This window comes from Apium graveolens, chromosome 6 (assembly GCF_009905375.1).
Source record: "Apium graveolens cultivar Ventura chromosome 6, ASM990537v1, whole genome shotgun sequence".
Classification (NCBI taxonomy): domain Eukaryota; kingdom Viridiplantae; phylum Streptophyta; class Magnoliopsida; order Apiales; family Apiaceae; genus Apium; species Apium graveolens.
In genome coordinates, this window is record NC_133652.1 from 131,721,717 (window position 1) to 131,793,805 (window position 72,089).

The following is a 72,089-nucleotide window of genomic DNA, read 5'->3' on the forward strand; positions in this document are numbered from 1 at the left end:
GTTATATTTATGTGTGGGCTATCGTATGGGTAGTCGATAGGCTTTTGACGCGCAGTTCGTCGAGTGATTATCGTTTAGACGATTAAAGTTCTATATTTTAATTATAGATGCGGATCTCTCAAGTCGATCAGGACCAGATGGAATGGGTAAAGAGTAGAGTTGAATAGTATGGAATCTTGGGTTGCAGCACTGCATGAGCAGCAGACCAAATGATTTGTTGAATAAAGACGGTGATGTTTTGAGGCAGAATGTCAGAATAGATGCGTCTTTGCGAGTGTGACTAACTGCTAAAACCCAAAGGCAAGTACATTAACCTCACTTATCATTCAAGTGACGTTTATTTCGATTCATATTATGCAAGTACCCCTGACTTCACTTATCGTTCAAGTGATGTTTATTTCGAATCATTTTATGCAAGTATTTCTATCATCACTTATTGTTCAAGTGATATTTATTTTGAAGCTTATTATGCAAGTATTGATTTCCCTCTTCAGTTCAAGATAGATAAATGTTTTACATATCGCTGAATTCAATGATTCTGTTTATGCAAGTATTCTTCTGATATTCTATGATCAGGATAGCTAAGTGATTTTACTTATCCAATTATCGGATTTATAAATGTTTTGGATTTTGAGAAAAGTGATTTGGTTGCGAATATTCCTACCCAAGAATTGGGGGAAATAAAATTATTTCGGGTGTCGAATATTATGACCCCTTTTTCAATAAAATGTTTTGAGATTTGATGGTTACTGGTAGCGTAAGAGGCCGAGGCACCGGTCCAGCGTGAGCTATTATACAGAAGTGCAATACGGAAGTGTAATATCTTACAAGGCTTGTTATGCCTTTTCTGGCGCCCTATAGGTACCGTATGGCTGCGGGATACGGGTAGTACCTATATTTACGGTATGGCTGCGGGATACCGGTGTTGTTTCGTGACTGATCATCAGGAACAGCATAGTGCATAATTGGTTCCAATCTAAATAGATATCTAAAATTCTTTATTGTTTTGATAATCATAGCATAAATGATTTATCAACTGATTCTGTTTTGGATTAAAAGTACTAATTTCGTCTTGGATTAAAAGTGAATTGTGGCTTTGATTCAGTTTCTGATTTTGCTGATACTTACGTTGTTGTTAAATATCAAAGGTGGTATTAGTATAGATGATTGATGTTGACTTCAATATGGGTGTTGTGAGCATCAAAGTTCGTATTGATATCTAATTTGATATGACAGCAAAATAAGTATTAATTTCAAGAGTTCAGTTTGAGTAAAGTTTATGATTCATTCCATGATCATTGTTTCATGTTATTGTGGTTTACGATATTTCCGTAAACACTATTTTACGAGTTTTATTCTCGTCAAGATTCAAAGTATTGCTGAAGCCTTTCGCTTGAAAATATCAAAAAGAGTTTATAATTCAGCAATTATGATTTTAAATGTTCTGCTCTAATGCAGATGTCGGTTTTATATCAAAAGACCCTATATATGCTATAATGATCTTGCTGAGCATTTCTTCCGCTCATACTTGCTTGTTTTTAAATTTAACCTCCAGTGAGGATTAGCTTGCACTGCTTAGCTCCGTAATTCAAGGAAGCAAATAAGAAGCTATTGGAAGGTGGTTGATCCAGGGTTTGCGGGCTAGTGTAAGTTTTATTGTGTAAAGTTGTTTATATTATATTATATTATAATTGTGTATTGTATTTGGGCCTAGTACACTTCATTTCGAAGTTATACTAGTGGGTTTAGTTTTGAGTTGGAATTTATTGAAAAGAGTTTTAAAAGAAAGTGAGAAAAATTTATTTGTGGAATTTGGATATCTTGTTTCTAGAACTGTAACCTTAAAAGATCTTGGATTAGTTTGGGGTCATAAATGTTAAATATCTTCCACTGGCATTTATTTATTTGATTTAACATGTTATTTTGGATTGAGGTTTCATCGTGACGACCAAATCCCCTGACCCCGGATTTGGGGGCGTGACAGAGATTACACAAATGTCAAATGCTACAACTGTGGTGAGAAAGGCCACATATCTCCTGATTGCAAGAAAATAAGGAGTGACAAAGGCAAGGCTCTTGTCACAAAGAAGAAAAGCTGGACAGACACTTCAGATTCTGAAAATAAGGTGAACTATGCCTTAATGGCAAATGCTGATAGCAGTTCTGATGCTGCTGAGTTAAAGGTACCTCAAACTACTTATGCCTTTCATACTGATGAAATTAATGAGTTGAGAAGATATCTTAAAACCATGTTCATTAGTTATAGAGATCAAACTTTAACATGTGAAAGATTAACTTCTGAAAATCTTTCTTATAAAAAGAGGAATGATTATTTAGAAAAAGAGTTAGTCATGTTCCATCAAACTCAGAAAGATAGAGATGATGCCTTTTATGTTAGGGATGAAGTGTTAAAAATGAATGAATCTCTAAAACCTGAGTTAGAAAAGGAAAGAGAGATTATCCGGACTTGGACTAACTCTGGAAAAGCAACTCAGGATATTCTTAGTAGTGGAAACTGGAAAGAGGGCTTAGGTTATGGAGATGATAAGAATGATAAATGAACTGTAGAGATTGAGCCTATAGTTGTTAAACAAAAGCCAAAGGTAAATCCTGTTAAGTTTGTAGCTGTAAAGTCTGATATTGATAAATCAGAAGTTAAAGAGAAATTAACTTCTGACAAACCAAAACAGGGTAAGCCAACTGAAGTAAACATAGGCGTAATGACAAAGAAGCAGCTTAAGCATAAGCTGAAAGATGTTAAGAATGTAAACAAGGTAAAGCCACCTAGGAAAAATAGGAATGGAAAGGAAGGTGTGAATAAAAGTAACAATTATAAGCCTGTTCCTAATGCTCCTAGAAAAACATGTTATAACTGTGGAAATTCTAACCATATGGCTTCTTTCTGCAGGAAAAATAAGACAATAAACTCCTTACCTTCAAAGTCAGGAGTTAAGAGTCAGTTTGTTAGATATAGGCCACAAAATCCTTGTTTTCATTATGGTAGTTTATGGCATTCCATTTATACTTGTAAGGAATATCATAGTTTGTACTATGATTATTATCAAATAAAACCTTCTTTAAAGAAAGTTAGCATTATTCCTTCTAGTGTAAGTTCTGATGCAAAGTCTGATACTGTAAATGCTGATAAGAAAACTGTTAACATAAATTCTAATGCTAAATCCGCTGCACATGTTAACAAACTTAATAAGGCCAAAGGATCCAAGCAAGTCTGGGTCCTTAAAACTAATCATTAGTGATCTTTGTGATTGCAGGGCAACAGGAAAAACATCCTAGTCCTGGACAGTGGATGTTCAGGACATATGACTGGAAATAAAGCCCTGCTATCAGACTTTGTGGAGAAAGCTGGCCCAGGAGTTTCTTATGAAGATGGCAACATGAGAAAAACTTTGGGATATGGAAATATTAATCTGGGGAATGTCATCATTGAAAAAGTAGCTCTGGTCTCAGGACTTAAACACAATCTGCTCAGTGTTAGTAAAATCTGTGACAGAGGTTATCATGTGGATTTCTTTGAAGAACACTGTGAAGTTGTAAGCAAATCTACAGGAAAAGTTATTCTGAAAGGATACAGGCATGGTAACATTTATGAAGCCAAGCTTTCAACAAGTACTGATGGTTCTGCAATCTGTCTGTTAAGTAGAGCATCAATTGAAGAATGCTGGAATTGGCACAAGAAACTCTCTCATTTAAATTTCAACAATATAAATGAACTAGTCAAGAAAGATCTTGTGAGAGGTTTGCCAAAATCAGTATTTGCTCCTGATGACCTTTGTGATTCCTGTCAAAAGGCAAAATAAAGAAAATTTTCATTCAAGAGCAAGACTGAATCTTCAATTCTTGAGCCTTATCACCTACTACATGTTGATTTATTTGGACCAGTGAATGTCATGTCTATTGCAAAGAAGAAATATGCTATGATCATAGTGGATGAGTTCACCAAATACACATGGGTGTATTTCTTGCACACAAAAAGTGAAACTGCATCTATTTTGATTGATCATGTCAAGCAACTGGATAAATTGGTCAAAGATTCTGTGAAGATCATAAGAAGTGATAACATCACTGAATTCAAGAATTTGATCATGGAAGAGTTCTGCAAAGATCATAGAATCAAGCAGGAATTTTGTGCTCCTGGAACTCCACAGCAAAATGGAGTTGTTGAAAGAAAGAATAAAACTCTTATTGAAGCTGCACGAACTATGCTTGATGAAGTAAAGTTGCCAACGTACTTTTGGGCTGAAGCTGTGCAGACTGCTTGTTTTACTCAAAATACAACACTCATTAACAAGCATGGAAAAACACCATTTAAGATGGTGAAGAAAAAGAAGCCAAATCTGAAGTATTTTCATGTATTTGGATGCAAGTGTTTTGTTCTTAAGACTCATCCTGAACAGCTATCCAAATTTGATCTAAAAGCTGATGAAGGAATTTTTGTTGGATATCCACTTACCACAAAAGCCTTCAGAGTCTACAATTTAAGAACAAAGGGTTGTCATGGAATATATCAATGTCTCTTTTGATGATAAGAAGATTACAGGACTTGAAGATTTCAATGATCATGATCAGCTGAGATTTGGGAATGAAGTTTTAAATTCTGATACTGTAAATTCTGACAGTCTAAATCCTGATACTGCAAACTCTGTGGATTAAACTTTGATGTTATTGAAACTGTGGTGACTACACCAAAGGAAGATTCACCTGTGCAGGGGGAGCATATTGAAGATACAACCACATCTCAAGAAGCATCAGAAAATACAACAACCTCTTCAAGTTCTGATTCATCAAGTTTTGATGGGCCAAGTTCTGATAATTTTGGAAACTCAAGTGCTGATAATTCTGGAAACTTAAATTCTGAAGGATCCAGCTCAGAGAGCATAATTTCAGGGGGGAGCATCAGAAAATGTTGATGAAGACAACATGGATCATGGGGGAGCATCCAGTTCTAGAGAAAATCTTCCATCTGCAAGGAAGTGGACCAAATCACATACACCTGACTTAATAATTGGAGATCCTTAAGCAGGTGTCAGAACTAGAACTGCAACATCAAATAAATGTCTTTATCAGTCTTTTCTATCTCAGACTGAACCAAAGAAAGTGGAAGAAGCTCTTCAAGATGCTGATTGAGTGCAAGCAATGCAGGAAGAGTTAAATGAATTTTAAAGAAATAAAGTTTGGACCCTAGTGCCAAGACCAAAGAACAGATCTGTTGTTGGTAGAAAGTGGGTGTTTAGAAACAAAACTGATAGTGATGGCATAATTACAAGGAATAACGCAAGGCTGGTTGCAAAAGGATATTCTCAACAGGAGGGAATTGATTATGATGAAATATTTGCACCAGTTGCTAGATTGGAAGCCATAAGGATATTTTTCGCTTATGCTGTTCACAAAAAGTTTACAGTCTTTCAAATGGATGTGAAAAGTCCTTTTCTCAATGGAGAACTGGAAGAGGAAGTATATGTTGAACAACCTCCAGGTCATGTCTACAGACTTGACAAAACACTTTATGGCCTTAAGCAAGCTCCAAGAGCATGGTATGAGACACTAGCTCAGTTTCTTTTGGAAAGTGGATTTAACAGAGGGACTATTGACAAGACATTGTTTTATCTCAACCATGGAAAGGACTTACTTTTGGTGCAGATATATGTTGATGATATCATTTTTGGTTCTACAAATGACAGACTTTGTAAAAAGTTTGCCAAGTTGATGCAGTCAAGATATCAAATGAGTATGATGGGAGAACTTAGCTACTTTTTGGGCCTTCAAGTCAGGCAGAATGAAGAAGGAACTTTTATTTGTCAATCTAAGTACACCAGAAATTCGTTGAAGAAATTTGGAATGCAAGATTGTTCAAGTGCATCCACTCCTATGGCCACTGCAATAAAATTAGATCAGGATACTGGTACATCAGTAGATATTACTGATTACAGAGGTATGATTGGCTCATTACTCTATCTAACTACAAGTAGACCTGAAATCATGTATGTTACCTGTCTTTGTGCAAGATTTCAAGCAGATCCAAGAGAACCTCACTTAACAGCTGTGAAAAGAATTTTCAAGTACCTTAAGGGTACAGCTGACCTGGGATTGTGGTATCCTAGAGAATCAGACTTTAAGCTAATAGGTTACTCATATGCAGATTTTGCAGGATGCAAAATTGACAGGAAAAGCACAAGTGGAAGCTGCCAATTTCTTGGAGGCAGATTAGTTTCTTGGTTTAGCAAGAAACAGAAGTCAATTTCCACATCAACTGCAGAAGTGGAATACATTGCTGCAGGAAGCTGTTGTGCACAGATTCTTTGGATGAAGAATCAGTTTCTGGATTATGGGTTAGAATTTTCTAAAATTCCTATTTACTGTGATAATCAAAGTGCTATTGCTATGACAGAAAATCCAGTTCAACACTCAATGACAAAACACATCAGCATTAGGTACCACTTTATATGGGAACATGTGGATGAAGGTACAGTGGAATTGCATTTTGTTCCAACAGATCAACAACTAGCAGATATCTTCATAAAACCACTGTGTGAATCTACTTTTACAAGATTGGTAAATGAACTTTGAATGGTTTCAGGTTCTTTCTCTAAATCTGCTTAGTTTATGTTCTGATACATCATACTTTATGATCAATATTTACAGATATTACTATCTTTGTGTATTCTGTGCTTAAATTGAAATTTGCTAAAGTGCTGATTGTTGTCTGATGTGAATTTCTAAACTCTGATAGTGATATAAATGTTTTTGTGACTATTCAATCCAATGAGGATCATTGTGCTAGATGCTGACCTAGTAGTCTTTAATATACTAAAGATCTCATGTTTGAAGTAATTGTTTATGTGGAAATCTCTTAACACAAGCAAATTGTGATATTGAGCTTAGTTGAAGTTTACTTCGTGTATCTTATTACTAAGTCAAAAACTAGAATAATGCTTCTTATCTGTTAAGTTCTGATGTTAGTAAATTTGATGGATGTACAAAGTGCTGATAAACCTCACTTATCAAAAGAAAAAGAAAATAAAAATCAGGTACTCCTTTGAGATCTAGAGTAAAAATATGGTAGGGAAGACCCAAGTGCATTGCTGGTATTACGTTATATACATTTGAAAAGAAAAATATTTTTTTCTTGATGACTTTTCACATTCTCTGATTACCGGAGAAATACTCTGATAATAGCATAAATTCTGATAAGCAGTCGTGACTCACTTACACTGAGAAGCCACTGTAAAATGGAATTTCAAAAGATGCATAAAATGAGCATAAAATAGTTGAGGTGGACTCATGCATGAACTCATTCTATAGTAGACTTCAGAATAATGACAAATTTTGAGCAAAGTTCTTAGTTATGCCTTATTTCTAAGATGTACTGAAGTGAATCAGACTTTAATCTTTATTTGATATTTAGCTTACTGCACACACATACACTCCATATGAATGATGACAATTACTGTGGTGATAAATGTTATTTTAGATGAACAGTTTAAGTGTCAGTTGCATAAATTCTGAGGACAAGTTCTGATGGAAGTTCTGATGAAACCATATCAGTACTTGTGTGAAAAATTATAGGAATAAAACATTCACTTTTTGAGTTGAGCCATGTTCTGATGACTGTTAAGTTCTGATATAAGTCTAAGTTCTGATATTAAATCCTGATTCTTTACTTGACTTATTTGTGGTTAAATCTGAAACAGTCATATTTAAAATCAGAATATGTTTGGGTGAGATATAAACAGTCAAAATTATTTGGGTTAGTGGTACTCGTATATGCACAGTAATTTTTACTTGTTTCGTGTGCTCATTAACTCCTGTTTTAAGCTTCTAATGGCTGTCATAATTACTCATCGGTCTAGGGAGACGAGGCTTTACTTCTTTTTGTTTTACATTCCCTGCATCCCTTGTCTTCCCTTGTCTATATAAAAACCCGATAATCCTCAGTAAAAACCAATTTTTTCTTCTCTCAAACAATGACTCAGTTTGGTTGGTTTTACTGCTATGGCTCAGACAAGGTGAGTATTTGGAACAATGGAGTTCCAACTCGTTATCCTATCAACAACATTCCTTCTAATCTCTGGATTTAATTTCCAGAAATCATTAAAAATGATTTATTGACTGTTCAAAGAGATCTTCATCTCCGTACTCTTCGTCAGCAGGAGAGAATCATTCATCTTGCTATTCTTTTTATTGAAGATAGGAAGAAGAATTAATTGATATCCTCCTGTTTCTCTTCACTGTCAGCTTTGTCAGTCTTTTAGACTAGGACTAAGGCTGTTGATTTTAGGGATTCTAGACTAGGGCAATCTTGTAATTTTCTGCATGTAATTTAAATTTCATGAAATGTATTCGTTTGATATATTAATAAAATTTTAATTTATTGCAAGATTTTGTCTCTGAGTCATTTCTATTCTGATGACCCTTTACATTCTGATGATAATCAAGTTGTGTTGCTCACGTGGTAGTGTTTATTTGCTTGGTTTATTTTTGGTTATTCTTAAATGGGATTATTTTATCAGAATAATTATTTAAATGGGATTACTTGATTAATGGGATTACTTGGTTAGTGGGACGGTTTTTCTCCTTGAAAAACTGCATGTGATAAGTAATGATTACTGAATACTCGTGCCCATTAATTATTTTTTAATGCTGCATGCCTGACAGGTGTCCAAAGACCTTTCATATTCGTCTCAACGGTTATCTTTTACCATGTATAAGTAAAAGAGAGAAAAGATTGTAAAATCTTTTATTCACTTTTATACTCTATCTCTCTCTTTTTACACTTATACTCTCACTATTTTCTGACGGTTTATCACACAGGCATTTTCTCGAACACCTTTCAGACACTCAAATTTTTCACTGATTTCTCAATGGCACCTAAAGATATTATCTTCAATGGAGCAAAGTTTGTTCCTAATAACTATGCTACCATTCTTTCCATGCAAGAAGCTCCGTCTGAACTTCACTTTGTTCAGGACCTCTTAGCTAATAGTGAAATCGGATACGCTTTGACTCAACCATCAAGTTTTTCTGGATCACAAGTGCTGACATTCTGGAGAACAGGGGTTTATGATGATGGTGGTAAGCGTGGATCTCCTAGTATTATCTTTACAGCAAATGAGGAGGATTATGTTGTTACTCCGACAGTGGTTTGCAGGGCTCTACATTTACCAGAAAATGTTCAATTTAGTGCTGCTGTTGAGGAACCACTGCTTCAGCAAATGATGGCTGATTTGGGCTATGAAGAAAGTTTAGCAAAAATGGGTCAACTCAAACGTGCACACATGCGCCGAGAATGGAGCTTTTTTTTACTGCATCACAAAGGCATTTGGTAACAAATGTACAAATTTTGATGCCATTCCAATCTTGTCTCAACAAATTGGGTATGCTCTTCTCCATCAGTCTCATTTTGATTTTGCTAGAACTGTGCTATGCTTTATTGGTGACAGAATGAAAGAGGATAGGAATATTGTCTATTTTGCTAGATTCTGTCAATTAATTTATAGTCACTGTACAGAAGATGAACCTATCTTAGCCAGTGACCTGTTAGAATCCTTTAAGCTAGCCAAAAGGGCTTTTACTGATTTACTAAATGCTGATAACAAAAAGGCAATTTTGAGACCTCTTAGAATTCCCTTAGTTGTCAAACAAGCCCTGGTAAATACTGATGTTGCCAAATATTCTATAATTTATCCTGATGTACCACAACCACAACATCAACCACAACCTCAACCACAACCATCGGAACCTCTTCATATCCCTCCTCAAACACAAACATCAGAATATGCTCATTATCCATCAGCACATACTACAGTGCAGCCTTCTTCTGCTAGAGCAACAACATCAAGATCTAAGAAAGTTTCATAGCAGAAAAGAAGGAGGATCATCTTGAGAGATGAATCAGATGATGAGGCACATGTTCAACCTATAGAACCTATTGTTCCTGCAGCTGAGAAAGTCTCTTCTCAACAAGATACAGAGACTGGAAGTTCTAGGTCCCTGAAAAGGCCTAGAACAATTAATTCTGATGATGCAGCTCCTACAATCTCGTCAAAAGCAAAAAGATTTAAAACATTAGCAAAAAGGCCTGCAGATTCTGGTAAAGGAATGGAAGCAGCAGCTAAGGAAGGGGGTCAGGAATCTCTGATCTCACAAGATCCTGTTGAAGCTCACAATTCTCCAAGTGTTGATCCAGACCTTCATGCAACTCATCACTCTCCACTTCATGAGCCAGAAACAACTCATATTCCCACACTTCCAGTATCTCCAGTACATGCTGATAACCAGGGGCCAAGTGATGAAATTGACATCCCTAACTTGGAAGTGCCTCAGGTTTTGTATCTGGAAGCTCCACCAACCACACAACTTTCTCAGCACACTCCTCCAGTCACTCCAGTACTATATTCTGATGATCATGGAGATGGATCTCCAATTTCTTCTCATACAGTCATTTTATCAGAAGACGATGATAGTGAAGATTTTGCCACTTCTGTTGCACTGCCTGCTGCAAACTCTGATGAAGCTGATGTTAATGTAGATGCTGATGCAGCTGGTCCTTCTGGACATGCTCCTCTACCACCAGCTTCTAAGGTTGCTTTTATCGAGAAGTTTATAGAAAGGGCTCCTCCAGTTCCTTGGAGTGAGACTCAAAGAGGGCAAGAGTGGATCAAAGACTGGAATAATGTTGAATTTGTCCCTAATGCAGCTGTTCTTTCTGAACATCTGACAAAGGTTGGTGAGATGTTTGCCAATGATGATTTCAAGACATATCTTAGAGTTACAACACTGAGTATAAGGCACCTTCAAGGTCAACACTCAGCAGCTCACGACCAGCTGGACAAAATTCGAAATAAATTGCAAGAGGAAGCGGAGAAGATCAAAGTAGAGAAGCAGAGGTTTTTCAAGCCTAACTTTAACCATTTAGCAAATATTGAAAAGTCTCAAGACAAGCAGCAAGCTCAAATTTCTGATCTTTTACATAATCAAGCTGCTCAACAAGTTCAGCTTAATGAACTTCAAAATTCTGTGGAATTGCTTGTCTCCCTGTTTCTTCCTGATGATGCCAAAAAGGGGGAGAAAGTAATTAAGTCCAAATGTAAGTCTACTAAATCATAGAAAGAAAAAGATGATGAAAATGAAGATCAGGGAAATTCTGAAACGGGTGGAGGTCAAAGAAAAAGCAAAGGCTCTTCATTACAGAAAGACAGAACTACAAGTCAAAGGCTAAGTTCTGATGCTGGCAAGAAATCAAGCTCAGGTAAACAAGTTCTAGTCAATCCTGAAGATCTTGATGAAGAGATCTCAAAAAAGCTGTTTCTTAAAGAAAATCCAGGGGTGGATCTTGAAATGCTGGAAGAAGAAGAAGCTAGACTGAAAGCCGCAATTGATAAGTCATAATCTAAGTCTAAAGCTTCTGCAACAGCAAAGAAACCAACACAGGCTAAAGGTATTGTGATTAAAGAAAGAACAAGTGCTGAGGCATCTAAAACCAAAACACAAATGGAGTATGATCCAAAATTTAAGGGCAAAGGTAAAGTTGATGAACCTGTAAGGGTTTACATGCCAACTATGGATGAACAAATAGATGCTGATGAAGATACTGATATGATTTTGAAGAACAAGAAAGATTCTCAAACAACCTCTGACAGAGCTTAAGTTGTTCAAAGTCAGGAGTTAGTAAATTCAGATACTACAAGGAAGCAAGCAACCTCTGATATAGCTCAAGTTAGCTTGACATCAGGAGATAAGGGAATAACCTCTGCCATTGCTCATGTTAAACCTTCAACTACTCTACCAGGATTCACTCAAGCTAAATAATCTGCTCAAACTCTGAAGAGTACATCAAGAGGTTTTCAGAGTAGATTGCTTCTAGGAAAGGAGGCAAGAGATAAAACTGGTTTGGGAAATGCTGATGAAAGAAGAGTAAGCAACACAACTCTAGATCATACATCTCTGTCTGAACCAGGAATAGGCACAACTCCTGAAAGATTGGATCAATTGGAGTCTGTACAGATGGTTTACCACTCTGCACTGAAAGAACAGGTTATGTTATATTTCATGACAGATGGGAGGGTATTCCAGATTAGGCAGGATGCTATTAACTTGAAGTATTATGAAGAATTGGAACATGTGCTATATTTGCTTCAAGTAAAGAACAAGTCTACAAATGATGCTGCTAAATTCTTAAGGTCTAATATTGAGAGACAGAAGAAACTTTACAGGATAAAGTCTGACAGCTCATACTATCCTAAGTACAAAGCTCATGATGGAAAAATTGTCGAAATGAAGCCTAACACTGCAAAGATTATTACTACCTTTCTGGGTTTTAGGGATGTTGAATTCAACATAGAATCAGACAAAGCCTATTATATCAGACTTAATGAGGATATAAGAAAGGCAAAGATCAATGATCTCAGAGCTGCTATCTTTCAAATAAGTGAAGAAACAGCTGAGCTAAAAGAAGCCAAAAGGAGGATGTTGAATGAACTTGCATATGCTGAGAGATGTCTTTTGAAGAATTATCTCAGGACAACTACTGATGTTAAAGAGATCACATAATGAAGCCAAGTCAGGAACTGCAACTACTAAATTCTGAAGAACATACAGGCTAAAGCTGATATCAGACTTTAAGGATGGTAAAAGCTACAAGTACTGTAAGTTGTAGTTTCTTAGTCAAATTCTCATGTGCCTTTGAACTTAATGTTTTTGACATCATAAAATATATATTGAACTTGTATATTATGCTAATTTACAAGTTGAGGGAGATTGTTAGATATATTTGAGATGTCATGTCTAATGTGTTTCATGTTTAGTTTTCAGATCTTAACAAACAGGAAATATCAGTACTTACTGAAATCAGCACTTACTGGAAGTCAGAACTTAAGGATATCAGTACTTAAATTATCAGGAGATAATTATCAGAAGATGGATATCAGAACTTAAGTGCGGGAGGACGAACAGTTAAGGAAAGACTGATTGAAAGGAAAGAAGATCAAGACTAAATAAAGAAGAGATATGCATGGAGAAGATTTCTATGGAAGATAGAAGACTTGGAATAGAAGATATCTAATTGATATATTTTAGGATACAGAATCATATTCAATATCAATTAGAGATTATCTTGTAACTGTGTAGTATATAAACACAGACATAGGGTTTACACTAGATGTGTTATCATAATCGAAGTTATTATTTATTATAACCCTAGCAGCTCTCGTGATAATTTGTTTATCACTGAGAGAGGACAGTTCCATATTGTAACAGAGTTTATTGTATTGAATAAAATATGTTTTATGTTACTTGTGTTCTTATATTCGATTTGATTGTGATAAACATTGTAATCAACCCCCTTCTACAGTGTGTGTGACCTAACAGATTAATGTAGATGCCATTACCAGTCTGTTTAATTTGCAACCCCAAGAAATAGCTCATCTCTCCAATCATACTCATTTGATATCTTGATTGCTTCAACTTTGAGAACATATCACACAGTTTTTGATTAGTTGATCCAAAAATGATATCATCCATATAAATTTGAACTAAAAGCAAATCTTTACCTTGATTCAGATAAAATAAAGTTGTATCTATTATACCTCTTTTGAATCCACTTTCAAGTAGAAACTGAGCAAGGGTCTCATACCATGCTCTAGGTGTTTGCTTTAGTCCGTAGAGTGCTTTGTCAAGTCTATAAACATGGTCAGGATGTCTAGGATCCACAAAACCTGGTGGTTGTTCAACATAGAATTCTTCTTCAAGTTCTCATGAGAAATGCACTCTTGACATCCATCTGAAAGACTTTGAATTTCTTGTGTGCAACATATGCCAAGAAAATTCTGATTGCTTCCATCCTAGCAATAGGAGCAAATGTTTTATCGTAGTCAATGCTTTCCTGTTGAGAATATCATTTAGCCACTAACCTCGCCTTGTTTATGATAATGATTTCATCAGAATCAGTTTCATTTTTTTAAGACCCACTTTATGCCTACAATTGACCTGTTTTTAGGTCTAGGCACCAACTTCCATACTTCATTTCTTTCAAACTCATTTAACTCTTCTTGCATAGCTATGACCCAGTCTGCATCCTTAAGTGCATCTTCTACTTTCTTTGGCTCTTCTTTTGAAAGTAGATTGTGATATAGACATTCATTTTAAGTTGCACTTCTTGTCTTTACACCTTCATCAGGATTTCCAATAATCAGACCAGGAGTGTGATCTTTGGTACATTTTCTGGCATGAGGAAATGTCCTTCTTGAGCTAGATGCTCCCCCTGAATCATGTGCCTCATCAAATGCATTTGAGGCTCCCCCCGAATCAGTGTTGTTATCTCCTGATGAAGTATTAGGACTTGACTCATGCTCACCTGATATTGAATCAGCATTAGATTCTGACTAACCAGATTGAGAAGAACCTTGAGTTGATTTTTCAGTGTTAGTACTGTCAGTTGAACCTTGTTGTTGCTCCCCCTCAACATGTGCAAGTTCATTAGTAAATTGATCATCTTCAGGATCTGAAGGGGTATCATGATTTAGATCATCAGTTGGTGATGATTTATTAGAGTCTGATGCAGATTCCAATATTGCATTTTCATTTGGAAAGATCAAACTTTCATGAGAGTTTTCTTCAAAACCAGGAATCTTTTTATCATCAAAAGACACATTGATAGAGACAACCAAATTATTTGTCCTCAGGTTGAAAACTTTGTATGCTCTTGACGGTGAATAACCAACAAAGATTCATTCATCAACTTTTGATTCAAATTTTCCTAGCTGATCAGTGTGAGTTCTCAGAACAAAGCACTTACATCCAAATATATGGAGATGTTTCAGACTTGGCTTCTTTTCTTTCAGCATCTGATAAGGAGTAACACCATGTCTATTTATCAGGGTGATATTTTGAGTGTAATAGGCTGTGTTTACTGCTTCAGCCCAGAAGTAAGTGGGTACTTTAGCTTCTTCTAGCAGAGTTCTGCCAGCTTCAATCAAGGTTCTGTTCTTCCTCTCAACAACACCATTTTGTTGAGGTGTACCAGGAGCTGAGAATTGTTGTTGTATGCCTTTGTACTTGCAGACTTCCTCCATCTTTCAGTTCTTGAACTCAGTGCCATTATCACTTCTCAGTATTTTCACTTTGAAATTTGTTCCATTTTCAATTTGCTTTACATGATCCAGAAGAATTTCTGGAGTTTCATCCTTCCCGTGTAGAAAATAAACCCAGGCATATCTAGTGAAATCATCAACAATTACAAGTGTTTACCTTTTCTTGTTGATAAACATTATGTTCACTGGTCCAAAGAGATCCAAGTATAACATATGATATGGTTCAGTGATGGAGAATTCTGTTTTGCTTTTGAAGGATACTCTTCTTTGTTTGGACTTTTGGCAAGCATCACAAAGACCATCAGATGAGTATAGCATGTTTGGTAATCCTCTTACTAGCTCTTTCTTGGCAAGTTCATTGATAGAATTGAAGTCGAGATGTGAGAGCTTCTTGTTCCAATTCCAACTTTAATCTACTGATACCTTAGAGATAAGGTGAGTAGCTTCCTTCTCAAGACTTTCATGCAGCCTTGCTTCATATATGTTACCATGTATGTATCCTTTTAAGGCAATTTTCTTTATCTCGATGTGAACAACTTCACAGTGAGAATCATAGAACACCACATGATAACCTTTGTTAGTGATCTGACTGATGCTCAGTAGGTTGTGTTTCAGTCCTTCCACCAAAGCCATATTCTCTATTACAACCTTTCAAATTATCAAGTTGCCATATCCCAGAGTGTGTCATATGTTTCCATCCCCATAAGATACATCTGGGCCAACCTTCCTCTCAAATTCTGACAACATGGTTTTATTTCCAGTCATATATCCTGAACATCCACTGTCTAAGACAAGAATGTTTTTCCTGTTACCCTGCAATCAGAAAGATGATTAATTAGAAGGATTTTGAAGTACCCACACTTGTTGGGCCCTTGTTTTGAACAACTTAAGTTTCTGTGACTCAGAATCATTTCTGAAAGTTTTTCTTTAACAGAATTTATCTTATCAGAAGTAGATTTAGTAGAACTGGAAGTATTAAACACATAAGCAGTTTTATTGAATTTCGGCAATGGTTCATAGAAATTGTGATACAACTTATGATAAGGACTACAAGTGTAAATTGAATGAAATTGCTACAACAATGCAAACAAGGATTTTGTGGTTTGTAAGAGACTAATCTACCCCTAACTTCAGACTCAGGAATAGTAATTTTCTTTTTCTTACTCCTCCTGCAATCAATAGCAAGATGATTAGTATTACCACAGTTAAAAGAAGTTTTTCTAGGAGCATTAGGAACAACCTTATAGTTAGAGTCTTTAGAAATACCTTGTTACCATTCATGTTTCTTTTTGGATTTTTTTTCTGAGGTTTATCAGTAACTTCAGATAGTTTCTTTTTCAATTGTCCTTTAAACAAAAGTCCTATATTCTTTTCTTTCTTAACAGTCTTAACGGTTTCCTTGTTTTCCTCTCCTTGAGTTTTAACATTTACTTTCTTTTCCTGATATGTAGAGGTTGAACCCTTCTCAAAAGTAGATTTGGGTTCATTAGCTTCTGAGGAAATAAACTTAACAGGAGTCTTAAGGGTAATTTCATTTTCAGTGTCAACATCTTTAATTCCATCTTTATAGCCAAGACATTCTTTCCAGTTTTTCTTAGAGATCATCTCATGAACCTTTTTTCCTGAATTAGTCCAGGCTTTAAGGGGTTTTCTCTCATTTTCTAAATCCTTTTCCAACATATGGTATCTAGCCTCAAGTATCTTTACTGTATATTTAGCTTTTTCACACTCTTTTTGAAATTCAATCTGATTTGTTAAGTCAGACTCTAACTGATCATTCCTAGATTTTAAGATCTCAATTTCAGTTAACAGTCTATTATTCTCTAGAGTCTTATTCTTAAAATTTCCATGCAGAGACTTAGGAATAGATTTCAATTCAGATATATCCTCAGTATCGAAAGAAAATAAGGATGTTGATACCTTGGAATCAGGAGAAGCAGGATTATCAAAACTTGCCATCAATGCATAGTTTGTTCCTTCTTTTTCAGAGTCAGTAGAATCCATCCAATCCTTGCTTGATGTGATCAAGGCTTTGTTCTTCCCTTTGTCATTCATTGCCTTTCTGCATTCAGTAGCAAAGTGACCACGTTCATCACGGTTGTAGCACTTGATCTTTGACCTTTCAACCTTTCCAGCTTTCAAATCCTTTCCTTCTCTTCTTCCAGAGGACTTCCTTTCTCCTCCAGTAAACTTATTCCTAAAGTTTCTATTCTTCTGAGACTTCCTGAATTGCCTCCTTTTGAAACCCTTAACCATCACAGCAGTCATCAGCATGACATCAGAATCTGTCATGTTCTCATCAGTTTCAGAATCAGTGTCATAATTAGGATTTGATGATGAGTCATCAGTATCTGATTCTGGAAGATAGTTCTTTTTCCTTGTAGCTTCAACTGTCTTATCTTTTGAAGCTTTAGCATTCACTTTTAAGGCAGCTGATTTTGCCTTGTTGCTTTTCCCCTATTTCCTTTGCTGAACCTCCAAGTCATGAGTCTTCAGCATGCTATAGATTTCATTCAGAGTGACTTTTTTCAAAATCATACTGGTGTCGTATGATTGAGGTCTGTGTCTCCCATTCCTCATTCAAATCTCTCAGAAACTTGGTGTTTGAATCTTCAAGATCGTACACCTTTTCCACCAAAGATAGGTCGTTGAGCAAAGTGAGAAACCTTTCATAGATGTCTGTAAGACTTTCATCAGTCTTTGCCTCGAAATGTTCATATTCTTGAACTAAAATAGCCCTTCTATTTTTCTTGATGGCTGTGGTTCCTTGGCATTGAGTCTCAAGAGCATCCCAGATCTCTTTGGCAGTCTTATATGCTATAACCCTGTTTGACATCACAGAATCAAGACTGTTATGTAAAATATTTCTTACATTTGCATCCTTCAGCACAACGACTTTCTCTTTTGGTGTCCACTCACTCTTCTCCTTCAGCTGAAGATGTTCATCAACAGTAGGAGTTGCAGGTACCAATTTTGTTGGCTTGTAAGGTACATGATTAATTACGTCGAGGTAGTATGGATTTGTAGCTTCCAAGTGCATTAGCATCTTCACCTTCCATGTAGGATATTCAGCCTTTTTCAGAATGGGGATTTTGATACTTTCATACTTGTTTAGAGACATGTTTAGATCATCTTTGATAGTAAATTATCAGTCCGCTCTGATACCAATTATTGCCCAGTAATGATACAATTATTTAAGGGGGGTTGGATACAATTGTATAAATGTTTCAAAAAAGTATTAAAAATATATCAGTTCTTTATATTTATGATAAAAACTGTTACAAACTCTCTCAAGAAATACTGATGTTCTTGAGAGCTGCTAGGTCGTACAATGCTCAAGTTAATTCACTATGTGATGACCTAAACTGTGTTTATATAATACACAGCTGATGCTAATCAATCTAAGATGTGCATTATCAAAAACTAACCAAAATTGATACTGAAAGACATATGTCATAGCCTATTTGTTTATTCGAGGATTTAACTCAACTCAAATAAGAATGTAACAAGTAAATAGTGGATCTACCGTCAAAGAGATCTCGCAAAGTAACATCTGTCAAAAGATTCCAAAATAATGTTCATCTACCGACTTGAGGAATTAATTCACTGGAAGAAGTTCAAGAAATTGATCAAGCCTTAGTGATATAAATCAAGATTGTGGATTTAATCAAGTGACAGAGATCTTGTCAGGGTATCAGAGAATTACAGGGATTTAATCTGAAGAAAATCAAGTTATCAAAGTCAAGACATGAAGAAACGTCACGGAAGTTAGTCACTCATGAACCAGACAGTACATCGAGTGTCAACATTGAAGTGGTGGAATTGATTCATAATCGACAGTGATTTTCAGAAGATTTTCAGAAGAATGGTTGCTGTTGAAGAGTAGTATTAATTCTCTATTAATTAATTAAGTCATATAATTTAATTAAGAAAATAAATTAAATCTGCAAAGATTAATTTATTGATTAATTGAATTAATTAATTCTGAATTAATATTAAGAATTTTCAGAATTATAATTGAATTAAAATCAGTTTTAATTCAGCAAGACAATTATTTGAACTGGTATGACAATCAATTGTCATACCGAAAGTCATACCATTTCATTCAATAGTCTTGCCGAAAGTCATACTAGTTCATTCGATTGTCATACTGAAAGTTCTACCAGGAGGAGGATTGTCTTTCCAGTTCAGTTTGATTGTCATGCTAGTTCAGGAGATAGTCATACCAATTGTCTTCCGAGTACAAGTGATTGTCATGCCGATTGTCATGCCAGTTCATTTCAGTTCTGTTGATTAATACTTAAAGACAGAAGCAGCAGACTCTCAACAATCATCCATCAACAACTCAAGAACAGAAAAGAAAAGCAGCCGTAGAAAACATTTCATTTTCATTTGCTAAATTCAAGATCACATTTCTAGTTAGTAAAGTTAAATCCAAACAACTAGAAATCATTCTCTTGTTCTTGTGTAACTATCTAGCGGATCAAAATCCCTAGAACTTAATCTCAAATTGCGTTTAACATTTGAATCTTTTTATTGCAAAAATAGAAAAAGTTTATGTCGAATTTATTCTAGATTTGTGATAATTAATTTGAGATTAATCCCTTGTAATCGATACCGTTGTTGTAACACCTTTCAAGTTTAATAATATTCTTATTTAACTTGAATTTTGTTTCAATTTTTTATTCTGCACTAAATTCGATTATTCGGTATTGTTTGTATTCAACCCCCCCTTCTACAAACACATTGGGACCTAACATATACATATCTTTAACTAAATAGATAAAGTCCTATGACCCAGACGTAATAGATATCTATTCCTCAAACTAAGGAACAGAACAAATCTTCTTAGCTAACTGCCTCCAGATGCTGATGACATGCAAATGTTGATGATGTATCAAATCCTGACAACACATCAAATACTGATGATATCTAAACACAGTCAGATCATGAGCTTCTTCTGATAATTGAGAATCAACACGTAACAATATTGGTCCTTGATCTTGCACTCTTCAAGCTGCTTTTGTAGAATTTTCAATATAAGTGATTAGATCATTTGTTGATTGATAATCTTGAATCTTTAACTTATCTGCATTCTGTACTTGAGGTTCATATCGAGATCTCCAATTTGTTTTTATAGAGAAGTGATATCTTGATAGGTATAATGGCTTATCGAGATCTCTGAGTTCTCTATAAGTGTCTTTGACTTGTCGAGGTCTCTGAGTTCTTTATAAGTAAACTTGGGTTGTCGAGGTCTCCAAATCTCTGCATGTAGAAATGACTTGTCGATATCTATGAGATCTCTATATGTATTTTAACTTGTTGATATCTCTGAGATCTTTAATGAGAAATTGACTTGTCGATATCTCCAATATCTCTGAGTTCTCTATATGCAGAAATGACTTGTCAATATATCTGAGATCTCTATATATATTTTGACTTGTCGATATCTCCAATCTTCACATCTTCATTTGACTTGTCGATATCTCTGAGACTTCTCTATAAGCCATTTTGGACTTCTCAATAAGTTATTATAGAGTTCTTAAATGACTTCTATATATGACTTGATCAGTGACTTATAGATATCTTGATCTAGAACATTTTTCATAAAACAGATTTATTCAACTCCAAGCTTCTTCATCTTTTCTCTGAGGCATGACCTTTGTTTGATCTTCTTCCAGAGTTTATTCTTAGGCATGAGACTGTTTACAGAAAAATATTCTAGTCCAATCTTTAACCTTTTTACATACTCAAGTAATACAATACATAATACATATTTAGACTATCATATAGCTAAATCTTAGGGCTGTCAATTTGACTTAGTCTTGTTATTGTATAGGCATGTCTTGCACATCAATCTCCCCAATTTGTAAGAAGATTGCTTATCACAAATTAATACCTGATAACAAGACTAACCCCAAGCTAAAATAAAATACAAGAAAAATTGACATATTTGACAAATTTTAACATTTATACATTGATTAATTACATTAGTTTAATAGTACAAAAACTAGGTGAATTCTTCATAGCCTGGTTCTTTCCTAATGAGGTCCTTGAGATTTATAATCATATTTAGTTCTTCAATAATTTGTGTCCCTCTCAAGGCTTCTATCAGTCTGATCCAATCATCCAGTTTGTAACCATTGAGGTAATTAACTTTGAATCTTGAGTAACTGCCAATCTTTATATTTAAAAAATGTCCATCTTTTGATATTCTATTCATCCCCTTTGCCTTGAGCTCATTTGATATTTGTTCAAACATAGCTATTTCTTCTGCATACTTCCTGTCCCTTTCTTCCTTTTTAGCCTTTGCTTTTGCATTTCTTTCATCCCTTTCTCTCAGCCATGCACACATCACAACCTTCTATACCCTTGTACTTGTGTTCTTGTCCTTCATTAAGCTAATCATCCTCTTAAATTATATGGTTGAAAGTGTATCCATTAATTCCCTGCTACGTATAGTGAATGAGCCATCCTGATAATAGATTCTGACTTCTCTCAATGATATAACTCAACTGACCATTTCTTCAGATAATTGTTGAAAGTAGTCATCATTTGTGATGCATCAGTTTAAAGGTAGAAAGTCAGTCTGGTTAAAGCAATTCCAGATAATCCCCTCACCAACTTGCAGCTTATTTGGTTTTCTTCCAACAGTCTTGAAATGAGTCTTGATTGGTGGCTTAAATGAAGGTAGGTTTGAGATTTTATTTAAGGTGGTTTTGCTAGAAGTGATTGGTATTTTGAGTAAGGTGTTTGCAGTTTGTTTGTACAAAAGTTTAGGCTTAGAGGTTAAAGGTGGTTGAGTGTTTGAGCTTGCAGGCTTAAAGGTTTGAGTAGGTTAAATCTTGACTTGAAGTTTTTGAACATTTCTTTTCCTTAAATCCCCTTCTCCACCTTTTCTACTTCTTTTTCCATCATCCTTCTTGTCAGTTTTGCTCTTCTTTTTTCTCATTTGCCTTAGAGGATTGACTTGGATTTGAGCCAGAAGATTTTTGATCATCTTTCTTCTGCTCATCATCATCCAAATTATCCTTAATGTTGATTTGAGTTTTAAGCAACTTGGTTTCAGCATCTCTCTCTCCCCAATATCTTGATCATTTCCTTATTTTTAACAGTCTTGTTTTGCGTTGTCTTCAAATCTGTTTCCAGAGTCATTATCAGCTTCTTGTTTTCCATCACACATTGCTTTGGAATTTAAGAGTGTTTGCAATGGACATATGTATGCCACTCCCTTGCTTGATTGGAGATATGCTTATGGAAAATCAGCTTCTTTGGTCTTTTTCAATTCAGTAAGCAGGAGAGTGTCTTCTTGAATCACCCTGTTAACCTTGTTGATTAGGATGTCCAATTCAGATGCCCTTCTTGTTATGAGATAGTTAAAGGACATCGACATGCATCTATCCACACAAGAGTAATTTATATTGACAATAATTTTTCTCTCTTGAAACCATCCTTAGTAACCACCATGATCACCCTTATAAAATTTGATAGTCTTGTCCAAAGCTTTGTTGTAGGTGAAGAAATTATTTGATAGAGAATCCCCGAGAGCCCTTAGCAATTTATCAAATTCTTTACTTAGACTAGGTCCCTCAGCCACTTTCATTAGCCTCTCTACTCCAACATCTTTCTATTCAGTTTCCTTGGCTTTGGATTTGGCCTGTGTAATTTGAGTCTGGACAGATGATTTTAGCAACCTAATCTCTATCTCCCCCTTATTCTTGGTAGCAGGCAAGGTGAGAGGTGTAGGAAGTTCAGGCCTTACAGCTTCAGGAAGTGCAGGAAACGAAATATTTGGAGCACCCATGATAACTCCTAATGATACTGAGTTTTGCACTTGAAGATGCTTATGGGAGGGAGTCTACCAAGGTCTTGATGTCATTCCGTTAACTTTGTACCAGAGCTGTGAGCTGAGAGAATTGTGCTGTAAGAGAATTATTTGAAGCTTGCAGAGTGGAGACTCGCTGTTGAAGAGATTGAATTTGGAGAATAGTGGATGTTGACATGGGAGGTTGGGAAAGTGACAAAAACACCAAATGTAGTTTGAACAAATTCTTTGATGCCCTATATCAAAAGAGCCGAAGGTTCATACCTAACTTGATACAGTTGATCCAGTTTGACCCCGGTGTCATTGTTACTGGTGATGTAATTTTGGACAACTTCATGTAGAGCCACAAATGATTACTTTAGGTTCTTGATGCTTTGCTCCATACTAGACATATCAAACCTGGCCATTTGATCAACAAATTTCTGAAATTTATTCTTTATTTCCACCTGAGTTGGCACAAGGTCATGAGTTGGCATAAGGTCATGAGCTGGCACAACTTTACATACTCTTATTCAAATAATCACAGAGTCACTTAAGACTCTTCGCATCACATATTTTTCACATCATCAATTTGAAAACCGGAATAATTTATTTTTAAATATTCCTTTACTAATTCACATAATTTACACATAAACCACATAATAATAATAATACTTTTCTTTAATAAATAATCTATCACTAAACATCTAATATATGTAATAACTAAATAAACAATATTTGAAGCATAAATATCTAAGACAATTATCTTTATAATGTTCAGTTTTGTTGAAAAACGTATATTAAAAAATGAGAAAAATGCCCCTAAGTATATGGGTGGGCATACGTGAGTACATAGTGTATTTTTAGTGGCAGAATTGTAATTTTTTTTAAATATATTATGAAATTAGAATAATATTCCTCCTGCATTTACATTAATTTTGGAGTATAAGCTCTTAAAAGATTTCACAATAAAAAATCATAGTTTTAGAAAAATAAAATTATAAAAAGTACTTGTACAAAAAAGTAAATTAAAAAGGGGTTTTTCATAAATACCCAAATTTGACAATTTTTTTATAAAAATACTATCACTTTTTATTTTATTTTTAAAAATATGTTCTACAATTTTGAAACCATTTTACAAACATGCCTGAACTTGAATTTAAAAATATTTGCGAAAATACGTTCTGTAAATTTGTAACCATATTTGTGACATAATTTGTAACCGAAAATACAACATACTATACAACCCTAAATGCAACCTAAAGCACTTGCAAAATTCAAAATCCTATTATTATTTTTACAAATATTTTCAGAATAAGACAGTATTTTTGTAAATCTTTTCAAGAGTCGTAAATAATTTTATAAAAAATTATATTTTTAATAAATTCTCCTAAAATATAGTTTTAAAAAAGAAAAACCCTTCTCTATTTAATCCTCGTAAAATTGCAAAATGTAAAATAAAATTGATCATTATTCAGGGCACGACACGAGATTGATCGAGTTGGCTGGCTTTAGAACAAGAAGCTGAGAGTGATTTTTACACACACATATTTTACTCTCGGCGACCACAAAAGGTACTGCACTGTTCCCTCTAAACTCTTTCAATACATACACATACATACATACATACATATATCTATAATTACCTGCTCTAATATTTGCTACTCCATTAGTATGTTTGAGATACATAGCTCTTCAGTGTTGAATGATCCTTAGCTTTTTCTGTTATTATTACTTGATTATTTAGTACTCTGAATTTTACATTTTTATGTTACAATCACAATTCTATATATTGATTTCATGTACCTTAGCTAAATGGGGAGGGAAGAATTCTTAGTGAGAATTAAAAAAACGAGAGCTTTCTTTCAAGATTATTATTGCATATATCCTCAGTTCTATATTTCCTTTTTGTTTATGTCTATGGAAAATTATCCAATTCCCAGATAGCCCTTTTTCGATATTTGTCAAACTCGAAGTTAGCTATGTCTAGTGTGACCTGAACCTTAGTTTTTGGTTACTGAAATATCATACATTTTAAATAACTTATATAGTACTAATATTATGATATTTAGAATGACGCAAAGTTGACATGTTTAATTATTTACGAGCATGACCTGGCATGAGAAACCACCACTAGGAGCTGATATAATTACTTTGATTTTGTGTTACGAGCTGGATTGAGGTATTAGATAAAATTTTAAAGATGGGGGACTCTATAGTTACGAATTAATTTTGTTGACTCGATTACCACATTTTTCAGTTCTTCTGTATTATTGTGGATTCACCGAAGCAGGTTCTCATTCAAGACCGATATGTTGCATAAATAATGTTTGTTTAATATACTTGAGTAAATGCCTAGTTAAGTTGAATTAATCTTGTCATATTCCCTACCAGGCCAGATGCAAGTATTTATGCTAAAATTTCAGCCATCTGGGGTCTTAAATCTCAAGGCAATTCACGAGGCTAACGCTGTAACGAGTGGATGCTCTAAGCAAAGAGTACCTCATGTTTTGACTGTTGCTGGCTCTGATTCAGGAGCTGGTGCCGGAATCCAAGCTGATCTAAAAGCTTGTGCTGCTCGTGGAGTGTATTGTACTACTGTAATAACTGCTGTCACCGCACAGAACACTGTTGGGGTTCAGGTAAGACTGCATAATTTATTTTATATTGATGAGTTGGATCATTTATTATCTTATTTTGGAGAATTTCTGCTTTATTAGGGTGTGAACTTCGTGCCGGAGAGATTTGTTTCACAACAGTTGCAATCTGTTCTGTCGGACATGCACGTCGATGTTGTAAGTCACTATTATTTTTGCTTCTTAGTTGATCATCATTAATATGGATTCATGGTGTATGTATATATTTGTTTTGAGGTGTTCACGTTTTGTGTGTCAAATTACTCTACAGTAGATAAGTTGGATTGTTTTTCTCCGAAACATTGAAACTGTGATATGATATTAACTAAATATTTTGTATCTGATAATTTACACCCAGACATGCACCAGTGAGCATTAAATCTATGACAGGAAGTGTTGCATTTTTCAAAATTTGCAATATGTAATACCTTGTCTAAGTCAGCTGATGTAGGAAGGTATACTGTGGCCATTTTAAGCTGAGTTTGTCAGATTGTTAGGATGTTATGACCATTAATTTGTTACAGTAAATTATGGATTGGCTTAGGTGGGAAAAACAGTGGAAATTTTAAATAGGGTAGCTTAGACAGTAAGCAACAATAGTTCAAACATGTACATGTGAAGGTCCATAGGAGAAAGTGACTGATAATGAGGGTTATCCGTATTTCTGGTGGACTCAGTTAATAGTTGATAGAAAGTGTGGGTGACCTAAAATAATAATTGAGAATTGAGATGCAACCCCCTTAAATTTGATATGGTATTTTATCAGGTAAAAACAGGCATGCTTCCCACAGTAGGTATAGTGAAAGTGCTCAATGACCGCTTGAAACAATATCCAGTTCAAGGTATGTGGTATTTATATTTTTCTGGTTACAATTGTTTAGATTCAGAGCTGATTTTGGATGTATTTTTTAAGGCAGCTCTAGTGGTTGACCCGGTCATGGTATCAACTAGTGGTGATGTGCTGGCTGGTCCTTCTATTCTTGATACATTTAGGTAAGAGTGCTATGGCCTAATCAGTACCTGGGCATGAATAAGGATTTGTTATTTTAGAAGAAAATAAATATGGTTCTAAATATCTGCTTAATTGCCAAATACCAGCACCTAGCCTATGCTTTCTCATGTCGGCATGTACCATTTTTATTGTTTTGTTCTGAGACGAGCTTAAGGCAAATAAGTTATGTTTAGAGATTTTTGCCCACAGGAAAACTAATTTAATGGTCGTGACAGAAGTAAATATCATTATTATTATTATTATTTAGAGAGTAATTTGGTAGAGCTTTATTGTTAATCGATATTGCTGGTCCATATTACTTCTCCACATAAAAATAGCTCTATGTTAACTTGATAAGTGACCAGATGCTAATAAATTCATACATTTTTATATTTTGATACACATTCTCTTCTTGGTAGCCTTCCCCTGTGGGAGGAAAAAAGTGTTCTTTTGAAGCTTAAGTTATAAAAAAATCGTTTTCGTCAACCTCCTGACTGTAACGAGTTTATGCCTATACTTCTGTCTGGTACACCATATATCCTGTCTAAACAGTCATCACATCATATCACATTGCATTAGTGTATAAAGCAATGTACAGGATTTCTACATTTAGGTCCAATCTTTTTCTTGTGACATTGATTACATACTGTAATATGACATCTGAACAAAGTCTTACTCTTAATTCTTGACTGAGTGTGTTGACTGAGTGTGATTAATTATCACCTGTCAAGGTATTCTCTTGTTCCTAAATCTTTATTGAAATCGAGACAGTATTTGAACAACATTTATCTCATGTTACGCTGCACCTGTGTTTGCGTCTATACTGTAATGATAGGAATTGGCTTGTAATGCATTAAATTATTTTAGTCTCTTCTTTTTTTCATGATTGAATATAAATTTGACTTGTCAGAAACTTAGTAATCATGTTTCTTGGCATATATACAGGGACCAGCTTCTTCCCATGGCTGATATAGTAACTCCTAATCTGAAAGAGGCTTCCGCATTACTTGGTGGCATTAAACTGCAAACTGTGTCTGACATGCGTTCTGCTGCAAAGTCAATACATAGTATGGGTCCAAGGTTAGGTCTTGCCTTGTGGACTATTTTTTTAATATTAAACGTTTAAAGCAGCCCAAGTCTTAATATTGGTCTTTAGACGAGTTGGAGAACTTTAAACGCTTTCACAGTTGATTTGCAATTTCTTACTTATGCTTGGGATACCTTAAACTGCAACTGTCCTAAAATCTAGATGTTGAAAACATTCTAGTCTATCTCTAGGATATCGTGGAACAAGCTGGCACCTATGGGTTCAGTCATCAGATTACTTGATCTTTGTCATGTTGTCTATGCAATACTTTGTTGGTTAATTAGAAATGTTTATATCTTCATATAAAACATTTGTTGTTACGATTGAAACTATTCTTTACATGTTATATTCCTGAATATTCGTTTTGTAAAAAAACACTTTATGTTAAATTTATTGCATGGTTTTGATTTGCAGTAAATGCTTGTTAGTCATTATTATAACTTGAATCACATTTCGAAAAGGAAAAAGAAAGTCAAGTTCATCAACTATTAACGTGATATATATAGTTGCTATTGCTATTTTATGTTACAGAAATACTAATTAAATATTCACAACTCAAGTATTATGTTCCATAGAGAGGCCTGTAGAAACTACAAGGGCAAAGACAGCAGTATTGTTGAAGAAAATTTTATTACAACAATGACCTTATTTGTCTGCAATACAAGACCATGGAAATATCATATGCACACCCATAAATAATTAAATTCCTTTTATTTTATCTTGTTCAGATAGAGTATAATCCTATCTTGTGTATCTGCTTACTATTTGAAGGCGGTGTTACTGATAAATTGTTGATTTTCCTTTAGAAATGTGCTTGTTAAAGGGGGTGACCTCCCAGCTTCATCAGATGCTGTTGATATTTTCTTTGATGGTGTGTTACATACTCCATTCTTACTTTGACCATCGATGTTGTGCTTCTCTGTTTTTTTCCTTTATTGCTCACACATCAATCTGATTGTCTTATTTAGGTTTGGAGTTCTATGAATTCCGGTCCTTACGGATACAAACTCGAAATAGTCATGGAACTGGTTGTACTTTGGCTTCATGTATAGCAGCTGAACTAGCAAAAGGTTCCCAGATGTTGCCAGCTGTTAGGGTAATTAATTTTTTTCATCTAAATAAGGGCTTAGCATAAACTAGTGATGTCTGAGTCAGTCAAAGATTACTGGACACCGTCAAGTCAATTGTGCGCTAGGTCTTGCTATATATAATGATTACTAAGCTTTTTCTTATGGTCATTTGTATGGGAGAGAAGAAAGACGTACAAACTCAGACAAATTAACATATTGTTTCTTTTTTTCTTCCCTTTTTCTTATTTAAAAAAAATAGAATAGGAGCTTCCATATATTTGAACTTGCATATTAGGAACAGGCAGAAAGTGGCAGTCTAGTATGATCGAGATAACATTCCGTAACTAATCGTATTGATATCTGGAGTATGATATTTTCAGCAAAATTATTAGATGTGCTCAGTGTCTACTTTCATGCAAGTGAGGTGTGTGTGTAAGTGTGCGTATAAATTCTGATTTCCAGCAGGTAGAATTCATTACTATTTTGGGTTATTTTGCTTCAGTACATGTTTCAGTTACGTCGGCAGTCATAAAAACATGTTTTATTAAAGATAATTTTGCACAATGAGTTATAATGGATAGTTTATATGTTTATAAATAGATAATATCTCCTACTGGCGAAATAAAGAGTGGCATATCAATTTTACATATTTTGCACAGTGAGCTATATATTTATATTTATAAGTAGATCATATCTCTTATTGGCAAAATAAAGAATAGCTAATGAATTTGACATCATTAGTACTTTGTCTTGAGTTGTATTTCCTAAAAGTTAAGGTCATATGAATGATAGAAATATTGCAGTAGATATATAGTTGATAAACGCGTCATATCTTCTGTTAAGACAATTAAGGCAAGTGTCATCATCTATAATCTAAAATATTGATTTGCAGCTCTTCAATTATCTGTTAGTTTTACCCATGCATGTGTGCCCTGTCATTATGTTTACTCATCATGTGGACTGTAAATTTATTTGTTGGTTATGAAATATTGGTAGGTTGCAAAACATTATGTTGAGACTGCACTGGATTATAGCAAAGATATCCTCATTGGAAATGGGCTTCAGGGTCCTTTTGACCACCTGTGTAAGCTAAAATGGAATGTTCAAATTTCAAGTAGACTACCAAGATTTGATCCAGATGATCTCCTTTTGTATGCCGTGACCGACTCAAGGATGAACAGTAAATGGGGCCGTTTGATCACGGATGCTGTTAAAGCTGCCATCGAGGGTGGTGCCACCATAGTACAGCTGAGGTCTTATAGCTTCAGATTATTGTTATTTATTTGATTAATTGATTAAAAACTTTTCATCTGCCGTCTCTCCTTATCAAATATAATTCAGATTTAATACAGGGAGCAGAATAGATATGCTAAATATGTGCTTAAATTAAAATTTATCAGAGTTTCATGTTTTATAATGCTTTATTCAATATTTGCAGGGAAAAGGATACTGAGACGAGCAACTTTCTGGAAGCAGCTAAAGAATGCCTGGAAGTTTGCCGTTCACATGGTGTACCTCTGTTGATCAATGACCGCATAGATATAGCCCTGGCTTGTGATGCAGATGGTGTGCATGTAGGTCAGTCTGACATGCCTGTACATGTTGTCCGCTCTCTCCTTGGGCCTGGAAAGATCATTGGCGTGTCTTGCAAAACACCAGAACAAGCTCATCAGGCCTGGGTTAATGGTGCTGATTACATAGGTAGCGGCGGCGTGTACTCAACCAATACAAAAGCAAACAATATAACTATAGGTTTAGATGGCCTTAATACTGTATGTTTGGCATCTAAGTTACCAGTGGTTGCCATTGGGGGAATTGGTCCCTCAAATGCTCGTGCAGTGATGGAACTAGGATTGGAAAATTTAAAAGGTGTTGCAGTTGTATCAGCACTGTTTGATAGGGAATGCATTTCCTCTGAGGCACGAAAGCTACATGCGCTGGTAATGGAGACCATGAAAACTACCTCGGTAGTTTATGATTAGAAACCGAACCACGAAATTTTCATGATGATCCAGAATTCTGACATGGATGTAGCATTTACTAGGATTTTTGTAACCAAGAGCTGTCCTTTCAAATTTCATCTGATTGTGGAGAAGTTAAGTGACCTTGTATCTTGAAATTGCCCCTTTTTTTCTGTTGGAGTTACATTTATCTTTTTCAGTCCTTCGTAAAATTTGACAGGGCATTGCTTTACATGCTTAAATGCCAAGGAGGACAAAGATTGTTGTATTGAATTTAATTACCAGCCGTGGTTGTGAATTTAGAAAGAGTGAGTTTTGTAATGCAAGTAAATAGTAGTAGATTTACAAAACAAAGACTGACATATGTACGTATAATGTAAAGAAAAGGACAAAGCAAGTTTATATGTTCATCCTTTTTTTGTTAAGTAATACCAGCTTAAAACCAAGCTGGCACAGATTTTTTTAAATATTACATAATTTTTTTAAAAAAATACTTGAATTCAATTCTTAATTTTGGACATTTAAAATTTTAAATGATATGATGATAATTATATAAATAAACGTATATGTTCATAAATTTTTACAATATTTAAACTTATTTAAAGTAATAACATTAGTAAGAGGGAAATATTATTATAATAAAATTATTATTTTATTGAGGGTAAAAATATAATGTCTCTATTATGTTGGTATCTTAAAAAACTATTATTTTAGCATGGTGATTACTTAAATTACCTATAACTCTATAAAAGATATTTGAAAAAAAAACAATATTACTAATTGAACGATATAGTTTTATTAATAATTTTAAGTGTTTTTAAAAAGAAAAATTATGGTTTTAAATAAAATTTGATTTTTTATTGCACATGAATAAGATACAAATAATACTTAGTCTAATATTAATCTGATTTATCTCGGATCATGATTTATATTATTTTATTTTAGCCCGATGCCCAATACACCGACCAAATAAAACTAATTATTTTTAGTTTAATTTTATTTTATTTTTAAATTTCGGATCAATAAGATAATTTTGTTTTAGACTGAATAATTAGTATATATGTTTTTTTGTTGGTCGAATTGTATTTTTATTTTAGTTTTGTGTTAGTATGAATAAATTGTATAATATATTTTTTTTCTAGATAAATAAAATATATTATTTTGTTTATCCAAATTTATTAGTATAATATTTTTAGGAGGATTGATAGTATTATTATTTTATCTTACCCCGAGTCACATTATATATCAACCAAATATTAAGAATTATATTTAGTTTGTTTAAATTTAATTTAGTCCGAAATAACAAATTGGGATGATATAGAACTCAATATGAATTAAAGTTTAAATTGATAAAAGAAATCGAATTTAACATAAATTATACTCCCTCCGTCCCACTGGGATGTTTATTTGACACGTATTTCGAGACTTCTATAAAGTATAGTTTCATAATGTTTTTTTTGAATAAAAGTTTAAACATATAACTTTTATTAAAAAAAAATTTAAAAAATTATGAAACTATACTTTAAACGAGCATTGAAAAGCGTGACGAAAAGTAACGTAAACAATCTAGTGGGACGGAGGGAGTACTGGTATAGAGTTCGATATAAAATAAAATTGAAATTGGTAAATTAACAGAGGAAGTTGACTTTAATAACAATTAAAATTAAAATTGACCGACACAATAACTATAATTAGAACAATTAAGTAAGGATAATTAAGTAATTTCAGTAAGTATCGATTAAGTAACTACCAAATTTTTAATATTTTGTTAATTATAATATATTATAGATAGTATAGATGTTCATCCTTTGAATCAGAAAAAATTGACCTAATACATTATCCCTTTCTTTTAAATTTAGACTCACACACACAGGTGTCCTCCCAAATTTTTAAAAGAAATGAAAATAAATAATAATTTATACGATTTTTAACTTTTAAGTAAGATTAACTAAATAAATATTCGCTGTTTAAATATACTTTTATATGGAATATCACAAAAATTACAAATCACCACTTAGCAAAAAACAAAAGAAGAGAAAAGAGATTACAAATGACCTTCCTTCCCTCCATTTTTTAACAAACTTGTATAGATAAGGTTCTCTTACAGTTCATCTCCATGAAGCTCTACACCCCTCTCATCTCCACCGTCCAATCACCTCCTTTCAATCTCCACCGTCGATTCTCAATCTCTCTCTGCTCAACTCACCGACTTAATCTCACCGAGTCACTCCAAAACCAGACCTTACAAACCCTAGAATGGCCGTCAATTTGCAACCAGCTCGCCGCCTTTACATCCACTCCTATGGGACTAATCGCCGCCCGGAACGCCAACATTCCGATCGGACGGAGCTCCGACGAGAGCCGGAAGTTGCTTGATCAGACCACTGCTGCTATGGCGATTTTGTCGCCGTTGCATTTTTCGGGAATTGAGGATGTGATGGAGATTGTTAATGTTTCGGTGTCCGGTGACTTGCTTTCAATTCGAGAGATTTGTACGGTGAGAAGGACTTTGAAAGCGGCCAGAGAGTTGTTTCAACAGTTAAAGGAGATTTCGTCCAATAGTGAAAGGTATATAAGTGCTTTAAACTTCGGTAAATTAATACTCGATAATTGGTCAACTTGATTATATAATATGTTTTGTCTATATCAGGTGAAATGTGGATAATTATATTTCGCCTAGATTGATAAATAAAGTCTATTATTTAGTAATATTGTAACACTTGTATTTGTAGTATGTGGTTTTATTGGAATGTTACCTTTTGAAACATTGATATGTTTATGAAGGATGGTTATGTAATACGTACTCGAGTAAATTATCAGTTTTGACAATATCGTGGACATAACTAGGTGTAAGTCGTAATTAGAAGCGGTACTCGTTTTTGACTTATGTAAGAATTTCTGTTATGTTTTTTTATAGCTATAAGGGTTCGTACGTATTTCTTTGTTGGTAGGCGGCTCAAAACTTAAAGTAGCTTGTGTAATAGGATAAGAAGTGTCTACTAGTAACTAACTTGCGGATTGTTAATTATTAAAAAAATAAAAACATGAGGATTGTTATAGACATGATGGATATAGAGTAAGAGTATATATTCAAGAGTAACTAATTTGGCTAAATCTAAAAAAACGTAAGAAATCCTAAGCGTGGTCTAGTTGGCTGATGGTTACTCTAGGCTTAAAGTTGCGAATCTTCCCTTAGTCCCCACTGTTTAATGTGGATTTAAATGCCACAAGGGTACACGTGTTCGATTTTCCTTACCCTGTACTCTTTTAGAGGAAACGAAAGTAGTTAACAAAAGAGTTGAAGGCTTGAAGCAACTGGCTAAGCAACTTTGTAGTATAATTTTGTTATTGATTTAACAAAAGGCACACTCATAATTCAAAAGTAATGATGTAAGTTGGGTAATTTTGAAGTGTTTTTATTATGAGATGCACCTCTAAGTAGGTCTTCCTTTTACACGAAATGGTGGAAGCTTGTGTCGATGAGTTGACGGATTGACATGTTCTCAGCAATGAAACATAGAATGTTTTTGATGGGTTCTTCTAAGTTGGAGTGAAATGCTAGTGTTATCTCAGTTATACTAAAGAGAAGTCTCACTGGATTGCATCTTTGCATTCCTTGAACAGGTACACTCCTCTGCTTGAAATACTTCAAAAGTGCAACTTCCTACTGGAATTGGAGCGAAAGATAGGTTTCTGCTTAGACTGTAAGTTTTCAGTGATTCTTGATAGAGCAAGTGAAGAACTAGAGATAATTAGATCAGAAAGAAAGGGTAATATGGAAAATTTAGAATCTCTGCTGAAGCAAGTATCATCTCGAATTTTTCAGGCCGGAGGTATAGATAGGCCACTGGTAACTACGCGCCGTTCAAGAATGTGTGTTGGTGTTAGGGCTTCCCATAGATATTTGCTTCCGGGTGGTGTAGTTCTGAATGTAAGCAGTTCTGGAGCTACATACTTTATGGAACCAAAAGAGGCAGTGGAGTTGAACAACATGGAAGTCAGGCTTTTAAATCATGAGAAGGCCGAGGAGAGAGCTATTTTTAGTATGCTGACATCACAAATTGCAGAATCGAAGACAGAGATCAAGTATTTGTTGGATAGAATTTTGGAAGTTGATTTTGCTGTTGCAAGAGCTTCTCATGCTCGGTGGTTAGGTGCAGTTCGTCCAAATTTAATATCAAAGCTTTCTACATGTATTGCATCTGGTGGAGATGACCATCTTTCAGTAAACATTGAAGGTATTCAACACCCTTTGCTTCTTGAGGCCTCTTTAAGAGCTTCTTCAGATTTTGTAGAATCCAATTCTTCGCAATTTTGGAATAGGACATTAAAATCTGAAGTTTTTGCTGGTAGTCTTGATTTTCCTGTGCCTATTGACATTAAGATTAAATGTGGTACAAGGGTGGTTGTAATTTCAGGACCAAACACTGGTGGCAAAACTGCGTCATTAAAAACTTTAGGACTGGCATCTATTATGCTGAAAGCTGGCATGTACTTACCTGCTAAAAACCGTCCATCACTCCCATGGTTTGATCTTATTCTTGCAGATATTGGAGATCACCAGGTAGTACATTATTCCCACACTTATGTGCGTGTGTATGTGTGTGTGTGTTTTATAATATATTTGTGGTTCCCTTCCCCTTTTACTCTTGGTTTAATGTTGTTGTACAAACTCCAAGGCTGGTTCTAATTTTGTTACCTTTCTAGTCCCTGGAACAAAATCTGTCAACATTTAGCGGTCACCTTTCATGGCTCTGTAAAATTTTGGAAGTTGCATCTGAAGAATCACTTATTCTAATTGATGAAATTGGAAGTGGCACTGATCCATCGGAAGGTGTTGCTCTCTCCACCAGCATATTGCAATATCTAAAGTACAGAGTTAATTTGGCCTTAGTGACTACCCATTATGCTGATCTATCGCTTATGAAGGAGACGGATTCACGGTTTGAGAATGCAGCAATGGAGTTTTCGTTGGAGACCCTGCAACCGACTTATCGTGTAATTTGGGGAAACACAGGTGAATCTAATGCTCTGCGCATTGCTGAATCAATTGGCTTTGATGCAGAGATAATCAGCTGTGCACATGCATGGGTGCAGAGGTTAATGCCAGATAAGATGCAGAAGCGAAAAGGTTTGCTTTATCAGTCACTTATGGAAGAGAGAAGCAGGTTAGAAACTCAGGCAGGAAGGGCTGCATCTCTTCATACAGACGTCATGCATCTATACAACGAGGTATGTTCATCAAGGTGATTGGCTCATTGCAACATGTCCTGCAATTGCAACTTGACAAATATGCACACCTACAAACTAACACGTGAATTATTTATTTGTTGTCCAGCAACTCTCTAATTAGCTATTACTATTTATGAGATTGTTGCCATAGTGTAGACCTTGCGGTTACTGGTGCGAAATCAGGAGGAGTTTTTGTAATTATTTGTTTGTTAGAATGCACCAATGCAGTACATGCTGTAGTCACTGCTTTACTCTTTTTAGATGTCCATAAAATAAAATGTTGAGCACACAACATAAGTATGCATCAGCATAATGCAAGTCTTTTTGCCATAGTCTTTTTAATGGACTCCTCATGTGGATGAAGGATCTGTATCCTACTCATGGCTAAAAGAGTTGAGTGTTAAAATCAACTGTAAAGCACTGCATGACTCTTGGAGAGAGACTTTTGGTTTTTAACATTATTAGTGCTTAATTATATGGTGCACTGCCCCTGCGAGGAAACAATTTATTTATGAATCAATATTATATGTCTATGAATTTTTACTTCTTTCAAGTGAAGAAATAATGATAATATTTGCACTTGTTTGAATGTGTCCAGTGGTGCAAAATTAAAGGCTTGTTACTTTTCTCCTAGCTAAATATATACCAGTATGTATCACCAAAGACTTTTTGTACTTGTCATGTTACATTTTTATCAAATCGTTATTTGTACTTCTATTAAGATTCGCGAGGAGGCAGAAGATCTTGCTCAACGTGAGGTGATTATGAAGGCTACTGAGGCCCAGCAGATCCGGAGAGAGATTAAATCTGCAGTTACCCAAATAGAAGAAATAGTTAATGAATTTGATAACCAGCTCAGGAATGCAAGTACTGATCAATTTAACACACTGCTCAAACAATCTGAATCTGCGATTGCATCCGTTGTTGAAGTTCACCGCAGCAATAAAGGCTTCCCTACCACAGGAACTCCTGCCAGTTCATCATACATTCCACAGATAGGAGAGAAAGTTCATGTTAAGGGATTGGGATATAAGTTCGCCACTGTAGTTGAAGTTGAAGCAGATGAAGATGGCACTGTCCTTGTTCAATGTGGCAAAATGAAGGTCCGTGTGGATATTAGCAGTATAAGCCCACCTACTCCTACTGTTAAAGATACTACAAATTCTGCACCACACATGAGAAAGGCGGTATGTCTAATAAGTCTGCATTCAATCTTTTATGTATATTCTTTCCGGTTGCTATTCTGCATCAATATTGATTGCCAGTGGATGAATTGAAAATAAGCGTCTGGGCATAATGTTTACTTATAACTTTAAGAGTTTTGGCAAGTTTTCCTTTCCATATGTGAATACATACTTGATAAATGTTACCAATTGGCTGCTGTCAATGGACTAGAAAATTATTTGATGGGGTTCCAAAAATTTTGACCCAGCTACAATAAATAATCAATAGAATAGTATATATTAAAAAAAAACTGATTATATTTGAAATTTCTGATAAGATATGTAACTCTTTTATAAGTATGAGTGATTATAACATTCAGAAGGATCGAAGTTGTGTCATTTGCTAAGTATTAATGTTTAAGTGGTCATGCTTGCCAAGTTTTATGCCTTTGACTTCATCTGAACATGATGTTTATTTAGTAGTTGGCTCATGGCTGCCAATCATTAAATTTTACTATCTATTTGATTATGATATACCTGATGTTAATATATGGAATATGATTTTGGATTCTATGTAGTGGTTTGTTTTAGACAAGTGTTGTCTAGTGTGTCTATATTTCTTTTCATTTTTAGCATGCAATTGAGATGGAATCTAAAAATGGTTAAGTTGATGACAATCAATATATATTGCTCTTGCAGAGTCAACGGAACAAAAGTTTAAGAAATTTCCTCAAGGACAATAGTACAGAGGCAGTTCCTTATGGGTCAGTAATACAGACATCAAAAAACACCGTAGATCTACGGGGTATGCGGGTGGATGAAGCATCTCGCCAGCTTAAGTTAGCAATTGGTGCAACAGGGTCTAATTCAGTTCTCTTTATCATACATGGTATGGGCACTGGGGTTATTAAGGAGTGCACACTTGAAGTATTGGGAAAACATCCTCGCGTTGAGAAGTTTGAACAGGAGAGTCCGATGAATTATGGTTGTACTGTTGCTCACATAAAATGACTGTTTGTATCTGATAATATATGCCCAAATTGCAGCAATGAGCATTCAATCTATGACAGGAAGTTTTACACTTTTCAGAGATTGCAATATGTAAGACTTTGTCCAAGTCAGCCGAAGCAGGAAGGTATACTGTGGCATTAAAGCCATTTCAGTTAAAATGTCTGGATGTTTTTACCATTAATTGTCACAGTGAATTTTGGATTGACTTGAGTTGTAAAAGCAATGGAAATTTTGAATAGGGTAGCTCGTTATTTCCAATAGACCATAAGCAACAATAATTTAAACATGTCACATGTGAAGGTCCACAGGAAACAGTGACCGATAATGAGGGTATTGTGGTGGACTAAATTACTAGTATTTGATACTGAATTTGATGCACTAAAATTATCATTGAGATGCAACCCCTAAAACTGATATGGTATTTATATCAGGTAAAAACAGGCATGCTTCCCGCAGTAGGCATTGTGAAAGTGGTCTATGACCCCTCGAAGCAATATCCATTTCAAGGTATGAAGTGTTTATATTTTTCTGGCTACAATTGTGTGGATTCCAAGCTAATTTTTGCTGTATTTTTGGAGCCACTGGAATTTGCTAGGTCATTGTATCAACTACTGACAATTTGCTGGCTGGTCCTTTGATGCTTAATACATTTAGGTGAGAGTGCTTCGGGCTAATCAGTGTCTTGGCACAAATAAGGATTCGTTATTTTAGAAGAAAATAATATGGTTCTAATTATCTGCTTATGCCCCAGTCATCAGCACCTAGTCTATGCCTTCTGATGTCGGCATGTACCACTTTTGTTGTTTTGTTTTTAGAGGAGCTCAAGGCAAATAAGTTAAGTTTAGTATACCAAGGCATATAAGGATTCTATTTTGATTTTGCCTATAGGAAAAAAAAAATTAATGGTTGTGAAAGAGATTATTATCATTATTGTTATTGTTATTTACGGAGTAATTTGGTAGAGCTTTATTGCTAATCAAGTTTTCTGGTCCATATTACTTATCCAAATAAACAGCATCATGATAACTTGGTAAGTGACTAGGTGGTAAACAAACTCGGACATTTTTATATTCAAGATATAAATTTGTTTTTAACAGGCTTCTCCTGTGGGGAAAAGTGTTCTTCGCTGAAGTTACAAAAAAATCGTGTCACATCAAACTCCGGACTGTAACGAGATTGTGCTTGTACTTCTTTTGGCATCCCTGTGTAAACAGTCCTCACCAGCATATCATGTTGCACTAGTGCTTAAAGCAATGCAGAGGATTGCTATATTTAGGTATAATGTTTTCCTTGTGACATATTAATAATAAACTGTAAAATGGAATCTGAACAAAGTCTTGCATAGTGCATACCTCGAACTAGATTAATTATCATCGGTTAAAGTGCTTTCTTGTCCTTAATTGTTACTTCTATGTAGATTATGATATTTTCAGCAAAGCTAGTTAGATGTGCTCGGTGTGAGTGTGTGTGTGTGTGTGTGTGTGTGTGTGTGTGTTTTCCAATTTCCAGCAGATTGGATTGTTTACTGTTATGGGTATTACCAGATGTTTTGGTTAAGTTGACAATTATAATAACATAAAATTGTTAAATATAATTTTATACAATGAGTTATAATGGATTAATTAAATGTGTTTATATAGATCATATCTCTTACTGGCAAAGTAAAAAATAGCATCTAAATTTTGATAACTAGTACTTTGTCTTGAGTTGTACTTCTTAGAAGTTAATGTCATATCGATGCTAGAATATTGCAACAGATAGACAAGTTAAAAACACGTCATATTTTCTCTTAAGGTAAGTCAGTGTCATTATCTGTAATCTTTGATGACGATTTTCAGTTCTTCGATTTTGTTTTAGTTTTTCCCATGCATGTGTGCCTTGTCATTTTGTTTACTCATCATATAAACCGTATTGGCTGGCTATGAAATATTGGTTGGTTGCAAAACCACTGAACTGGATTCTAGCAAAGGTTTCCTCATTGGAAATGGACATCAAGGTTCTTTTGACCACATATGGTAGCTAAACTGGAACTTTTGAAATTCAAGTAGACTACAACAATTTGATCCGAATGATCTCCTTTTGTATGTGGTTATGTGGTGACAAGCTCAAGGTTGAATAGTAGTAAATGGAGTCGTTCAATTGCAGATGCTGTTAAAGCTTCCATAGAAGGTGGTGCCACCATAGTACAGTTGAGGTGGTACAGCTTCAGATTATCGGTTTTCTCTTTATTACTTGATGAGAAATTTTTCATCCCCTGTCCCTCCTTATCAACAATAAACCAGATTTTACCAGAGGGAACAGAATTAATATGCGCTTATATTAAAATATATCTAATTTTCATACTTGGAAGTTGGAACCTATTTGTGCCTCATTCTTGATATTGCCTGTCACTGTGTCCGTGTTTTATAATGCTATATTTGGTGTTTGCAGGGAAAGGATACCGAGACAAGAAACTTTCTTAAAAGTGCCTGCACGTTTGGCATATACATGGTGTACCTCTGTTGATAAATGACCGCATAGATACAGCCCCTGCTTGCAATGTAGATGGTGTGCATGTGGGCCAGTCTGACATGCCTGTAAAATTGCTCGCTCGCTCTCCTCTTGGGCCTGAAATGATCACTGGCGTGTATTGCAAAACACCACAACAAAGCTCATCAGGCCTGAGTTAACTGTGCTGATTACATATGTAGTGGCAGCATGTACTCAACGTCTCAACCAACACAAATAAAAAAAATTGAATTATACGTTTAGATGGCCTTGAAGGCTTAAACTGTATGTTTGGCATCTAAAAGTTACGCGTTGGATGACGGAACTGATTGGAAAATTTAGCGTTGCAGTCGTATCAGCACTGTTTGATAAGGAACGCATTGCCTCTGGGGCACGAAAGTTACATGCCTCGATATTGGAGAACATGAAGACAAGCTCAGTAAATGATTATAAACAAACCGCGAAACTTTCGTAACTTAGCATTTTTGAGGATTTTTGTAATTGAGAGCAGTTCAATTACAAAATAATTTGATTTTGGAAAAGTTTAGTTGCCTTGTTTCTTGAAAATACTTTTTTTTTTTTAATTTCTTTTTCTGTTAAAGCTACCATTATTATCTTTACCAATCCCGGTGAAAGTTGAGAGGGCATTGCCTTACATAATTAAATGTGAGGAACAACAAATATTTGTATTAAATATGTAACTCTCTGGGGTTGTGAATTCTTAAAAGTGTCATGGCTGTAAATAGATGTTGATGACAACTTCTGTAATGCAGGTAAATACTAATAGCAATGTAAAACCCAGACATATTGAGGGATGGCAATTTGTACCGATCCGATCGGGTTTTACCGAATCCGAATAATCCGAATATTTCGGGTTCGGGTTCGGGTTCGGGTTTGATTTTTAAACTCGAACCATTTTCGGGTCGGATTTGGTTTTAAGACACCGTTTCGAACCCGACCCGAAAACCCGAAACTCGTTCCGTTCCGACTCGAACCCGAACCCGATCCGAAACCGGTGTTAATATATAAATAATATTTTATATTTTATAAGTAATAATATAATATATAATATAATATATTATTAATATTAGTACTAAAAAATTATACTTTTTACAAACTATTGCATTAAAGTTGTTTAAATATTTTTTTAGTAGCATTTTCACTACAAGTATACTAAAGGTCAAGATTGTTGCATTATTTCATCAACAATTTGATTCATAGAGGTATATTATCCATTGTCTTCTCAAAACCCTCTAATTCAATCCGAAAAATTTCAATATCGTCATATTTATGAGCACTTTGCTCAAACTAAATCCTAATAATTTTTTCACTAGAGTTTGTGCAAATTAAGGTGCAATTTGATAGTGATCTACAAACCCGAATTCGAACCGAACTCGGACCGAAACCGATGGGTTCGGGTTCGGGTTTTTCCGGGTTCGGGTTCGGGTTCGGGTTTGACAAAAATAATCGGGTTCGGGTTTGGTTTTTGATAAACTCGTTTCGACCGACCCGATTGTCATTCCTACATATTAAAAGCAGCAAATTGACCATATATGATATTGCATGATACTTATATTATCGTATTATAAATACAGTGGGCCAGTGGCAATAGTAAATTGATTTCTTATATAAATCCGTGTTGAGACTTCATCACAAAACTAGCATAATAACCCGTGCGAGTCACAGGTGATTATCTAGATCCTTTTTGTACATCATATAATTATATCCAGAAGTTTTTTTTTCAAGAATTTGGAGATAAATTTGTACTAATATTATCATTTAAATCATTTTGAAGTTTCTTTCATATATGATTCTAATACTTCTTTTTATAGTAACACCAGCTGGAACAACTCAAACGATTTCGACAACGGTGGAGATACCCCCACATTCGTCCTATTCCTCTACCCAAGGAGGGACCGCAATAGGAGCAACCTAGCCTCAGCCACATGGGACGAATCCCCGGCTCATCAAGGGACGAATTCCCACTTTCAGCAGCTACATGCACCTGTGAATCCTCAACCCGTTGGGTATGAGTATTCTATTATTGTGACCACTAACCCCCATATGGGATGCCCCTATACCCTGAGGTTGGAGGAAGTGGACATGCTAATCGGAGTGAAACACAAGGGCAGACGCCCCAATATATACGTGGTTTGGCTCCTATCCCGGAAGATCAAGAATTCTCCGGCCCTTATACTGAGAGAGACTCCGAATCTTCGGATGATGATGTGGCCCCAAGAAGGAGGCGTGCTGGTAAAGAGCCGATGCCTGATGGTAACCAGCATCCTAGGAGCACCCGAGGGACGAATCCCCAAGAAGTGTAGGAGAGAATCAGGGCTCACGAGGCTGAGATTCAAAGGCTGAAGCGCGACCTGGAGTCGTACCTAACCCCCAGACCCCCACTACCACCGAGGAGGAGAAATCCTCCTCCAATCATAGACCTGGATGGTCTACAGCGAAGAAGGGCTGTTGTCCCAAGGGCCGATCCAAGTGATCTTTTGCCCTTAGGAGACCCTGATGATCCCACTTCACCTTTCACTGAAGAAATAATGAATGCCCATATCTCAAGAAAGTTTAAGATGCCCACCATCAAAGCTTATGATGGCACTAAAGATCCCGCTAATCATGTCAGGACATTTTCTAATGCACTGTTGCTGCAGCCCGTGAACGACGCTATTAAGTGTCGGGCCTTTCTTCAAACCCTGTCGGGAATGGCTCAAAGATGGTATAGTCGCTTGCCTCCGAATTCTATTGGATCCTTCAGAGAGCTAAATCAAGATTATATTAAGCAATTCATCAGTTAAGAGTGCATGAGAAAAGTTCAGCATCCCTCACGAGCATTGTGCAGGGAGCAAAATAGTCCTTGATAGACTATCTGAATCATTTTACCAAGAAAGCTTTTAAGGTCCCGGACCTTGATGACAAGGTAGCTATGATAACACTGCAACAGGGAACTAGGGACGAGTTCTTCAAGATGTCATTAGCCAAGCGCCCCCTGAAAGCATGTTGCAGCTCCAAGATAGGGCCGGGAAGTACATCACAGTGGAGGAGAGCATGAGGAAGACGGTAGTAAATAACGAGCCCGCTGGTGGCAAGAAGCGAAAAACTGATCTGGAATATATTGCAAAGGACAAGTATCCTAGAACTGAGCAAAACAATAATTCAACCCCGAAGAAGGGAGGACCTGGACAAAAGTTCACTGAATATGCTAAGTTGAAGGCTCCTAGAAGTCAGATCTTGATGGAAATTGAGAAGGATAGAGATGTTCGTTGGCCTAAGCCTCTGAAGGCTGATCCTACCAAGCTAGATAAGAGCAAATATTACAGATTTCACAAGGATGCTGGTCATGACACCGATGAGTGTAGACAATTGAAGGATGAAATAGAGTTCCTCATTCGAAAAGGAAGGTTAAGCAAGTATACTGGAGATGGAGGAGATAGGAATAACAAAGGAAGAAGGAATTTTGATGATCGTAGGAGGGATCAAGACGATCAGGGGCGAAATCCCCAGCCCAGGGGACCGGTGATAAATGAAATCTTTGGAGGGCCACGACCACGAGGGCCAGTGATAAATATAATTTTTGGAGGACCAACAGCTGCGGGCTCATCCAGAAACTCGAGAAAAGCCTATACTAGAGAAGTTATGCATATTGTCGGGGAAGCCCCGAAGAGGGCTAGAACAGGAGTCACAATGACGTTCGATGATTTTGACTTGGAGGGTGTTAAATTTCCACACGACGATCCTCTGGTCATAACACCGATAATAGGGAACATCCCGGTGAAGAGGGTCCTTGTAGACAATGGTGCCTCGGTGGATATTTTGCTTCATGATACCTTTATAAGGATGGGTTACAATGATTCTCAATTAACCCCAACTGATATGACGATATATAGATTTGCTGGAGTGAAATGCCCTATGGAAGGGATAATTAAGTTACCAACGACCATAGGTCAGAAACCAAGACAAACAACACAGATGTTAGACTTCGTGGTGGTAAAGGCTGGATCAACTTATAATGCAATCATGGGAAGAACGGAAATAAATGCTTTCAAGGCAGTCCCTTCTTCTTACCATTTAGTGATGAAGTTTCCCACCCGGAATGGGATTGGAGAAGAGAGAGGAGATCAAAAGATGGCGAGGAGTTGTTATGTGGCCTCCCTTAGGGCTGATGGAGTTGGGGGGCGGGTTCTACCTATTGAAGTTCTAGATATCCGTGAGCATGATGAGAAAAGGGGGAAGCCAGCAGAAGACTTGGTTCCGATTCCTTTGGCTCTTGAGGATCCTGAGAAAGTAACTTTAATTGGAGCGTCGCTATAGGAGCCCCTAAGAGGGAAATTGGTAAAGTTTTTACAAGAGAATAGTGATGTATTTGCATGGTCAGCAACTGATATGCCTGGCATAGACCCGGAACTGATCACTCACAAGCTGAACGTAGATCCAAATCGGAAGACTGTAAAATAAAAGAAAAGAATTTTTGCTCCAGAGAGGCAGAAATCTATTAAGCAAGAAGTAGAGAAACTCTTAGAGGTTGGTTTCATTAAAGAGATACAGTTTCCAGAGTGGTTGGAAAATCCTGTAATGGTAAGGAAGGCTAATGGAAAGTGGAGAATGTGCGTGGACTTTACTGATCTAAATGATGCATACTCAAAGGATTGTTTCCCGTTGCCAAGGATATATATATTGATAGATGCGACCGCTGGTCACGAGATGCTGAGTTTCATGGATGGGTTCAATGGATACAATTAGATCAAGATGCATATAGATGACATCCCAAAGGTATCATTCATCACTGACTTTGGTATTTTTTGTTATCTAGTTATGGCGTTTGGTTTCAAGAATGCAGGAGCTACCTATCAAAGGTTGGTGAATAAAATTTTTAAGGATCTTATTGGCAAAAATATGGAAGAGTATATTGATGACATGTTAGTCAAGAGTCTGGTAAAGACCGACCACATATCCCATTTAAAGGAAGTTTTTGCGGTCCTGAGATATCACAAAATGATGCTAAATCCTACAAAGTGTGCTTTTGGAGTTGGATCTGAATTTTTTTTGGGATTGATGGTCTCGAAGAGGGGAATCGAGGCAAATCCTGATAAGATAAAGGCAATTTTGGACATGGAGCCTCCAAAGACTGTCAAAGATGTTTAAAAGCTCACTGGAAGGGTTGCTACATTGGGGCGGTATATCTCCAAATCTGGGGACAAGTGCTTGTCATTCTTCAAATCCTTAAAGAAGGTGAAAGATTTCATACGGACTGAGGAAAGTCAGGAAGCGTTTGAGGGATTAAAGAAGTATATGGCTCAAGCCCCGTTGTTGGCCAAACCACCTCTGAATGAAGTTTTGTACTTATATTTGGCCGTTACAGAAAATGCCTTGAGCGTTGTATTGTTTAAGGAGGAACTTAAAGTCCAGAAACCCATATATTATGTCAGTAAGATCCTGCATAGAGCTGAATTGAATTATTCGACTATTGAAAAATTTTCTTTGGCCCTGGTGATGGCTTCAAGGAAGTTGCGACCTTACTTCCAAGCTCATAAAATTAAAGTGCTAATGAATTAACCTTGGAGAAACATTGTTCACAATCCTAAAGCTAGCAGAAGGCTGATTAAATGGGCTATTGAATTGGGAGAATTCGATATAAAGTATAAGCCACGAACGACGATAAAAGCCCAGGCTTTGGCTGACTTCGTGGTTGAATGTACCATCCCCAACCAAGAAGTCGGGGGGGGGCAGGAAAGTACTGAAACTCAGGGTATGGAGAGGAAAGAGGATAATGAAGGAGAACAGAACAAGAAGAAGGAATATTGGGTTCTCTATTTTGATGGAGCATCAAAAACAAATTTGAGTGGAGCAGGGCTCGTTTTACAAAGCCCAGATGGTTTCTTGATTAAATATGCCATGAAGTTAGACTTCCCAACCACAAATAATGAAGCTGAGTATGAAGCTCTAATAGCTGGTCTCGGCCTAGCAGGAACACTGAGGGTCAAGAACTTGAAAGTCTGTGGGGATTCGAAGCTTGTCACATCTCAGGTCAAGGGAGAGTTTGAGGCAAGAGATGAAACAATGGCTAGGTATGTCCGCCTATTAAGGGTTGTGATGACTCAGTTCGATGAATGCCATGTTGAGCACATTCCAAGGGAGAAAAATGCTAAGGCAGATGCGTTGTCTAAGTTTGCTTCATCAGAGATAGAGCAGAGCTCAGGAAGTGTGTACTTCCGTATTTTGAAAACACGGAGCATTGATATTAGGTCACACAACACTGTAGAAGGGGGTTGAATACAGTGTTAATACAATCAAATCGATTTAACACAAATATGTAACAAAGATCAAGTATATTAAATAAACTTTTTTACAATAAGAACTGTTGTTCTCTCTTAGTGATGAACAAATATCACTAAGAGCTGCTAGGTTACAATGTATAATCTTCTCGATAATGATAACACATATAGTGTAAACCCTAAGTCTGTGTTTATATAGTACACAGTTACAAGATAACTTCTAATTGATATGGAATATAATTATGTCTCCTAAAATATATCAATCAGATATCTTCTACAAGTCTTCTAGTCCTCTAACTCTTTCCATGCATATCTTCTTTTATTTTAGTCTCGATCTTCTACTATAAATCAGCTTCCTTCCTTATATGAAAGTCTTCCCGCACTTAAGTTCTGATATGACCTAAAGTTCTGACTTCCAGTAAGTCCTGATTTCAGTAAGTCCTGTTATGTCCTGTTTGTTAAGATCTGAAAACTAAACATGAATCATATTAGACATGACATCTCAAATATATCTAACAATCTCCCCCAACTTGTAAATTATGCAAAATATACAAGTTAATAGATTTGATGATGTCAAAAATATTTAAGTACAAATGCAAATAAGAGTTTAACTAGATAACTAACTACAACTTACAGTCCTTGTAGCTTTTACCAATCTCACTGAGTCAATCTGAATCCATAATGATTCTTGACAAAGCTTGATATCAACTTTTCTTATCATCAGGACTTGAGAGATTGTAGTCTTGACTTGCTTCATCTCTTCATTCTGACTTCCAATCTGATAGATTGCAGTCCTTAAAGTAGAGATATGGTTTCTTTCTAAACCATCATTCAGTCTTATTATCCTAGGATGAGAAGAATCTTCATTGTAGCACAGACATTTCTCATTCAGTAACACTTCAAGCTTAGCATAATCATTTTTCATTGGAGTTTCACTTCCATCATTTTCAACAATACTAGGAATGAATTCTGTAACTCTTGAACCAGAAATTATTGCTTTATCTCTGATGGTCTTTAATATGAAGTTTAACCATCTCTTGGTAATATCAGACTTTACCTCTAAAAGGTAATGAAAGAATTGACGTTCTTTTAGTGATTTGTTCAGCACATCTGATTCTGACATCTGATATGTCCTTCCATCTTCAAGAAATAGAATCAGATTTTCCTTGACATTGTGCTTTTCATGAGCATCCAGTACCACTTGAACAGAGATAACCTTATCAAGGTATTTTTGTGTAACATCTTCAAGAGGTTTGTCAGTCAATAAAAATGGATCTCTAGTAGCAACTTCATGTCCTGTCATGATCTTAGCTTCATCAGAACCTAGCCCAGCCCTGTCTCTTGGTTCTCTAGCATTTAACCCAATAGTCATGAAAGTAGACAACGATTGGCTTTTCTTTGGATCTGATGGTTTGACATTTTTCCACAAAAGTTTCTTTTTATCATCTACTTCCATCTTGTCTAAATCAACTTGAGCACTGTCAGAGGTTGATGTCTTGATGACTTTATCAGAACTTGCTATTTCTGTTGTAGCTTGCAGTTCTTCACTCTGAACAACTTGAACCTTGTCAGAGGTTGTCTTTGATTCTTCAGAAATCTTCTTTCTTTTCAGAGTTTGAACATCTTCATCTTCAGCAAGAGTATCATCATCATGCATTGTAGCCTGATAGACTGGAACAGAAGAAATTATCTTTTTCTGAATCTTTAAAGGTTCACCGACCTTTTCTTTTCCTTTTGAATTAGGATCAATCTCAGATTGTGATCTAGTCTTGGCTTTAGATGCCTCAGAAATTGACTTCTTTTTTATCACAATGCCTTTCTCCTTAGGCCTTGGAGGTTTCTTTGCAACAAAAGCTTTTGGCTTTAGATTTGTCTTTTCAGCTTTAAATCTAGCTTCTTCCTCCTTGAGATTTTCTAAATCCATTCCTGGATTATGCTTCAGAAACAATCGTCTAGCAATTTCCTCATCAAGTGTCTGAATCTTGGGATCCTTGTAGTAGACAGTAGTCTGCTTTCCCTTGAGCTTCAGAGTTTGCATGAACTTTTGAGAATCTTGACTTCCACCTTGTATCAGAACATCAGGCTTTGTCATCAGACTTTGCTCATCAGAACTTGATATCAGATTTTGAGTATCAGTACTTGCTATCAGATTTTGAGTTTGAGCAGCTTTAGAACTTGTCTTCTTTTGAATAGAAGATTTGCTTGCTTCAGTAATTAGTTTCCTTGAAGAAACCTTGTTGCTCTGCTCTTTACCTTGAACTTGACCTCTACCCTTGTTAGGGTTTCCCTGGTCATCAGCTTCATCATCTTTCTTTTCAGTATTTGATCATTAGAGCATTTGGACTTAACTATCTTCTCCCCCTTTTTGGCATCATCTGATAGTAGGAGTGAGAGAAGAAGTTCCACTGAAGATTGAATATCATTCAATTGAGCCTGTTGAGAAGCTTGATTAACCAGGACCTCAGAGATTTGGGCCTGTTGCTTCTCTTGAGCTTTCTCAATTGCTTCTACCTTTTCAAGTGTAACTCAGGATATGTCGATTCAAATTCAACTTTTGTTTGTCAAATCATCACAAATGATTAGTAACCACAATTTTAATCAAAATATTCATCAAGAAATATAGTTCAAGTAGATGAAGTAAAGATTAACAGGCTTCAATGAGAACATTCACATGCACATAATACAAGGTAAACAAAGACTAAATCTTGCAATCAAGAGAAATTTCATTAAAATATCAAAAGAGTACATTTTATGAAATTTGTAGATTACATGCAAAAGATTACAAGATAATCCTAGTCTAAGATGGTGAACATTAACAACCTTGGTCTAAGAAGGAAAGCTATCGATTAGTTCCTCCTGCTGCTGAAAACTAGCACTGCAAGACGGATGATCCGTTCTTTCTGAAAAAGAGCCTCTCTCCGTTCTTCTTCCAAGCGATCAAGATGGAGTTGATAGTCCATCTCAAAGAACAAGAGATTTGTCTGAACCTCTTATGGAACCAAGTTCCATATCTTATCAGGAATGGCAGTGACGTGCCATTCCTGTTCCCAGTCACCACAACTGAACTCGACGTTGAAGTTTTCATAGTTCATAAACATGTTTACAAGAACCATTTTTATGAAGGAGGAAAATAGTGAGAATTAAAAGAGAGAGAATGATTCTGTGTGAGAATAGAAGATGATTTGTCTGAGATGAAATGTCGGTTAAATAGCCAATGGAATATCAAGGGACTAGAGAACTGATTAATGATTAAATGTAGAGTTAACTTAATGAGCGTCTCCCTAGATCGAGGTGTAATGATTTAGGCAATATGTGAACAGTCAATAGTTAAAGCAGGAGTTAATGGGCACGGGAAATAAGTAATAATTACTGTGGACATGCAGTTTTTCAAGACAAACACGTTTACCACTAACCCAATTGATTATGACTATTTTTATCTTACCTAATTATATTCTGATTAAATATGACCATTACAGTATTTACAAAAAATAAGTCAAGTAAAAAATAATGCCACGTAAGCATCAGAGTTTTCATCAGAATTTAATATCAGCACTTGACTATTATCAGATTTTAACAGTCATCGGAACATGGCTTCTGTACTCAAAAGGTGAATGTTTGTATCTGTGATTCTTCATACAAATACTGACTTGTTTCTTCAGAGTTTAATCATCAGAACTTCCATCATAACTTGTCCTCAGAATTTATGCATATGACACTTAACTATTTATCTGAAACAACTTGATCACCACAGTAATTTTCATCATTCATATGGAGTGAGAATGTGTGCATTCACAAAATATCAAATAAAGATTAAAGTCTGATATACTTCAGTACATCTTAGAAATAAGGTATAACTAAGAAAAGTGCTTAAAATCTATCATTAATAATGAAGTCTACTATAGGATAAATTTGTGTATGAGTCCACCTCAAGTGTTTGTGCTCATTTTATGCATCTTTTGAAATTCCTTTTTACAGTGGCTTCTCAGTGTAAGTGAGTCACAACTGCTATCAGAATTTATGCTATAATCAGAGTATATAGATCCACATCAAATAACAATCAGCATTTAATGTATTTTAATTTAAGTACAAATTACATGAAGATAAGACAATCTGTAAACACTGATCATAAAGTCTGATGCATGAGAACAAAAACTAAGCAGATTTAGAGAAAGAACCTGAAACCATTCCAAGTTCATTTACCAGTCTTGTAAACATAGCTTCACATAGTGGTTTTGTGAAGATATCTGCTAGTTGTTGATCTGTTGGAACAAAATGCAATTTCACTATACCTTCCATCACATGTCCCCTTATGAAATGGTACCTAATACTGATGTGCTTTGTCATTGAGTGTTGAACTGGATTATCTGTCATAGCAATAGCACTTTGATTATCACAGTAAATAGGTATTTTAGAAAATTCTAAACCATAATCCAGTAACTGATTCTTCATCCAAAGAATCTGTGCACAACAGCTTCCTGCAACAATATATTCCACTTCTGCAGTTGATGTGAAAATTGATTTCTGTTTCTTGCTAAACCAAGAAACCAATTTACCTCCAAGAAATTGGTAGCTTCCACTTGTGCTTTTCCTGTCTATTTTGCATCCTGCAAAATCTGCATATGAGTAACCTATTAGCTTAAAATCTGATTCTCTAGGATACCACAATCCTAGATTAGCTGTACCCTTGAGGTACTTGAAAATTCTTTTCACAGCTATTAAATGAGGTTCTCTTGGATCAGCCTGAAATCTTACACAAAGACAGGTAGCATACATGATATCAGGTCTACTAGCAGTTAAATAGAGTAATGAGCCAATCATACCTCTGTAGTTAGTAATATCTACTGATGAACCAGTATCTTTATCTAACTTGGTTGCAGTGGCCATGGGAGTGGATGCAGTTGAACAGTCTTGCATTCCAAATTTCTTGAGTAAATTTCTGGTGTACTTGGATTGACAGATAAAAGTACCTTCTTCATTTTGCTTGACTTGAAGTCCCAAAAAATAGCTAAGTTCTCCCATCATACTCATTTGATATCGTGACTGCATTAGCTTTGCAAATATTTCATAGAGCTTGGCATTTATAGAATTAAATATGATATCATCAACATATATCTGTACCAAAAGTAAGTCCTTTCCATGGTTGAGGTAGAACAGTGTTTTATCAATTGTACCTCTGTGAAATCCACTTTTCAGAAGAAATTGAGCTAAAATCTCATACCATGCTCTAGAGCTTGCTTAAGGCCATAAAGTGCTTTGTCAAGCCTGTAGACTTGATTTGGAAATTTTGAATCTACAAATCCTGGAGGTTGTTCAACATACACCTCTTCTTCCAATTCTCCATTGAGAAAAGTACTTTTCACATCCATTTGAAAGACTTTAAACTTTTTGTGAGTAGCATAAGCCAAAAAGATTCTTATGGCTTCCAATCTAGAAACTGGTGCAAATATTTCATCATAATCAATACCCTCCTGCTGAGAGTAGCCTTTAGCAACCAGCCTTGCTTTGTTCCTTGTAATTATGCCATCACTGTCAGTTTTTTTTCTGAACACCCACTTTGTGCCAACAACTGATCTGTTCTTTGGTCTTGACACTAGGGTCCAGACTTTTTTCTTTCAAATTTATTTAATTCTTCCTGCATTGCTTGCACCCAATCATCATCTTGAAGAGCTTCTTCCACTTTCTTTGGTTCAGTCTGAGATAGAAAAGACTGATAGAGACATTTATTTGATGTTACAGTTCTAGTTCTGACACCTGCTTAAGGATCTCCAATTATTAAGTCAGGTGTATGTGATTTGGTCCACTTCCTTGCAGATGGAGGTTGATTTCTAGAACTGGATCCTCCCCCATGATCCATGCTATCTCCATCAGCATTTTCTGATGCTCCCCCTGTAGTTATGCTCTCTGAGACTTCAGAATTTGAGTTGGATCCTTCAGGATTTGAAGAATCAGAGTTTCCAGAATTATCAGAATTTGGCTCATCAGAACTTGAAGAGCCAGTGACAGGTTCTGATGCTTCTTGAGAGTCTTGAGTTGTTGTAGGATCTTCAACTTGCTCCCCTTGAACAGGTGCATAATCCCTTGGAGTAGTTACCACAGTTTCAATGACATCAGAATTTAAGATCAAATTTTGACAGCTGTTCAGGATGAGTCTTAAGAATAAAACACTTACATCCAAATACATGAAAGTATGTCAGATTTGGCTTCTGTTTCTTCACCATCTCATATGGTATTTTTCCATGCTTATTTATGAGTGTAACATTCTGTGTAAAACAAGCAGTCTGCACAGCTTCAGCCCAAAAGTAGGTTGGTAGCTTTGCTTCATCAAGCATAGTCCGTGCAGCTTCAATGAGAGTCCTGTTCTTTCTTTTTACAACTCCATTTTGCTGTGAAGTTCCAGTTGCAGAAAATTCCTGTTTGATTCCATGCTCTTCGCAGAACTCTTCCATGATTGAATTCTTGAACTCAGTGCCATTATCACTTCTTATAATTTTAACAGAATCTTTAACCAACTTATCCAGCTGTTTGACATGATCAGTTAGAGTAGATGCAGTTTCATTCTTCTTGTGCAAGAATTACACCCAAGTGTACCTTGTGAACTCATCCACTATAACCATAGCATATTTCTTCTTTGCAATAGACATGACATTGACTGGACCAAATAGATCAACATGCAGTAGGTGATAAGGCTCAAGAATTGAGGATTCAGTTTTGCTCTTGAAAGAAGATTTTCTTTGTTTTGCCTTTTGACATGAATCATAAAGGCCATCAAGAGCAAATACTGATTTTGGCAGTCCTCTCACAAGATCTTTCTTTACTAGCTCATTTATGTTGTTGAAATTTAAATGAGAGAGTCTTTTGTGCCAATTCCAGCTTTCTACAATTGATGCTTTACTCAACAGACAGATTGCAGAACCATCAGAACTTGTTGAAAGACTAGCTTCATAAATGTTACCATGCCTGTAACCTTTCAGAACCACTTTTCCTATACAATTGCTTACAACTTCACAGTGTTCTTCAATGAAATCCACATGATAACCTCTGTCACAGATTTGACTTACACTTAGCAGATTGTGTTTAAGTCCTGAGACAAGAGCTACTAATTCAATGATGACATTCCCAAGATTGATATTGCCATATCCCAGAGATTTTCCCATGTTGCCATCTCCATAAGAAACTCCTGGGCCAGCTTTCTCCACAAAGTCTGATAGTAGGGCTTTATTTCCAGTCATATGTCCTGAACATCCACTGTCCAGAACTAGGATATCTTTCCTGTTGCCCTGCAATCACAAAGACCACTATTAGTTAGTTTTAAGGACCCAGACTTGCTTGGATCATTTGGCCTTTTTAAGTTTGTTAGCATTTACAGCGGATTTAGTTTCAGAGTTTATGCTAACATGCTGTTTATCAGAATTTATATCATACTTTGCATCAGACTTTACACCAGAAGGAATTAAAGTAACTTTCTTCAAATAAGGTTTTATTTGATAATAATCATAGTACATACTATGATATTCCTTACATGTATAAATGGAATGCCATAAACTACCACAATGAAAACAAGGATTTTGTAGTTTAAACCTAACAGACTTAACTCTTGAATTAGGAGGTAAAGATTTTATATCTTTATTTTTCCTGCAAAAAGAAGCAAGATGGTTAGAGTTTCCACAGTTATAACATTTCTTTTTAGGAGCATTGGGAACAGGCATATAATTATTGCTTTTGTTCACACCTTCCTTTCCATTCCTATTTTTCCTAACTTCCTTTACCTTGTTGACATTCCTAATCTCTTTCGGTTTATGCTTAAGCTGCTTCTTTGTCATTAAGCCTGTGTTGACTTCAGCTGGTTTATCCTGTTTTAATTTGTCAGAAGTTGACATATCTTTGACTTCTGTCACAGACTCTTTCATCTTTTCAGAATCAGACTTTACAGTTTTTGCTATAAACTTAATAGAATTTACCTTTGGCTTAGCAGTCTGTTTAATAACAATTGACTCAATTTGTTCAGTTTCTTTCTCACTTTTATCATCTCCATTACCTAAGCCCTCTTTCCAGTTTTCACTACTTAATAAATTCTGAGTTGTTCTGCCAGAGTTAGTCCAAGTTCTGATAATCTCTCTTTCCTTTTCTAAGTCAGCTTTTAGAGATTCATTCAATTTTAACACTTCGTCTCTAACATATAAAGCATCATCTTTTTCTTTCTTAGTTTGATGAAGAAAAACTAACTCCTTTTCTAAATAATCATTTCTCTTTTTATAAGCAAGATTTTCAGACGTTAATCTTTCACATGTTAAAGTCTGATCTCTATAACTAATGAACATGATTTTAAGATATAATCTCAACTCAGTAATATCATCAGTATGGAAGGCATAAGTTGTTTGTGGTACCTTCAATTCAGCAGTTTCAGTACTGCTATCAGCATTTGCCATCAGGGCATAGTTCACCTCATGTTCAGAATCTGAAGTGTATGTCCAGCTTTTCTTCTTTGTGACACGTGCCTTGCCTTTGTCACTTTTTCCTTTCTTGCAGTCAGGAGATATGTAGCCTCTTTTACCACGGTTGTAGCATTTGACATTTGAGTTGTCTCCTCTGTCAGACTTTCCTCCCTTACCTTCAGACTTTCTGAACCCTTTCTTATCAGAACTTCCACTTTTCCTGGAAAACTTCTTGCCTTTTCTGAATTTCCTGTAGGCTATCTTTTAGATACCTTTACCATAAGAGCACACAATTTCATCATCTCTTCATTAGCATCTATTTCAGGTAAACTTTCAGTTTCTGAATCATCATCATCAGAATATGATGACTCTGAATCAAACTTTATGATGAGAGCCTTTCCTTTGCCCCTTTTTGAGGAAGCCATTTTAGGAGATTCCTCCTCATCTTTAAGAGCAACTATCCTTGACTTTCTTCCATGCCACTTGCTTCTTTGATCCATCTCAAGTTCATAAGTCTTGAGCATACCATAAAGTTCATCAAGAGTAGTTTCAAAAAGTTCATAGTTGTCTCTTATGGTAGTAGACTTCAAATCCCAATTTTCAGGAAGAGCTAAAAGGAATTTTAGATTTGAATTTTCAAGATCATATTCCTTGTCCACCAGTGACAGATTATTCAAGAGTTTGACAAACCTGTCATATAAGTCAGTTAAAGACTCATCAGCTTTTGAGTCAAAGTGCTCATACTCTTGAGTGAGTATAGTCCTCCTGTTCTTCTTGATTGCATTAGGTCCCTGGCATCTTGTCTCCAACGCATCCCATATCTCCTTTGCAGTTTTGCAATTAATTACCCTGTTTGACATGACATTATCAATGGCACTATGCAGTAAATGCCTTACCCTTGCATCCTTGGAAATAAATGAGATGTCTTCAGCTGTGTACTCACCTTTCTCCTTTGGTATGGTCTTTGTTGGTTGATCAGCAACTACAATAGAGAGCTTGGTAGGCTTATGTGGTCCTTCATAAATTCTGTCAAGGTATTCTGGATCTATAGCTTCCAGAAACATAGCCATCTTCACTTTTCATATGGATACTCAGAAGGTCTCAGTATAGGAACCCTAATAGTCTCATATCGACTGTGGGTTTGAGTCTTTTGAGTTTCTTCAATTTTGGTGGGTTTGGTTGGAGTTTATACTTCTTCAGACATGATTGTTTGGATCTTTACTGTATGTGTGTTAACAGAAAAGCTCTGATACCAATTGTTAGGTCACATAACACTGTAGAAGGGGGTTGAATACAGTGTTAATACTATCAAATCGATTTAACACAAGTATGTAATAAAGATCAAGTATATTAAATAAACTCTGTTATAATAAGAACTGTTGTTCTCTCTCAGTGATGAAAAAATATCACTAAGAGTTGTAAGGTTATAATGTATAATCTTCTCGATAATGATAACACGTATTGTGTAAATCCCAAGTCTGTGTTTATATAGTACACAGTTACAAGATAACTTCTAATTGATATGGAATATAATTCTGTCTCCTAAAATATATCAATCAGATATCTTCTACAAGTCTTCCAGTCCTCTAACTCTTTCCATGCATATCTTCTTTTGTTTTAGTCTCGATCTTCTACTGTAAATCAGCTTCCTTCCATATATGAAAGTCTTCCCGCACTTAAGTTCTGATATGACCTTAAGTTCTGATATTAAGTTCTGACTTCCAGTAAGTCCTGATTTCAGTAAGTCCCGATATGTCATGTTTGTTAAGATCTGAAAACTAAACATGAATCATATTAGACATGACATCTCAAATATATCTAACAATTGATGTTAAGCTTGTAGCCCCTATAGGGCTAGGGACATTATGGATAGATCCCATTAAGGACCATATTCAAATTGGTTGGCTGCCAAATGATGTGACTAAAGCACGAAAATTGGTTGTTCGAGTGCTGAGATATTCCTTGATCGATGGGATTCTGTACAAAAGATCTTATGTGGTTCCTTGTTTAAGATGTCTCAAACCTGATGAGGCACGTTTGGCTCTTGAAGAAGTACACGAAGGTATATGTGGGCAACACTTGGGGGGCAGAGCGCTGGCGCATAAGATAACCTGTTTAGGCTTTTATTGGCCAGAGATGATGGTCGACGCCAAAAATTATGTTAAGAGATGTGATCGATGTCAGAAATATGCTCCTGTAGTAAGGCAACCTCCTGAAATGTTGACTTTTATAAACTCCCCAATCCCTTTTGCTATGTGGGGAATGGATATTCTCGGACCTTTCCCGATGGCTAGTGCACAAAGAAAATTCTTGATTGTGGTTATTGATTACTTTACCAAATGGATTGAAGCTAAACCTTTAGCCAAGATCACCACCAAACAAGTTGCACAATTCCTGTGGGAAAATATCATGTGCATATATGGAATTCCCCGTATCTTGGTTATCAATAATGGAACACATTTCAATAATGAGGAGTTCCGGAAGTATTGTGAGGAGAATGAGATCGAGTTGCGGTTTACCTCCGTAGCTCATCCGTAAGCCAATGGGCAAACGGAAGTGGCAAATCGTATAATTCTAGATGGGCTGAACAAGAGGATCGAGAAATCCAGGAATAATTTGGTAGATGAAATACTCCCGATACTTTGGGCTTACCGGACTACTTGTAAAGTTACTACGGGAGCAACACCATTCGTGCTAGCATATGTAGCAGAAGCAGTTGTTCCTGTGGAGATATCGCACTCGTCTCCTAGAATCCAAGCATACAATGCTGAGGAAAATGAAGAAGGGCAAAGGTTAGCCCTGGACTTGATAGATGAGGTACGAGATACAACGCATGCAAAGATCGTAGAATATCATAAAAAGGCCTCCTTTTACTACAACCTAAGGGTGAAAGAAAGATTCTTTAAGCAAGGAGATTTGGTCTTAAGGAAGGTGGAAGCTTCTGGAGTAGGGCAGAAAGGAAAGCTCACCCCGAATTGGGAAGGGCCATATAAGGTTAAGAGTGTTCAAGGGAGAGGAACTTATAAGTTGGAGACCATGGAAGGAGAAGAAATACCCCGGACTTGGCATGCTCAAAACCTGGAAGTTTACTACCTATAATTCATACATAGTATAATGGTAACAAGGTTGAAAAGCACCTTGAAGCTTTGCTCGCTTAGGATTTCATATGTTATTAGACTATTATTTCAAATTCTAGTTCTACAAAGAATTATGTAAAGGATGGATCTCAAGAGTTTACAATTAATAAAGTTTCCATAAACTTATCCTAGAACTATTTGGTTCATCGCATGCATGTTTGAGTTTACTTATCTATTCTGGTACAAGTACGAGCAAATACAAGGGAAAGCTACGAAAAGGCTAGCAAACTAACTCCCATAAGATGGTACAAGTACTTAGAAAAAATTAGTAAAAAACAAGTAAACAACTTAAAATAACATAAATAATCCCCGAAGGGAACTAAGTTCAGAGTACAATAAGTTAAGATAAACATAAAGTTCAAAAGAGTAGAAATACTACTCCTCCATGTTGTAGCCATCATTCCCCTGCTCCTTCTCAGTATCCTCCTTCTCAGTATTAGCAGAAGGCTCGACATCCTTTGCAGGAGAAGCTGGGGGAGAGGTAGTACTAGGATCGAGGATACGTTCATCATTCCGGGGGGAATTAAAGAGAGCATCCTGGTTGTCTTCAGTCTCTGACTGTTCAGGACTTATAAAGTCCTTGGGATCTATTAAGCCATGGTGTTTCTCAGACACTGCCTTCACAGCTGCATCTCACCCTTGGGTAAACTGAAGAAGATAAAGACCCTCATCATGAATTTCCATGAGATTCTTAAATTGCTCAGAATTCATGTAGTCACCAATGATGGTTTCTTTGTCACTCCGGAGCTTAATCAGCTCAACATGGGCCTTGGATAGCTCCCCCCTTAGTCTTTAGCTTTTTCTTCAAAACCTCAGCCCTCTCTTTCCACTTCTTCATCTCCCTCTCAAACTCATTTGAGTTCCCCTTACAGGACCTAACTTGATGAAGGGTCTCCTGGAAGTAGGTGTTGCTCTGCACAAAGAAGTATGATTTAACACATATTTATAAACAAAGAGAAGTTGAAATTATAAGGTAAGACAAAAATGTTACCGTAGCTTGGGCCTGAGAATCCAGGAGCTCAATGGACTCAATGTCACTCCCCGTGACAATATCAGTGAAATCATGGGGAGTTATGGAGTGGTAAGACCAATCCTTAGTATGTTTGGTGGATTCTACCACCGTATCACTCCTCCTAAAGCCCCAGTTGGGACAGAAAGAATGCACCTTCAAGGGGGATCCACGTCATCCCCCAGTTTCACCACCGGAGCATGAGGCCTAAGGAAGATAGGAGCATCAGGCTTGCTCCTGGGGTCCTTATTGGGCTTGGCCCGCTTCTGGCGGCCATATTCTCCCTCCTTAGGCCTATTAATGTTATTAATGGCCTCGCAAGCTGAAATGAAAAAGGAAGAAAAACATTAAAATCTGGAAATGATTGAGTTTCAATAAAGAGAAAGAAAAGAAAAAACAGGTTAAGATTACCCCTATCATTGGCCTGAGAAAGGCCCACTTTCTTCAAAGAGAACTCCTCTAGGAGAGTCTATGTATATGTTTTGCCATCATCCGAAATGAGGCTTGATAAGCAACCTCCTCCTCGTCGGTCAGCCTAATACTAGCAGGGCTGCCATCTACTACCTTGCAAAATGGCCTACGAAAAAGGGTAGCCCAATCGCCTCCAGCCAATGTTAACCTAACAAACTCGTCTCTCCACTTTGGGTTATTCTCGACAATGGAGTTACCATAAAAAATGTGGGGAATTTTGGGCCTTTGACGTAATAAAACCCGACCCGGTTGAGTTAAAGCACTGTTATAGAACTGAATTTTTTTCTAAAAACGGCAGCTGAAAGAGGGAATTTATTCCTAAGACATAAAACCATAAAGCAAATAATATTCTTCCATGCATTAAGAGGGAGCTGACATGGGTTTATTTGCACATCTGCAAGTAAACGTGGGATGAATTCGTGGATGGGGAACCTAAGACCCGCGGTTAAAGCTCCTCGATAAATAAAGATTGTATTCCCCTCCCAATTACAGGTCCTATCCCCATAGGAGGCCGGAGTAATTCTAAGGTTAGGGGGAGTCTGTACATGGTGTTAAAAGCTTTTATCCTACCATCTAGATTATGAAAGGTATTACCATGGTTGTAAGAATCTAAGTCAGACAAAGATGGATATTCATCCCCTCTAGTGTTTATCATGTCTATAAGAGAAGTATAATGAGAGCGTATTTGAATGGCGGTACATCTTTTTGAAGAATTCATCTTGGCCAGCCTAGCAAGGTCGCGATCCGCCATTGATATTCTTGAGAAGAAGGCTTGAAACCCAGAAAAAGGTTGAAGATGGTGGAGCTGTGGTGGCAGACAACGCCGGAAATCGCCTTTCGTAGAGAAGAATTAGAGAGATTTTTGAGAGGATTTGAGAAGTGAGAAGTGAAATGAGAATTCTCACTTCTCACCTCACTTATATAGCCGAAAATTCAGGAATGTGAATCGACTAAAGCCCATAGAGGCAAGACCCAATCTAAGAAAGCCCACTAAAAAGGAAACTTCAGGGACATTCTAGAAACAGAAAAGGAAACTGAAAGGTAAAAAATCGACCAGAATTTCAATTAAAGTAATTGATCAGAGTCCTGATCGATGGTGAATGAAATCCTGGTCGAATTTTCATTCGATTAAAGCAGTAAAAACTCACTTAAGTCGATCAAAGTCCTGATCGAAAAAGGAAGAATTCTGATCAAATTTTCATTCAATTAGAGGGGTGAAAAATCACTTAATTAGATCAGACTCCTGGTCGAAAAAGATAAAATTCTGATCGAATTTCCATTCGATTAGAGATATAGAAATTTACTTAATTCGATCAGAGTCCTGATCGATAAAGAGAATAATTCTGATCGAATTTCAGAAAGACCACAGTGTCAAAAGCAAGTCCAAATCGATCAGAATCCTGATCGAATCGATCAGGATTCCTAGTCAATTTTACCTTAGATCTCAGTGTCAAAAATACGTCTAAGTCGATCAGAATCCTGATCGAATCGATCAGGATTCCTGGTCGATTTTCCCTCAGAACACAGCAACAAGATCCAAGTTAATTCGATCAGGATCCTGATCAATTTCGATCAGGAATCATAATCGAAATCTTGTCGACTAGAATGGCAAATTAGTTGCTAATTCGATCAGGATCCTGATCGATTTCGATCAGGAATCCTGGTCGATTTTGCATGACTTTTGGTCGATTTAAGTTAGAAAATTAGGAATAAATCCTGAGAAATTAAGGAAATTCCTTAAATTCCTGGGAATTATGAATATTTTCTCGAAATTCGAAAAAAATCCCAGAAATTAAGGGGAAATTCCTGTAAGTTAAGGAAAAATCCCAGAAATTAAGGGAAAATTTCTGTTAATTAAGGAAAAATCCCAGAAATTAAGCGAAAATTCCTGGAAAATAGAGGAAAAATCTCAAAAATTGAGGAAAAATTCCTGAAAAATACCAAAAATTTCCTAAAAAAGGGAATAAGTTAAAAAGAAAGTAATAGGGAGTTTCCAAAACAACCCTGAAGCCATGAACAAGGCAAATCGTTGTAAATGTGTAGGTCACTCCACACTTTACGCAAAAACGATACCCTGTAAGGGAACAAATGAACTTAACTTCACCTTTTACGGTTTCCCATAAGTTAAGGGCAAATGATAAGGAGTAAAATAAACCATAATTGCTTAATTAATATCACATTAATTATACCAGAATTGGGCTAACAGCTAAGCCCATTAGAAAGGGCCCAAAACCCTGAATATTAATTAATTTCGTAATTAAATAATAAGCGATAAATCAGTTGATTAATAAAGTCCAAATGAGGACACGATTCCTTGGAGATTGGCCTCCAAGACATCTCATAGGATAAGGAATCAGTTTCCTACTTCCTAGGACTCCAAAGTCCGTTTTAATTCGGAGACTTGCCCCCAAGTCTCCCAACTCTAATCCAATTCAAGGGCTCCCAACATCTATAAAATGGATCTCACCCCACAAATCAGAACTACGTTTTTTGACTTGATCCTTGGCAATCAGCAAGGTACGTAGGCATCTTGTTAAGGTAGATCGAGTCACGAAATACAAGAGTAGTCAAATCGAGTCTCGAAACTCACGAACCCTAACATTAAATATACCCTAAGTTTTTATCCATACCAATATTCTCGTTGAGCTCGTAATTTAAATTTATTAAACCTAGATAGTGATGATATATTTTCGGCTGGGTCATGTAGTCAAATTTCGAGTATTTTTTCAAAATGAGTAAAATTCTGATTTTGAAGGTAGTCATTTTGATACATATTATCAATTGACTTGATTCTATAAATACCTCAAAGATATTAATTTTTATCAATATAAGATATCACAAAACTTTTCTTTGTTGGTAAGATTTTCTAGTCGAACTCGTAATTTAAATTAAACCTAGGCAGTCGTAGTATTTACGGGCAGATCATCTAGTCAAATTTCGAGTATTTTTTGAAAGTTGGGTCAAGTTCTAATTTTGAATTCGAAATAAATCAAAATACGCTAATTATAACTTATCTAAATATGTAGTACATATATATATTATTTATATAAGTGTATCTCTTTTGAGCATATAAAAAAATTAATTATATGTACAATTTATTTTTATTAAAAATTATATATTAAAAATGTATGAGACATACTTTTCAAATTAAAAATTGTTTAATAAATAAGGTAATGATTTGTTTATGTAGTATACTTAACTTTATATCTTAAATTCAATTGTTCAAAACTAACTCTACAAATATTTTAGGAATCATGTTTAAAGTTAAATAAGTTGTTACTATTTACGACACTCACATATTATGTATATGATAAAAAATTTAAGTATAGTGTGATACAGTACTAAGGTGATGTGCTTGTAAATGTAAGGACCCAGATTTAATTCCTCCCAACATTTTTTATATAAATTTAAAGTACATGGGTAAATTAGTCATTTTAATGAGACTTTTTAATCTCATGAATATTATCAGCATGTTCTCTCATTATATATAGAAGATGTTTTAAATCCAAACACAAATAAAAAATATATGCAAAACACAATTTGTTCTCCTTTTTCTTTTTTTCCATTTCTTCTTATTGCCTGTTTTAATATTAGCCTCAAAACACTTGGTCTTATTGCAGCTCTACTGATATGTGGCGAAGAACTGTTTTTATGCCAAAGGTTACAATTAGTAAATTTCGACAGAGAGAAAGGGGTAGCATACAACGGGAATGTGTTCATGAAAGGCTAGATTTCGATTAAGTTTTTAATGAGCTTAGATGACTAGAATTCTAATGACCTAAATGTTTAAGTTTAACTGCTCATACCACTGCTTTAAACCATAAAGCAGGTGGTTAAAGCAGTCTTCCAAAGTAGGTTTACTACGAGTGCAAAACTAGATTTACTACTACAACTCAGTTTAATTTTACGTAACTAACCCGGTTAGGAACTCGGTTTCCGAATCTTTAAGATTAACTAAAGCAAACTCGCAATATGAATGCTAAATGCTAATACACGACGACCTGCATACCTCCAACTTTCACAAAACAGTAACAAATTTCACCAAGCAAATAATCCAACCACCTAAATTTAAAGAGTTCATCGCAAAATTTACACAAACTTTATTCAATCTCTAGAACTTAGGAAATAACACTTTTCATACAAACAGTTGATCATCTTGAACAAAATCTGGAAAGGGGTGCATTTTTAATTTGCAGACTCTTGGGCAACAGGAACTTCTCCACTTTTGTGGGCCTCCTTCACTTGCTTCTCATATTCGTCTTCTTCCTCCTCAGCCGTCGCAACATCTACATCCTCTTCTCCCCATCCAAACCCTGAAACTGCACGGCTAACTGGAGGAGGTTTCTTAGCCTCTTCAACAATTTTCATAATATCGTCCACACTCTGAAGAGAAAATGCAGGTTCTTCCTTTCTGTAGTACATGACCTGAGATCCTTCTCTTAGTTCCCTTGGCAAGTTTTTTAAAAACCATGGGTGGTTCTTGATTTCCTTGATGGTAATCCTCTGCAGCAATATATACAAAGTATTATATGGACAATTTTCCCTTGTGCATATCAAACTAGATCACAGATAAATCAAACGCAACCTCCCTTCCGGCTTATTAAATGTAGGGCAAATACTACATGGTATAATAGCAAACTTTACCCCTCAGTGAATTACGAGACCAAAATATTTGCTCTGCATATATCAGCAAAACATTAAACTCTATTAAGTCGTGTTGAAACGGTCTGAAGACTGTATTTCTTTCTCATATTGTCATGTTCTGTACATTACACTTTGAGCAGTTTTCAAAATTGTGCTAGTGACGATTTTTAACAACATTTACCTAGTTGTAATTTGTAAAAGACTTATGGCTGTTCTTCAGTTGTTTTCTTTCAGCTTTATATTTGTACAACTGCAAGGTCTTTTTGTGCTTAATGCTGTGTGAATGTGTCAGAAACTTAATGATGACGCTAATAAAGTTAACTGTTATGACAGAGAAGCTATACTTCCTCCATCGAAAGAATAACAAGCAATAAAAAAATGCAACACTTTGATGTCAAGAAGAAGTGCATGACACAAATATGTAAAAGAGTGAAGTGAAATAGTAACATCACATGGAACTGAAAGTGAGGCATACTTAAACTGTTTAATATGAACTTTCCCCACTTAAAACCCAGAATGAGGTATGGTACGTACCCTGGATGCAGATGGAACAAATATGCGAGAAAGAAGATTCCTACAATCTTGAGATATGTGAACATAATCCGGAATCTTGTACTTAACAGCCATTATCCGCTGGAGAGAGATTAAATAGTTTAGCATTAGACAGTAAATATAGTGTTAAATATGGCATTATGATGCTAGAAGAAGAGCATGGACAATTTACCTGAATAGTCTTCCTGAAATTTTTTGGATCCTCCTGGTCTTCGAAAGGGTATGCTCCAACCAGCATAACATATAGCGTCACTCCACATGACCATACATCTGCCAACTGCATATAAATGACCCAGATTTAAACAATTATCACCTAAATTATATGTGTCATCTTCTCCATTACAGGAAAAGAGACAAAAATGGATTTTAAAACTGGTAATGTCTGCATTAAACCAATTACTACAGAAGTGGTAGATCTATTTTACAAGTCAAATGTTTACTATGAAAATAATATCCAACAGATTTAATCTACACCATACCTTTAAAGTCAAACTACAACATTTTTAGGAGTCAGTTCACAGTTCATCCTTTTGGCCGGTTTAGAGCAATAAATATATGAATGGTCGGTCTGTTAGGCTGTTAAATTTTTTAAATATGGACTTCAATAGATAATATCATACAAGTATTATGGATTGAAATCTTTCGCTACAAGTTTTATAAGTTAGATACGAGTTCTAAAAAAAGGATTTTAGGTATTATATCCAATTGAGTTTTAAAAAGTTGAAATTTTAAAAATAAGATCTAAAATAGTATATAAAAATGTTTAGGTTAAATTATATAGTTGAATTAAAAAAAAAAAAGATGTTTAAAAAAAATTCCCAAACATTATATAACTGCAGAAGACATACAATACATATTAATGATTTTTAAATATGAAGAAGAAGTTTGATATAGAAATAAATTTTTAAATTTGCAGAAGTTGAATATTAATATATAAGCATGTGCAAAGTTTTCTGTGATGTTTGTACACATTAAATTAAACGGGGAGAGGGTGAATAGGGGTATAGCATGCCAGTCTCATCTGTAACAATACAGTGACACAATATTAACATATTAAGAGTATACAGCCTAACTTAAAAGGATCAAATGAAAGTCTCGGTTTGGGAGATGGTTAAGAAGCACAAATTTTTCATACTCTTACAAGGAAGCACAGAAAGGAATAGCACAATAGATTCACTACGAGAGATATTTTTTCAATTTGATGAGATGTTGGAAATTAGAACTGCTACACAGCAAAAGCGATGAAAATTATTCAATTACTGGTGACAGTTAAATACCTAAACAAAATGATATACACATATGAGTATATGAAAGAGGAAAGATATAAATTAGAGCTGCAGATAATCGAAGCTAAACTATGGTCTTAAATTCATCCAAACTTATCCCTAATAATACAGATTGCAGACCCTTAAAAACGGACAAATTAGGATGTAGCATCAAGTCGACAAGTAAACTGAATCTAGAGTAGAATAATTTTTTTTTTAAATTCACACTCCTACATAACCTTTCCAAACCCAATATAATAACTCGTCACTTCCATTTACTTTTTTACTTCATGAATAAGATTAACCATCTTTAATGCTTTATGTGCATGCAAGAAATCTAAGGCATACCTTGCCATCATATTCTTTACGAGAGAGAACCTCCGGAGCAATGTACGCTGGAGTGCCGACAGTTGATTTAGGCCTTGAATGGAGCAAAGACGACTACATAAAGGTACAAGATTATTCAGCACAATGTTTAAAGCTTCAAAAGAGCTATCACCTAATAGATTTCCACCTAAAACGAAATACCTTTGAGTAGCCAAAATCACATATTTTCAAGCGTGGTGCAGGGTTCCCATCCAATAGAGTATTCTCCAGCTTCAAGTCTCTATGGCATATTTGCTGCCACACATGACATACATTTAGACCTACACTAAATTATATTTCCACTGCAATATAAGTATCACTAACTAACAACTTATTATCCAAATAAGTCAATCCACTCACTGAAATGGAAAAATTAAATTTAGATTAATATCAAGTAGTAGATCCGGCCCTCTCGTACTGGGAGCCACATGCACCCATTGGAAAATTATATTAATCGAGAGGTTGGGCTAAGTGCTAACTGTTCTCCCCAGGTAGAATTATAAGAAATCTAAGGTCTAGATCTAAAGTTATCACATAATGATTGGTAACCATCACAAACACTACAAGACACACAAACTCAATATTTGTTAAAAAAAACATATGCAGGCATATAAATATGAGCATGTGCACACACATATTTCCTTAAAGATTTTCCTTACCATAGAATGACAATAGTTCACTCCTGATATCAGCTGCTGGAAGAAGTACCGAGCCTAAGAAATTGATGATGAAAAGCAACTCCATATCAGAATTTGTAAATTACAAAATATTTCCACAAACACACACATAGATTACTTTCCAACGTCTCGATAATTACTTTCTACAATGTCAACACTATTATTAATACCTCATCCTCACTGAATCTCCCAGCATTGCAGATCCGCTCAAATAGCTCTCCTCCAGCTGCATATTCCATCACTATCGCAAGGTGGGTTGGAGTAAGTACCACCTGTATATTTGAACTCACACTTAATATAACTATAAATTATCTTCTGTATAACTTGTACACATAAAGATATTAACAACATTAATAAAAAAGCGGCGGAAAAAGATACTTGCCTCCTTGAATCTTATGATATTCGGGTGCCTTAGTGACCTGTGATTTATAATCTCCCGAGCAACATTCTCATCAATCTACAATTAAGAACATAAATCCAGTGACATTGAAGTCTAAATTCAAGCAAAAACGACAACAAAATTTTTATTTAAAAGAAAAAAAAAAGTTGACAAAATTGCACTCTCACACATAAACACACATGAAGAAAACAACATTTCTATATAGCAACCTACAAATTCTACAAAACACCCAAATTAATCGAGTCACAATAATCGATATCTCCGGTCCCAAACACACCACAAATCACCCATTAGCAGTCTCCACGATACATTTCCCGTATTTAAACAAAGTAACAAACACCATAATGCAAATCATAAAATGTGAACAAAAGAGATCAAGTGGGTGGGTAGGTAAAAACGTGAACAACACAAATCTTGTGTCTTTAAATAAATCTAAACACATGTAAACATCATATAGTATAACAACAATTGACCACACAAAATAAACAAAGTGAATTAAATAATCAAGTGCTTAAACTACAAAAACTTACCATCCTAGTCACCAATACACACAAACACACACAAAATCAACATAAAAAACTTTCATTTCAAACATAAAAAAAAAACTAAAAAAGATAAATAATTTATATAAAATACCTTGTGTCCTCTCTCAATGTATTTCATAGCAACAAGCTCTTTAGTTTCTTTGTTCCTCATAAGCCTAGCCACGCCGAAATTCCCAGCCCCAATATCTTTCACAAGCTCATATTTTTCCATCTTAAATCTTGATTTTCTTGAGATTCAACAACTTTTTGATTCAAACCCACAAAAGGGTGTCACCAAAACAACCTCAAATCTTGAAATCAGACATGAATTAAAAGACCCATATGGGAAGAGATAATCCTTAACGGAATTAATGATTGTGAAAGATTGTAGTTTTGAAAATGAAGCAAAGAATAAAAATACTACTTTTATGTTATTTTATTGTTATTTTTCACGCGTATGAATGCGGTTTTAGTATAGAGTGAACTTTACCCAAAATATAAATAAAATATGTTTAATAAAGAAAAATCTAGAAATATACTATTAAATAATGTGTGTATTTTGGAAATGCAATAATGCCATATGCTTTCAACGTTCCTCGCTGACTCTCTTGCCAGTTTGATGCATCATGCATGTACCTTCTCTTCCTCGTCAATAAAATAAGGATTTTTATATTGTATGTCATGAATACAGGCTAAAATTTAGTGTTCGACGATGTGTGCATAAAAATATATCAGTAGAGAGCTCATTAATAATGATGGACCGTGCATGCACACAAATCTTCGCCAATAAAATTTTTACAACTCATCAATTACACTTTTTTAGCATATGTCCATGGACAAATACTAGACAAACTAATTAAATAAATACTCTATCTGTCTCATTCAATTGTATAAAGTTCTTTTTCAATATTCATCACACATTTTAAGATAATAAAAACACACTTCCATAATTTATTTTTAATTTTTTTCTGTAATAAACTTCAAATATCAAATTTTTATTCAGAAGAAAAAATAAATTAAAATAATATATGCAAGTATGTTATAAAGGAGCGTTAAAATGCGTGACGACTCCCCGTCTCCCAATGTATACTTCCTAGGGGACAGAGGGAGTAATTAATATGTAACTATAAAATATATCATCATAGATTTGGGCCTACTAAAAAAATATAAATATTTATGGGTTTTGTCATGAGCAAAATTTGGCCCGACCTAAATTTATGCCCATTTGAATGTTTGTGTTTCAATCCATGATAATATCGAGTTATTCACTAGATCTTTTTATACATATGAGATAAAGATCACAGCCATGCCCGATGTCAAAAAATGATTGAGAAGACGGGGTCAAAATACATTTTGTTCTTTGTATTTAATAAGTAGTATTGCATGACCGACAAATTCAAGGAAGGGCACACAAGGGGAGGGTCCTTTTAAGTAGATGACTCGTCGTCTGGATCTGAACCTTCGCGCCTATGACTTCGTTTCTCAGGAAATTCGCGTGGCAGAAGATCCTGAATTTGAAACTTTCTACACCAAAAATATTCTTTTAAACAAAGGTATTCGTGCTTGGATGGCGGCTCAAGATCAGCCTTATGAAAACCTTATATTCCCTGAGGAGGTTTTACCCTGTGAAAACGCTCTTTAATGGAACTTTAGCTTTATCTGGTCGTGATCAAGAAACCAATGGTTTCGATTGGTGGGCCGGGAATGCCCGTCTTATCAATTTATCTGGTAAACTACTAGGGTCTCATGTTGCCCATGCCGGATTAATCGTATTCTGGGTCGGAGGAATGAACCTATTGAAGTGGCTCATTTCGTATCGGAAAAGCTTATGTATGAACAAGGATTAATTTTACTTCCTCGCCTAGCTACTCTAGGTTGGGGAGTAGGTCCTGGTGGGAAAGTTTTAGAAACTTTTTCATATTTTGTATATGGAGTATTTCATTTAATTTCCTCTGCAGTATTGGTAGAGTTAAGATATTCATGAGATATACTAAATTTTATTGATAAACATTGTTAGTTAAGGTAATGCCACATAAAATGGATAAACACGATTTTATGAGATAATCAATAACTACATTGAACTTGATCTCCTATATATATTAGTGTTTGGGAATTTTTTGGCCCTTTACACACATACCGCTGTTAGAGCACATATACTCTCGTGTGGTTTATTTTACATGGTTCTTGGTTGATCTGACACCGAGTTGTAAGGTACTTAAACCCTAATCTCATATATTATGTCATTATCCCGAAAACCACTCACCGTATTTTTCGATAAACCTAATTATGAGCCTGTTGTGCAAGACATGTCTGTACTATAACAAGACTAAGTCAATCTGACAACCCTAAGTAAGTTGTATTGTAATCTAAATTTGTATTTTGTAATATAACATTTAAGTCTATAAAAATGAAAATAGATTAGACTAGAGTATTTTTCCAGTAAACAGTTTCAAGACTAAGAATAAGTTCTGGAAGAAGATCATGAAGATCATGCCTCAGAGAAAGTGTGAAGAAGTTTGGAATTAAATAAATCTATTTTGTGAAAAATATTTTAAGTCAAGAAGTCTACAAGTCACAGATTATGTGTTATAAAGAAGTTATTCGAAAACTCCAGAATGACTTATCGAGAAGTCAAGAAAAGCTACTAGAGAACTCAGAGATATCGACAAGCCAAATTGAAGTCATGAAGATTGGAGATATCGACAAGTCATTTCTTCGCTAGAGAACTCTGAAATATCGATAAGTCAAAATATCATTAGAGATCTCTGAGATATCGATAAGTCAATTTGTCACTAGAGAACTCAGAGATATCGATAAGTCAAAGTGAAGACATGAAGATGAGAGATCTCGACTGTTAGGAGTTTTCCCACATCGTTTGTGGGAGAGGTAGTTTGCTAGAATATAAGCAACCAGACAACTCCAATTAGGATGAGGCCTTTTGGGAGGTGCCCAAAAATAAACCCGTGCGGGCTCGGCCCAAAGCGGACAATATCATACTAATGTGGAGTTAGGTCTGCTTAGCAAGTCCAACAAGTGGTATCAGAGCTTCAGGTTATAAACGGTCCATAACAATCTCCACTTGTTGGGCTTGCTGAGAAGGCCTAACTCCACATTAGTATGATATTGTCCGCTTTGGGCCGAGCCCGCACGGATTTGTTTTTGGGTCACTCCCAAAAGGCCTCATTCTAATGGAGTTAACTGGTTGCGTATATTCTAGCAAATTGCCCCTCCCACAAACGATGTGGGACAACTCCTAACAATCTCCCCCTTCACACATCGGGCCCGACACCGGTCGATTCTGCCTCCTTCAGTGTGACCAGGCTCCCCCTCGACCCATACTGAAAGTCCATCTGGCTATCTGCTCCCCCTAGGCCCATAGTGGAAGGCCCGTCTGCCTTTTTCTTGAGCCCATTCTGGTGCAAGCCCATCTGCCTCTTCCTAGGTCACTTCTGGAGCCCATCTGAGATTGTTATGGACTGTTATAACCTAAAGCTCTGATACCACTTGTTGGGCTTGCTAAGCAGACCTAACTCCACATTAGTATGATATTATCCGCTTTGGGCCGAGCCCCATAATGGGCTCAAGGAAAAGGCAGACAGACCTTCTAGTATGGGCCTAGGGGAGCAGATAGCCAGAAGTGACCTAGGAAGAGGCAGATGGGCTTTCCCCAGAATGGGCTCAAGGAAAAGGTAGACGGGCCTTCCAGTATGGGCCTAGGGGGAGTAGATAGCCAGATGAACTTTCAGTATGGGTCGAGGGGGATCCAGGTCACACTGAAGGAGGCAGAG

The 72,089-nt window shown here is 35.8% G+C and overlaps 3 protein-coding genes across 17 annotated transcripts; 2 read left to right on the forward strand and 1 right to left on the reverse strand.

Annotated features, from left to right (window-relative positions):
- The first annotated feature begins 24,380 nt into the window (after positions 1 to 24,380).
- On the forward strand, positions 24,381 to 30,974 carry LOC141667074 (thiamine biosynthetic bifunctional enzyme TH1, chloroplastic-like). 2 transcript variants are annotated; one of them, XM_074473424.1, is made up of 10 exons: positions 24,381 to 24,482; positions 25,303 to 25,550; positions 25,629 to 25,703; positions 26,311 to 26,386; positions 26,462 to 26,537; positions 27,481 to 27,615; positions 28,429 to 28,493; positions 28,591 to 28,718; positions 29,689 to 29,945; positions 30,131 to 30,974. In XM_074473424.1, the coding sequence occupies exons 2-10, from the start codon at positions 25,308 to 25,310 to the stop codon at positions 30,672 to 30,674; spliced, it is 1,599 nt and encodes a 532-aa protein (XP_074329525.1). In that variant the 5' UTR covers positions 24,381 to 24,482; positions 25,303 to 25,307; the 3' UTR covers positions 30,675 to 30,974. The 2 variants fall into 2 exon arrangements, with proteins under 2 accessions (XP_074329525.1, XP_074329526.1); XM_074473425.1 differs by lacking the exon at positions 24,381 to 24,482 and adding an exon at positions 24,538 to 25,201.
- A 1,717-nt stretch (positions 30,975 to 32,691) lies between these two features.
- On the forward strand, positions 32,692 to 41,166 carry LOC141667072 (uncharacterized). 14 transcript variants are annotated; one of them, XR_012552481.1, is made up of 10 exons: positions 32,693 to 33,221; positions 34,278 to 35,217; positions 35,361 to 35,885; positions 36,608 to 37,072; positions 37,748 to 38,183; positions 38,491 to 38,566; positions 38,638 to 38,713; positions 39,157 to 39,335; positions 40,024 to 40,253; positions 40,490 to 41,166. XR_012552481.1 is itself a non-coding variant. In XM_074473423.1 (5 exons), the coding sequence occupies exons 1-5, from the start codon at positions 32,770 to 32,772 to the stop codon at positions 38,057 to 38,059; spliced, it is 2,694 nt and encodes an 897-aa protein (XP_074329524.1). In that variant the 5' UTR covers positions 32,692 to 32,769; the 3' UTR covers positions 38,060 to 38,186. The 14 variants fall into 14 exon arrangements, 1 of the variants encoding a protein (XP_074329524.1); XR_012552484.1 differs by having other exon boundaries at positions 38,655 to 38,713; XR_012552475.1 differs by having other exon boundaries at positions 38,491 to 38,713.
- A 22,723-nt stretch (positions 41,167 to 63,889) lies between these two features.
- On the reverse strand, positions 63,890 to 68,770 carry LOC141666780 (serine/threonine-protein kinase SRK2A-like). Its single transcript, XM_074472966.1, has 9 exons — positions 68,414 to 68,770; positions 67,760 to 67,834; positions 67,548 to 67,649; positions 67,360 to 67,413; positions 66,863 to 66,955; positions 66,683 to 66,775; positions 65,242 to 65,346; positions 65,052 to 65,150; positions 63,890 to 64,376 (listed from the first exon to the last, which is right to left on the reverse strand). Exons 1-9 carry the CDS (start codon positions 68,531 to 68,533, stop codon positions 64,059 to 64,061), a joined length of 1,059 nt encoding a protein of 352 aa, XP_074329067.1. The 5' UTR covers positions 68,534 to 68,770; the 3' UTR covers positions 63,890 to 64,058.
- Positions 68,771 to 72,089: the final 3,319 nt, after the last annotated feature.

What these genes read in the sequence shown, in the direction of transcription:
- LOC141667074 (XM_074473424.1), top strand. Translation starts at nt 25,308, where the DNA reads ATGCAAGTATTTATGCTAAAATTTCAGCCATCTGGGGTCTTAAATCTC. An exon ending in AGAACACTGTTGGGGTTCAG is followed by an intron (nt 25,551 to 25,628) that starts GTAAGACTGCAT and finishes CTGCTTTATTAG; the next exon opens with GGTGTGAACTTCGTGCCGGA. An exon ending in CGGACATGCACGTCGATGTT is followed by an intron (nt 25,704 to 26,310) that starts GTAAGTCACTAT and finishes GTATTTTATCAG; the next exon opens with GTAAAAACAGGCATGCTTCC.
- LOC141667072 (XM_074473423.1), top strand. Translation starts at nt 32,770, where the DNA reads ATGAAGCTCTACACCCCTCTCATCTCCACCGTCCAATCACCTCCTTTC. An exon ending in TCATGCATCTATACAACGAG is followed by an intron (nt 35,886 to 36,607) that starts GTATGTTCATCA and finishes ACTTCTATTAAG; the next exon opens with ATTCGCGAGGAGGCAGAAGA. An exon ending in CACCACACATGAGAAAGGCG is followed by an intron (nt 37,073 to 37,747) that starts GTATGTCTAATA and finishes TTGCTCTTGCAG; the next exon opens with AGTCAACGGAACAAAAGTTT.
- LOC141666780 (XM_074472966.1), bottom strand. Translation starts at nt 68,533, where the DNA reads ATGGAAAAATATGAGCTTGTGAAAGATATTGGGGCTGGGAATTTCGGC. An exon ending in ATATCATAAGATTCAAGGAG is followed by an intron (nt 67,650 to 67,759) that starts GCAAGTATCTTT and finishes TCAAATATACAG; the next exon opens with GTGGTACTTACTCCAACCCA. An exon ending in GGAGATTCAGTGAGGATGAG is followed by an intron (nt 67,414 to 67,547) that starts GTATTAATAATA and finishes TCAATTTCTTAG; the next exon opens with GCTCGGTACTTCTTCCAGCA.